At 36.8% G+C, this 72,089-nt stretch overlaps 4 protein-coding genes across 4 annotated transcripts; 2 read left to right on the top strand and 2 right to left on the bottom strand.

Moving 5' to 3' along the window:
• The first annotated feature begins 43,034 nt into the window (after window positions 1-43,034).
• On the top strand, window positions 43,035-47,220 carry LOC127107475 (bidirectional sugar transporter SWEET4). Its single transcript, XM_051044759.1, has 5 exons — window positions 43,035-43,287; window positions 43,395-43,431; window positions 46,077-46,455; window positions 46,536-46,655; window positions 46,748-47,220. The coding sequence occupies exons 1-5, from the start codon at window positions 43,239-43,241 to the stop codon at window positions 46,919-46,921; spliced, it is 759 nt and encodes a 252-aa protein (XP_050900716.1). The 5' UTR covers window positions 43,035-43,238; the 3' UTR covers window positions 46,922-47,220.
• LOC127107476 (uncharacterized) lies at window positions 47,170-54,523 on the bottom strand. Its single transcript, XM_051044760.1, has 4 exons — window positions 54,398-54,523; window positions 54,196-54,302; window positions 53,500-53,534; window positions 47,170-47,407 (listed from the first exon to the last, which is right to left on the bottom strand). The coding sequence occupies exons 1-4, from the start codon at window positions 54,398-54,400 to the stop codon at window positions 47,340-47,342; spliced, it is 213 nt and encodes a 70-aa protein (XP_050900717.1). The 5' UTR covers window positions 54,401-54,523; the 3' UTR covers window positions 47,170-47,339.
• A 7,573-nt stretch (window positions 54,524-62,096) lies between these two features.
• On the top strand, window positions 62,097-65,281 carry LOC127107477 (3-oxoacyl-[acyl-carrier-protein] synthase I, chloroplastic). The gene is made up of 8 exons (XM_051044761.1): window positions 62,097-62,592; window positions 62,703-63,061; window positions 63,182-63,610; window positions 63,804-63,977; window positions 64,134-64,247; window positions 64,348-64,449; window positions 64,523-64,589; window positions 64,684-65,281. The coding sequence occupies exons 1-8, from the start codon at window positions 62,460-62,462 to the stop codon at window positions 64,749-64,751; spliced, it is 1,446 nt and encodes a 481-aa protein (XP_050900718.1). The 5' UTR covers window positions 62,097-62,459; the 3' UTR covers window positions 64,752-65,281.
• On the bottom strand, window positions 64,900-67,184 carry LOC127107478 (30S ribosomal protein S6 alpha, chloroplastic). The gene is made up of 2 exons (XM_051044762.1): window positions 66,696-67,184; window positions 64,900-65,345 (listed from the first exon to the last, which is right to left on the bottom strand). The coding sequence occupies exons 1-2, from the start codon at window positions 67,059-67,061 to the stop codon at window positions 65,106-65,108; spliced, it is 606 nt and encodes a 201-aa protein (XP_050900719.1). The 5' UTR covers window positions 67,062-67,184; the 3' UTR covers window positions 64,900-65,105.
• Window positions 67,185-72,089: the final 4,905 nt, after the last annotated feature.

Here is a 72,089-nt window from a genome sequence, read left to right on the forward strand (position 1 = left end):
GTTATGAGATTTTGCAGAGAGAGAGGAAGAGGAACAATATCACCTTAATGCCGGAGTGACTTAGTGAACAGTAGACATGTGCTTACAACAACATAGATTTGTCAGAAGTACAGTATTAAGGTTTTAAATGGAATAATGTAAACAGCAGATTAAGGTGCCCGTTCCGAAATATCGAGAATGTCAAGTTCTCGGCGAATATGAAAGAAAGGTTCAGTGGCTAGCGGCTTTGTGAAAATGTCCGCTAGTTGATTTTCAGTATTTACGTGTTCAAACACGATGTCACCTTTCTCTACATGATCCCGAAGAAAGTGGTGTCGAATTTTGATATGTTTGGTGCGGGAATGTAGCACAGGATTCTTGGTCAGGTTAATAGCACTCGTGTTGTCACAAAAGATGGGAATACGTTCAAGTTTGAGGTTAAAATCCAATAGTTGTTGCTTAATCCATAGGATTTGGGCACAACAACTACCGGCGGCAACGTATTCCGCTTCGGCGGTTGACAAAGCAACAGAAACTTGTTTCTTGCTATGCCAACTAACCAAAGAGTTTGAAAATAGGTGACAAGTGCCACTTGTGCTTTTCCTATCCGATTTGCAACCGGCAAAGTCGGAATCGGAAAAACCTACCAAGGAACAATCATTACCTTTGGAATACCATAGTCCATACTTCGGAGTACCGGATAGGTATCGAAGTATCCGTTTAACGGCTTTTAAGTGGGATTCCTTGGGACATGATTGATATCTTGCACACATGCATACGCTAAACATAATATCGGGACGGGAAGCAGTAAGATAAAGGAGTGAACCAATCATACCTCTATACCGTTTTACATCTACTTCCTTACCGTCTTCATCTTTGTTCAAGTTGGTACACGTAGGCATGGGGGTGTCTATGGCCTTAGCTTTTGCCATGTCAAATCTCTTGATAAGGTCCAAACAATACTTTGTCTGGCTCACGAAGGTTCCTTCTTTGAGCTGTTTGATTTGCAGACCGAGGAAGTATGTGAGCTCCCCCATCATACTCATCTCGAACTCGCCCTGCATAAGGTCAGAAAACTCTCTCACAAGATTCATGTTAGTAGATCCAAAAATGATATCATCTACATAAATTTGCACTAATATCAAGTGCTTTCCTTGACGTTTAATGAAGAGGGTTGTGTCAACCTTTCCTCTTGAGTAACCTTGATCTAGTAGGAACTTGCTTAGTCTCTCATACCAAGCTCTAGGAGCTTGTTTGAGACCATACAAAGCTCTTTTCAGTTTATAAACATGATCAGGATACTCATGGGATTCGAAACCCGGAGGTTGTGCGACATAAACTTCTTCATTTATGTGACCGTTAAGGAAAGCGCTCTTAACATCCATTTGGAATAGCTTAAAATCCTTTGCACAAGCGAAGGCAAGGAGAAGGCGTATAGCCTCGAGTCGGGCAACCGGCGCATAAGTTTCCTCATAGTCGATGCCTTCCTCTTGGTTATACCCTTGCGCGACTAGACGCGCCTTATTACGGGTTATTACCCCGTTTTCGTCCAGCTTGTTCCTAAACACCCATCGGGTGCCGATTACTCGATGATCTCGCGGAGGAGGGACAAGGTCCCAAACCTCATTTCTGGTGAACTGATTAAGTTCCTCCTGCATTGATAAAAACCAGTGTTCATCGAGTAGGGCTTCTTTAGGGTTTTTAGGTTCCATCTGCGAAACGAAAGCGAAGTGATAACAGAAATTACTTAGCTTAGACCGAGTTGTTACACCCTTTGAGATATCTCCGATAATGTTGTCGATTGGATGGTCTTTAGAGGACTTCCAAGCTTGTGGAAGATCATCGTTTGAAGGCGGATGATCTACCACGGTTTCATCATGGAGTACATCTTTGTCCTCCTCAATTTTGACTGTGTCGGGTTGATCAATCCCCGGCTCGCCACCATTGAGTATGTCTTTGGTAGATGTACCTGCACCATGAAAAACACTACCCTTTCCGACGTTTCTCGGATTGGATTCATCAAAAGTAACGTGTACAGACTCTTCTACAGTAAGTAATCGCTTGTTGTATATTCTATATGCTTTGCTAGATTGAGAGTATCCGAGGAAGATACCTTCGTCGGCCTTGGAATCGAATTTCCCTAAGTTTTCCTTTCCATTGTTCAATACAAAACATTTGCAACCAAAGACATGTAGGTGAGAAACATTTGGCTTTCGCCCTTTTAAAAGTTCATACGGTGTTTTGTTTAGAATGGGGCGAATGAGCACCCTATTCAAAACGTAACAAGCCGTACTAATGGCGTCAGCCCAAAAATATTTTGGTAAGCCACTTTCATTGATCATTGTTCTTCCCAATTCTTCCAAAATTCGATTTTTACGCTCCACAACCCCATTTTGTTGAGGCGTACGTGGAGCGGAGAAGTTATGATCAATACCATGGTTACCGCAATATTCTTCAAATAAGTGATTTTCAAATTCACCTCCATGATCGCTCCTAATTGCAACAATGTTTGTATTTAGTTTATTTTGGGAAAGCTTAGCAAATCGTTCAAAGGCGGCGAATGTGTCACTCTTACTTACTAAGAAAATAGTCCAACAAAATCGAGAAAAGTCGTCCACTATTACGAAACCGTAATAGTTTCCTCCTAGACTTTTAATCCTAGATGGCCCAAATAAATCCATATGGAGAAGCTCGAGAGGTCTCGTTGTTGAAACGATGTTTTTGGATTTAAAAGAGATCCTCGTTTGCTTCCCCTTTTGACAAGCATCACAAAGGTGATCCTTGGTGAACTTAATTTTGGGGAGACCTAGGACTAGATCTTTTGAGACTATTTTGTTAAGTAAGTCAAAGTTAACATGTGCTAAACGCCTATGCCATAACCATGAGTCTTCACTCATTGTTACAAGGCATTTGTCACTTGTTAACGATACTTCATTTAAGTCAAGCATATAGACATTGTTCACACGAAGACCATTAAACATGCTCTTCTTATCATCAGTATGCACAATTTTGCAACAATCTTTTGAAAACGATACATTGTATCCTTTGTCACATAACTGACTGATGCTAAGTAGGTTATGTTTAAGACCTTCGACAAGCAATACGTCAGAAATAGTAGTGGAAGAGGGGTTACCTACACTACCTTTACCAAGTATTGTTCCTCGGTTGTTGTCACCATAAGTTACATATCCCTTCTTCTTAGCCACGAAGTCAATGAAGAGAGATATGTCTCCTGACATATGCCTTGAGCATCCACTGTCGAGAACCCATCTTCTCTCGGTAGTCTCGAGGCATTGTACCTGTGATAAGATAATTAACAAAAGAAGGTACCCAATGGCTTATTGGGTCCTGAGTGGTGAGGAACAAGATGATTGCATTTGGGCACCCATTGATAGATGCCTTTAGGAACCAAAAATCTCCTAAATCTACACTTAGCAATGGAATGACCTTTCTTGCAACAATAAAGACAAGAGAACTTTTCATTTTGATTACTTTTGCTATCTTCATCCTTTACAACATATTTGTATTTTTGATATGGATTAACCATACTTTTTCGAAAATTAGATTTATCAATAGCAAATGTAATCTTGGGCTCAAGAGCCTTGTCAAGTTTGGCTTTTAGGTTCCTTACTTCACTTTGCCAAATGTAACAAGTATCACCCCCAAAGTTCATCATTCTACTTTTAAGATCCTCATAACTTGTTTTTGTGCTTTCCACTATAGAAGCCTTAAGTGCCTCAAGTTTCCTTTCGGATTCTTGAATTTTTTGTTCTAAATGAGAAAAAAATTTCTTATTTGAGGCAAGCCTTTTAAAGGCCTCTTTTGCTTCACAGTGTAAAGTTTCAAAAACAGTTTGCAATTCATGATGAGACATACTAGAGGAATTTTCATATTTAGCATGTCGTACCTGTTTCTTCTTATTCTTTTGATGAGCAGAGAGACATAGATTTGCATTTTCATCTTCATCACTAGAGCTTTCATCATCGGAGGAGTCGCTATCGCTTTCCCAAGCAATGTATGCCCTCCTTGGCTTTGATGGTTTCTTATGTGATTTGTATGAATCTTTTTCTTTTGTCTTTTTGTTCATCGGACAGTCCGGTTTGTAGTGACCCGGCTTTCCACACTTGTAGCACGACCCTCTAGTTGTTTTTCCTTTGGAGTCATCATTTTTGGAGAACCTAGATTGCTTCCGGAAGTTTACTAAGTTCTTCTCGGAATGTTGGATGCCGTTCTTTCTTACGTAACGGTTGTAGCGTTTGACGAACAGCCCCATATCTTCACTCTTGTCCTCTTCTTCTTCGTCACTCGATGAATAATCACTTTGCTCTTTTGCTTGAGACTTTGAGGAGGAAGTCTTTAGAGCTATTGATTTCTTTTCGCTCACCTTGGCTTTGTCTTTCTTATCTTTCTTTTCATGTTGTTCCAAGCTTAATAGAACTTGTTCGTGCTCTTGTAGTTTGCCGAACAATGTTGTCAAGTCCAATATGGTAAGATCGTTTGCCTCTTTGATGGCGGTCACTTTCGGCTGCCATTCCCTGTTAAGACATCTTAAGATTTTATTAGTAGCAACATCATTGGAAATAGGTTTACCTAGTGAATGTAATCGATTGATTAGATGAGTGAATCTCTTTTGCATGTCGGCAATGGTTTCCCCTTGCTCCATGAAAAAGAGATCAAACTCTTGCGTTAGTGTATTGATTCTAGCCAATTTAACATCGTTCGTCCCCTCATGGGCAATTTGAAGTGAATCCCACATGGCCTTAGCAGTAGGACAATGGGATACACGATAGTATTCGTCTACCCCTAATGAGGAGATTAAGATGTTTTTGGCTTTCCAATCATAGTTGTATTTCTTTTCATCATCATCGGTCCATTGTGCTTCAGGCTTAGGCACTATTTCATTATTCTCATTGGTCATGGTTATTTCAATTGGACCATTGAGAATAACGTTCCATATTTTTCTATCTATGGAATTTATGTGCACCCGCATACAGTCTTTCCAATAACTATAATTTTCACCATTGAAAACGGGAGCTCTATTGTAAGCCCCTTTAGGTTCGTTAGCCATTTTCTATCAACGTTGTATTTCGAAGCACGGAGTGAACCGGAGCTCCTGATACCACTTGTTAGACTATGGCACGGATCTAGAAGGGGGGGTTGAATAGATCCCAGTTAAAAACTTTAGTCGGCGCTACCAATTTAAAAGAAAAATTGGTTTTAAAATTGTTTTAGGTGCGGAAGCGACCGAGGAAAATTTAGTCTAAAAACGAACCGTTATTGGAAAACCGGATATGCGTTAAGCTAATGGATAAGAGATAAAACGAGATACAATTCACTACACTAGTTGCACAATCAATGATAGAGTTCACTTACTAGCAAGCCTAGTTCCAATGAACCAAAATACCAAATTAAAACTCAGTGCAAACTTAAGGCAACTTTGGCTTAGGCAATTTTACAAACACTTGATGTGCATAAACACTCCAAGTGATATTTGAGTTGAGTAAGTAAGTCAATTTATCCTAGTACAATATGTTATTGTACTTAGTATTCCAACAGCAGTTTTAATCACTTACTCAACTTATATCAAGGTTTGGTGAAAAATTGCTTAAACTAAAATCACTTAAATTTTAAGCTGAAAAACATATTATGCAGAAAGTTAAAGGAGACAGAGATTTGATGAGGCAGTTCCCCCGCCGTCCTCGCTTCGGGGTACGTCTGCCCTCAATTCTAAAATTAGAATTGAGATGATTTAATTAAATATCACCTGTGAACTTTAACCGTTTATACAAGGATTGCAAAGCAAGTAAACACAGAATTTCCAATGTGTTGAATGATGCTTCCTATCCTTGCTCCTTGATTCAAGATGAATCAAGACCTTCGATCGTTGTTGCTAGACCTCCGATTCCAGCCCCTTTGTTGAAGAATCTTCCGTTCTTCAAACCCTCGGCCCGGCTGATCTCAAACACAACGAGTCGAACCCGAATCCTTCACTTCAATGCCACCGAATCCGCTACTAGACTGACGAAGACTTCCTCTTCTCAATCACCTTCGCTCGGCTGAATATTGATGAAGCGATTCGTCCAAAAACCCCCAAACGCAAACCGGTATTGGAGGATAAAACCCTAATGGTTTTATTCAAGAAAGAACCTGCCAAGACTTCAACTCGAACCCGATTCTTCAATCGCAACTTCGAACCTTATCACCTTCAAGTTATCACGAATCACATCAAAAGTTATTGTGTGCAGTTGATGTATTGTGGACTGTTGAAGATGAAGATGCTGAATCTTTGACACCTTTTTCACTCTTTCTTGTTTCCTTGAACACTTGAACTCAAAATAGCAAATGTTGGTTAATAGAAGTGTTTTGACTTCTATATATAGTAACAGACAAAACCAAACAAACATAACAGAAATTTAAACTTTGAAATAACTCAGAAAACTGAGTTTGCGCGCGAACGGTCGACCATAGGTCGGCGTGTGCTGACCCGTGGGGCATGCGTCGACCCTATGCGTCGACTCAAACGTTTCATGCGCTGACCCGTGGATAGCATCATTTGCCATGCGCCGACGTGTGGTCGACCCAAGGGGTTTATGCGCCGACCCGTGAGCTATGCGCTGACCCTATGCGTCGACGCACGCAACTTTGCGCTGACTCCCTCCAGTTTAGGCAGAGCTTTGCGCCGACCCGTGAGCTTTGAGCTGACCCCTATGGTCGACTCAAAGCATTCAAATCTGCAAAGAAACTGTGATTAGTGATTCTTTATGTATTTAGTCATGATCACACTTTGTCTACACGTTTTTAATGATTATAGTAGATTTAGAATAACGTGGAAAAGGATATGGTGGGTAATGTGTTGCATTTGTTCGTAGATGTGCATGATGGTCTTTTGTCATCATCGAAACTTGATATCGTATGTTGTATGCCACTTTGTCTTTACAGAAGACACTGATTATCCGATTCACTACGGTGGAAATGCACCAGAGTGACCGGGTTAAACTGCAGTTCGACATGCTACAACAGATTCCAGAATCTCCACGTGTTTGGTGAATTGGCATCAAAAAATGGTTGATGCACAATGGGATTATTCTGACTAAAGAGACTTTGCAAAAGAGATGTGTCGTCAATGGAGGAATCGACGACAACACATCTTAAACGAACCAGTCATCCATGGTGCAAGACCGACTCAACAATATATGACATGGTTTAGGTTGGTAACAATTCAACAATTTGTATCTGAGCCGTGGTATTTGATGGATTCACGCCAACTTGCTTCGTCATCGTATGCCCCACAACAATTCCCCACCCAACACCAATGTGAACCCACCCAAATCCAACAATCAACTGTAACACCTCAAAATTTACCCTCCTCTCTGGGGACTAGCTTAACATATTACATTGCATTTTTTAGGTCATTAGGCATCGTATATTGCATATCATGTGGTTACATTGTGCAAGTCATCCTCATAAGTCTTGATCAGAAGATGAAGAGGTCATGATGCAAGCTAGGGTTTCATTGATTGAATGGACTGATCATTAGCCATCTGAGGATGGTGGTTCAAATTAGGGTTTTGATTCTCAGGGAGATTGATCTTCATCTTGGTTGTAATGGCACATCATCATCATCATGGTCTTGTTATCATCCAAGAGGTTCAAGAAGATTGATCAGACACCTTGAGATTAGGGTTTTGACCACTGGTCAACCCTAATCAGTTGCATTGGGCCAATCAGGGTTTTGCAAGGAGATGGGGACTACAATGGATATGGGGATCATCACATGATTATATTGAGCTTATGGAGGCTAGGGTTTCATCATTGAGCCATTTCATCAGGAGTTTGAGGCTCAAGTTGATCAGTGCATGGCCAAATTCATCTATCAATTGAAAAAGTCAACTGTGGTCAACTGTGCTTGATTTGATGGATTTGGAGGTGGGAGAGGGTTGGATACACTTCATTCATGTTGAAAAAAGTTTCATTTGACATTTCAAACATCAAGAATGAAGAAAATAAAGTCAGACAAAAAATTGCCAAAAATAGAAAGTGACTTGTAATGGAAGTTTCCAAAAATGGAAAGTTTTTCACCATAAAATTACATGTCCAAAAATACTTCAAATGAAATTTTGTTCAACATGAAAGTTGTAGATCTTGCTCTCACCTTTCCAAAAAGTCCAAGAACTTGAATTTCTCAAGTATGGTTGACAAGTTATGGTCCATTCATTTTCCAAAAATGCCTAAAATCAAAGTGGCATAACTTTCACATGGAATGTCCAATTTGGGTGATCTTTCTTTGAGAAAACCCCATTTCACATGTACTTTCATGTTACATAATCAAAATTCACCAAAAATGGTCAAGGCAAAAAGTCAAATTTCAAGTGGCCTCTTTTGAGTTTTTGGTGTGAGATAGTGAATTTGAGATTTACAAGGCCTATGCACATGAGACCACTTCCAACACTTCACAAATGCCAAATGAAAGTTGCTCCAGCTGGTTTTTGCTGTCATAGTGCATAATTTAGAAAGGTCATTTTGGAGATTTCACTTAAAGTGCATTTGTGCTAATCACTTGGTTTTTGGTAATTGTGATTAAGGAAAGGGATTAGGAGATGGTATATATCACTAATCATAACAGAAATTGTTAACCACATTTCATTCTCCAAGGTTTGTAACTGAATTTCCCTCCAATTCTCTCAAATTCTCCAAAACTTCATCAATCATTTTTCAACATTTCTTCACCAAATCTTCATCAATCTCGATGATTCTTGATGGATTCATGCTCCATAAACCTTGAGGACAAACTGTTTCATTGAATTCGTGGCCAAAGAGTGGAGATTCGCAACTGTCCAAAGCTTGCACAACAATGGCAAAGTGAAGATTCTTCCAATTGGAGCTGTTTCGAGCTAAGCTGATCATTCCTATCATCTTCCTGTACATCAATCATCATCTGTTTTTGACTTTTACACGTGGAAAAGCACAAATCGAGCACTGCATTCTCCAAGAGGTAATTCTTCGAAACTCTCCATTGCTCAAATTGTTAGGTGGTTTGTGAAGGTCTTTCAGTGTAGATTAACGTGATGTTCATAGTTTTTGAATTGGTTAAGTATTGGATGAGAGATCTGAGTTTGAAGTTTGATGTGCATTTCATTTTTTGCTCGATCCCGTTGGCATGTTGAGAATTAGGTTAAAATAATTACATATCCTTAATCTATGTGGAGAGACGGTCACGATGATGTGTGGTTTATAGCGTTTGGTTGAGTTTTGTTCTTGGCCAATTTCTGGAGATTCATGAGTGTTCTTGCTCAAGAACACGCTGAAGTGTGTGTTTGATCCGAATTTTCCATGGCTTGATTTGAATTCATGTTACCCGCGCCTTTGGACCAATGAGCGCTTGCCAACACATTAATGCCAACGACCGCGTTTTGGTCTGTGGCTCAGGAATTACGCTTTTGCCATTTTCCTTTTAATTCTTTTATTATTTTATTTCTTTTCCTTATTTCATTTTTATTTTGTGGCATAACTTCAGAAATTCATAGATGATTCATTTTTTACCCAAATTGAGTGAGGTTTTTTTCACCATGCTCCTTGTGATGTGTAGAATTTAATCATGATTTTTGTGATTTTTGTGCACGTGTAAAAAATTAAAATGCCTAGGGTTTGCTTGGTAGTGTCACATTGGTACATGTTTTGCCATATCTTTCATAAAATGATGATGCTTTCAAAGAAATGGATGAAATTTTTTGTGCATATTCTGGACACTTTGATGGTAATTTTGATGTAGAGTTTGTGGTTTTTGGATACCTGGTTGTTGAGATATGAATTTTTGAATGGAGGTGTGACAATTTGTGTCACACCAAGCTTGATGAACTTCATGATTTTATTTGCCTTGCCTAGGAACCTTGAATTGAGCCAATTTTTTGCATGATTGAACATATGTATGTTGATATGACATGTGAATTTTTCTGGATTTATTGATGGCATTTCCTATTTGATTGGAATTTTTCCCTCTGTTTGGTCATTTTGTTGATTGTTTGTGACACATGTTACCATTTGATTTGTGAAATTCTGATCATTGATTGTATGAGTGTGAAATTTGACATGTGGATTGTAGACACATTATAGGTCATTGTGGTTTTGATCCCATTCATTTATCATGTATTGTCACTGATTTATGATTTTTGGAAGTTGATGTTTGTTTGGATACCATGTGTTAGTTTGCTTGAACTTGTCTGAACTTCTTGATTTTCATTGACCTACTTCCTTTTGTCCAATTGAGCTGAAATTTGATATGCTATTCATTGCATGTGTTTTGTTTAGACTTGAATTTTTGTGGAATTTATTGATTTGTTTTGATATTGATTTGATTGTGATCATTCTGTTTGGTCATTTGAAGTTGCAAATTGCATGTTTGTGATATTTTTGTGCATAAAATGATAATGGTGATTGATATGAGCATGGGACCAATTGGTTTTGCTTTTAAATTGTTTGATTGTGGTTTTGGATAATTTTCACTTGCTGTTTTGGATTTTTCATCTCCTTTGGACCCTAGGCTTGGCCTAGTGGTCTTGTTTCTCACTTTTGAATTGTGTTTCAGGTTGAGATGCAAATGCCTTAAGGAGAAAAATGCAAGTTGATTGAATTGAGTTTGGTTGCTTGTTGTAAACTAACTTGTGTGTTTTGTAGGATGCTTGACTCAAATGAGTTGATTGTGCTTTGCACGTTGCATTGGTTGACTGTACAGATTAACATTTGCTGTTTACTGTTGGTTTGTCTGAGTACTGATGATACTTGATTGATTTCAGGTACCATAGTCGCTTTAGTTCTTTAAGAACTTGTTGTGTTGCTGCTTGGTTGTATAAACCAATTGAGGTAGACTCTCTTGTCTCCATGTAGTCTGGAAGACCTGGCTTGTTATTTAGCCAGGCAACTGTCTAAAGTCCTCCTTAAGAGGCGATGTTTGTGATTGTTTACTTTTGTGCCAAGCAGGTAAAGACCTCTATGAGGCAATTGGCGGAACCCAAGGGATATGCAATCTATCCCCTGCTATTCTGTTGAGTCGTCCCTCTGCTCACACCTCTGTGTTGATGCATTGGGACACTAACCCAAGATCTTGTGCTGTTGCACAGTCGAGTCAGAGTCTTGAGTGTAGAAGGGTCCCTCCATTCTGGACCCACGCTCCTTTGTCTTAAGCTCTCCCTGGCCAGGGATAAGAGCTGTGAAGTCTCATCTTCACTCACCTTTCATCTGCTTCACCCTGACTCTCAATGTCAGGGTTAAGAGCGAACACTACCCTGTACAGATGACTTGCCTCGGCAGTCCACCCTTGTTTGAGCCTCACTTGACTGGATATAGTGTGTGCTATGTGAGATGTTTGATTTATTTTGATTGATGCTTGCTTGCTTGTTTTTCCTGGTTAGGATTAGCTTGCCGTTGTGCAAGTAGATAGAAACCGCAACATAGGGCAATGATGCATGATAACACTAGGCTCGAGTACAGCTCCCTAGTAGTGTGTCTCCCCTTGGTTTCTTGCTAGAATTTCTTTCCCTTTCAGGGGAACTACGTCGCCCTGATCCTCATACCAGATGAGGTACGTAGGCAGGAGACCGTGCGAGGTCTCTCCGGACACTTTTTTTCTTTTTTGTGTGTGTTTGTTTGTTATCCTGTTGTGTGTCAGGATATGGACGTAAGCCCAGCGATTGGCTGTCCGTATCCTGAGTGCGTTTGTTTGGTTCGGAAGCCGATGTAAGTCCAGCGATTGGCATTCGGGTTCCAGGTTTGCCTGTGTTTTGTGTGTCTTGTTTGGCGTGCGTGAGCCAAACTACGGCAGCTCTGATTCTCGTTCCAGACGAGATACGTAGGCATAGGATGCGATGTCCTAGCGAGCCCTCTTCCTCTTAACCCCACCTGTGTTGTCTTCGGTGAGTGTGTGTGTGATGTTTTGTTTTAGCAACCTTTTCTTTCTTTAGAGCGTGGATCCCGTCGAGTACGACGGACGTGAGGGGTGCTAATACCTTCCCCTTGCGTAACCGACTCCCGATCCCATCTCTTTGGTCGTGAGACCATGCTTTTCCCAGGTTTACTCTGAGCGTTTCCTTTCCCTCTTTTGGGATAAATAACGCACGGTGGCGGCTCTGTGTTGTTTTTGTTTCAGCCCGCCGGTTGTTTTTCGCGGATGCGACAGCTGGCGACTCTGCTGGGGATACAACAGATGTTGACCTGTGCTGGTACATCTTCCCTAAGCGAGTCTCTCCTAGCGCTCTAGGATAGTTTAGGTTGCTTGTGTCGTGTTATTTATTGCATTTATTATTCTGACCATGTATATTTGCATAAATATTTGCATGCATCATGCTGTCATGTTGCCGTCCTCTGTGCAGGTGGTTCCTTTGTTTTGGGGTGGGTGTTCTGTGCGAGGCCCAATACCCAGGCCTGAGTACACACCTAGGATTAGCGTGGTCTCATGTCTCTTCACATGTTGTACGACATGATGCGGAGACATGTCACCACAGCCGGACGAGGTTCATTTGAGAGAGTCTTGCCGGGTGGAGTTATTCCGCTTAGGTTGGATTATCTCTTTTGGGCTATTGACTTCGGTGACCGTTCATTCCCGGATCTGTGGTTTAGACGATCTTAAGAGAGCTACAATGGCACACCCGAAAGGGCAAACCCATTGAGTATCTTTGCCCGATTGTCGAGACTATTATCCGCCTTAGGATGACCTGTTTAGAATTTACCTGTGAGGGGAGGGTGATTCTTACAGATGCATGTTCAGATGGTGACTATCGATTCAACAGTTGATCAGAGTCATATTTATAAGTCGGATTTATGGACCTTTGTTTCTGAGACGCCGAAGTGTTGTCCGAGTTATTTATCAGTGGGGATCCGTTTATTTCAGGATTCCCCGGGCCGATTTAGAGGATTGTGGTTATCAGATCAGTGAATCTCTGGTGATGATGGTGATGTATCTTTCAGTTCCGTTTATTTCGGAGCTCCCGAGTCGGATTTGTGGTTACATTTTCCCTCAGATGGTTGTGATTGGTTCAGAAGTCAGGGCTGTGACTTAGAGCAACAGATGTTCAGATGACTTGGAGGATGGCACAGTGCATTGCATTCACGCATCAGCATCATCCACATTTTGCATTCATCTGCACTAATCTACGTCTAAGCCATATGGGGAATATTATTGATTGAGAATCTGGTTGAGAGACATCTTGAATGTCAGAATGTGGATATCAAAATATTATCTGTCTCGATGAAACCAGGATCGAAAGACAGAAGCTTCCTCGTATGGATAGACGTTGCATTCATGCATATTAACCTGTTTGCTGTTTTGCAGGTATCAGTTCTAACGTGCGTGATTGTTTCAGGAATCATTGCTCGTGCTCGTAGAGTTGTACCTTTGCACTCAACACGCCCTCACAGATACTTTACTCAACGCAATACTCCCAGACTGATGGATCTCCCAAATACCGATATTCTCGAGCTGAAGGATAAGATGAGCGAACTGATCAACATCATGCAAGGGTTTGCAGTTGGTCAGAAAGCTTTGGCCGACAAAGTTGAGAAGCTCGAGCGGGCCTCAGCTGCTAACAGCGGTGTCAACCTGGATGGTGTCTCCGACCAGGGGCTGGGTGGTTCTAGAGATGGTGGCAAGAGAACAACTGTGGGTGTAGTGAATAATGTTGGTGGTTTTGGTGCTGCCACAGGGGGTCAACCTGGTCCGATGGGTCCTAATCTGAAAGATAGTCTGTTCCTTCCATTCTTTGGGGTTGATGACGACAGAGAGGAGGACCGAGAAGCTGATCAATTCTCCATGCATAACGAACCGTTCGGTCAGTATGGTGCCCAACCTCAGAATAAGGAGATTCAGTTGCTGGCTGAGAAGATCAGAGCTCTTGAAAGTTATGCCACTCCCGGTGTGGTAAATATGTCAAACATGGGGCTGGTTGAGGGGATTGTGATCCCACATAAGTTCAAGGCGCCCGCATTTGATAAGTATAATGGGAGTTCCTGTCCGGAAACTCATCTGCAAGCCTTCGTCCGCAAGATCTCTGCATACACTATGGATCAAAAGCTTTGGATGTACTTCTTCCAAGACAGTCTGTCTGGAGGATCCTTGGAATGGTATACCAAGCTGAAATCTATTGATATCAAAAGCTGGAAGGATCTTGGCGATGCCTTCTTTAAACAGTACCAATTCAATGCTGACATGGCTCCTAGTCGTACCCAGCTACAGGGTATGTCTCAGAAGTCAAGTGAAGGGTTTAAAGAGTATGCGCAAAGGTGGAGGGAGTTGGCTGCCAGGGTTCAACCTCCACTGGTGGACAGAGAGATGTCTGATCTCTTCATGGGTACCCTGCAGGGGGTTTATGCTGAGAGAATGGTGGGTTGTCCTGTCACTGGCTTTGCAGACATTGTAGTGGCTGGGGAAAGAATTGAAAGTTGGCTGAAAATGGGGAAGATCCAGGGTGGTAATGCTTCATCATCAGGATCGAAGAAACCCTTCGGAAATGGCCAAAGGAAGAATGAAGGTGAATCAAGTGCTGTGTATGCCCAGAGAGGACACAGTAGGGATCGTTACTACCAGCACACTGCTGCGGTAACCACCTCTGCTGGTAATCAGTCGGTACGATAGCAACGTCAGCCACCTCAACAGAGAGCCGGGTACCAAGTGAGGGGTAAAGGGATTGATCGTCATTTTGATAAGCCGCCCGTGACATATGCTGTTCTGTTTAAGAAATTGATGGATCTTGGGTTGGTTCAGCCAAGGACGATGGTTCCGTTAAGATCAGACCAGAGGCCGCCCAATTATGATGAGAACGCCCAGTGTGAATTCCATTCTGGTACACCAGGGCATAACATTGAGGGCTGCAGAGCTTTTAAGCATGTTGTCCAGGATCTGGTAGACTCTAAGGCCATCAATTTTGCGCCATCACCGAATGTTAATGCCAATCCTACGCCGGCACATGGTCAGGCGATGGTGAGTGCAATTGCTGAAGATTCGGATCACGCCTGTGCGGTAGGTGAAAGGACTGACAGTGACTGCGAGTTTGATGGTTGGATAAAGCCGTGCGCACCAGGGATGGGAATCCAGAACTGGACGGCCTAAAAAGATCAGCACTGTTACTCGTCCGGAAGAGTAATAATTTCTGTTTCAGTTTTATTTGCATGAAAGCCGTACGTTTTGCCCGAAACGTAATGGTCCATTGTAAGGGCCACCTCATGTTTCATTTTGCAACATTTTGCATCATTAATAAATGGATGTTTTTCAATTAAAAACGGTGTTCCCTGTTTTTCATTTATTTTTGCAGTTTTAAAAACAAATAAAAATGGCAATGTTCATTTTCATTTTCTTTCCTTGAGTTTTGTCTCGTTTCGACTTCGAAACAATATTCTCCGGATCTCGTTGACAACAATTTGGTTACACCTCATATGACTTCGACAATCCGATCTATCATGCCGAAGAAGAAGGCGAAGAAGATTGTGATCTGCTGGAAGATTAGCCAGATTGTCGAAACAAGAGGAGAAGGTGATTCAGCCGCATGAGGAGCGAGTTGAGATTGTTATTTCAAGCGCCGCCGAGGTAGGAAAGGAAACGAAAGTTGGGGCCGCTTCAGAGGCAAGTCGAGAGCAGAATGGTAGCCCTGTTAAAAGAGCATGTGGATACCTTCACCTGGTCATGTCAGGATATGCCAGGGTCGGATACCGATGTCGTTGTGCACAAGCTACCATGGAGAGAAGACTGTCCTCTAGAGAAGCAGAATGTCGGTGCTACTTATCAGAGGGCCCTATTGACTTTGTTTCATGATATGATTCATCATGAAATTGAATGTTATGTTGATGACATGATAGCAAAGTCCCAAACAGAAGAGGGACACCTGGCAGACCTGGCCAAGTTGGTTAACTGGTTGAGACAATTCAAACTGAGGTTGAATTCAGATAAGTGCACTATCAGAGTGCGGTCCGGTAAGATGTTGGGGTTCATTGTAAGAGGAATCGAGGTTGATCCTGCTAAAAAAAAAACAAAGAAAAAAAAACAAGAAATGCCTGAACCGAGAATGGAAAGAGAGGTTCGTGGTCTCCTGGGTAGATTGAACTACATGTCATGGTTCATATCTCACCTAACGGCCACGTGCGAACCTATACTCAAGCTGTTGAAAAAAAAAGATCAAACGGTCAGGTGAAATAATGATTGCCAAGGGGCATTGAAAGATAAAAGAATAAGTTGCAGGAGCCTCCGATTCTGTTGCCTCCCTGTGGAGGGACGACCATCAATTCTGTACTGGACGGGCCTCGAGGGGTCTATGGGGTGTGTACTGGGGCAGCATGACGAGTCTGGTCGAAAAGAGCATGCAATTTACCTTAGCAAAGAGTTTACCGACTGTGAAACAATACATTCACTGCTCGAGAAAACTTGTTGTACTTTGGCATAGGCTGCTCGCCGACTGAGACAGTGTATGCTGGTTCATACCACTTTGTGGATTTCGAGATGGATCTGATCAAGTAGATATCTGAAGAGCCAGCAATGACCGGACGGGTTGCGAGGTGGCGAATGATTTTGATTGAATACGATATTCAGTACTCTGCTCAAAAGGTGATCAAGGGGAGTGTATTGTCTGATTACCTCGCCCAGCAACCCATTGTGAATTATCAACCAAGGAAGTTTGAGTTCCCTGATGAGGGCATCTTGAGGTGCTCAAATCGAAAGATTGTGAGTGACCGATCCCGGAGGAGGGGCCTGACCCTGAATCCGAACGGATTCTGATGTCTGATGGGGTTAGTGTGAAGGAGTTAGTGCTGCTTTGGTTATGCCAAAGGGATCTCAAGTTCCCTTCGTTGCCCGATAACATGTGAATGCACCAACAATGGTGGCTGAGTACGAAGCTTGTATCCTGGGTGTCGATCTTCGATGCGTGCATCTACTGGGGCAAACGCATGTCTCACTCAGAGAGCCTAATTGAAGAATAGAGGCTGGCAGCCATCTGTCATGGGCAGTTGTACCAACAAAGGATGAAGCGTGCTTTTGACAGAAAGGTGCGACCTCGGGTATATCACGTGGGTGATATGGTGCTGAAAAGGATCCTTCCTCCTCGAAACGATCGAAGGGGCAAATGGACACCCAATTATGAAGGTCCATTCGTGGTCAAGAAGGTTTTCTCTGGCGGAGCCTTGTTGTTAGCGACCATGGATGGTGAAGATTTTCCATCCCCTGTGAATGCGGACGCAGTAAAAAAATACTTCGTATAAAGAGACCCGCTGGACGAAAAGAATAAAATAGTCCAGGCAAGAATGGGCATCCCGGCGAACCAAAAAACAGAAAAAAGGTTCGGGCAAAAATTAGGGATAAAAAGAAAAATTGTACACCCGGCAAGTCGAAAACCTGGAAAGGCGACTTGGGCAAAAAGGGGTATCCCGGTGGACTGAAAAACCGAAAGGGCGGTCCAGGCAAAAGAGGGATTGAAACGAACAACTGCGTCTAGCATGATCGTTTGTGCTTTGGTTAAAGCATCATGGATAATACCCGGTAGGGATCGGTCGGAAGCGTTTTGTTCAGAAGGAAGAAAGCACGGAGAGTCTGAGGACATATGGGGTGTAACTGAGTTGGAACTCGATGAGATCACGGGTTTCACATTGCCATTAGGATAGATTTTTCCTTTTGTGCGCAATTACCTCTTTTCAGGAATTGTGTCCTTTGTATTGCTCAATTTGAGCCACACTTTTTAAATCAATAAAATGCATATTCAGTCAAATAATTTTGTTTTTGTTTTTCATTACCGCTTTGATTGCAAAAACATCCAGGTTATTTTTGATAAAGAATCTTGCATTTTAAGACATACAGGTCCCTTCCAATGCATGCTTATAAGATTGAAAGCTTGAAATCTTATTCGGAAGGTTGAGTGACCCAAGTGTTGAAATCTTGACACGCCTGGGGCACGGTTTTATCTAACGATCTCTTTTGCAGGTGCTGTTAGATATTTTTTCACTCACTTGCAGGTTGTGATGCAAAAGCTTTTGACAAAGCAAATCCCCATGGAGTCCGATCAGGGACGAATGAACAGAGGAATGACGAGAAGACGACGAAGGACGTACGACGATCCTTGGAATTAATCAAGAAGACTCTTCAAAGTCGGAAAATTGAAAAGTCTGTATAGTCCCCAGAAGTTCGCTTTCCGTCGAGCGCGGAGCGGTTGGGAGTACAAGATGATGGAGCAGAAAAGGTCCAGACGAGTCGGGATGTATATCCCCAAGCAGAGTCAGGAGGACCAAATCCCCAGCAGATCCAAGGTCTGTGGTTACCCTAGCAGGGTCGGGATCGTTATCCCCAGTAGGTGTCAGATCGATGCTTCCCCAGTCGCCAGGCCTGGAGGTTGCTGTTTCCCCAGCAGAGCTATCTGTGAGCATTTCCCCAGTGAAGTCGCCAGGTATTTGTGAGGGTTCTCCAAGCAGAGTCGGGATTGATATCCCCAACAAGTCGAAGATTGTTGTATCCCCACAGAGTGTTGGTGGTTCTTATCCCCTGCAGTTTTCCGAGCGGATTGGGTGCAAAGGAGGTTTTTCCCCAACAAGGGTTACCTTTTCCCAGCAGCAGCAGTGCTATTCCCCAGCGGGGTGGAGATCGGAGAAGTGACGAGTTCCTCAACAGAGTATCTCGTGCTCCCCAGCAGAATCCCTTGATGGGGACGCTTTTTATGCATTCATCATGTAGAATAAACATAGCATGTTGCATAGAAAAATAAATCGCGTAGCATTTCCATAATTATGGAGCATTACGCAGAAAAATCAATCATGCATCATATTGCAAGCATGAGCTAGTCTCAGACCGTGGTTACTGTTTGAGAGGTGTTTTCCAGCAAGTGAAGGTGTTACTCCGAGGAGTTCAGCATCATGATTTTTTACCAACAGTACTTCCCCAGTAGTGCGATACTGGAGGAAACTCTTTCGTCGGACAGAGATGGGAATCTTCCGCGATCAGCGCGACTCAAGCCGTGGTTACCGCTTGAGATTTAGTGTCACCGGATGATGAAGATGTTACTCTGAGAAGTTTAGCATCATGACGTCAGATCAATGTACCCCAGTAGTGCGATACTGGAGGAGACTTTTCCGTCGGACAGAGATGGAAATGTTACGCGATCAGCGCGATTCAAGCCATGAATACCGCTTGAGATTTGGTTTCGACAGAAGTTGGAAGATGTTACTCTGAGGAGTTCAGCATCGGGATTTTGGAGCACCAGTATTTCCCAGTTAGTCCCTGGCGAGCGTCTTCCTGGTTTTGACATATGCAGATGTCATCCTTGCGATACCAGTAAGTGTCGTATCGATCCCTGTCTGGTCGAGTTTTCTTCGATGTCCTGTAAACATCCTTGTTCGGTGTCCTGTAAACATCCTTGTTCGATGTCCTGTAAACATCCTTGTTCGATGTCCTGTAAACATCCTTGTTCGATGTCCTGTAAACATCCTTGTTCGATGTCCTGTAAACATCCTTATTCGATGTCCAGTAAACATCATTGATTCGATGTCCAGTAAACATCATTGTTCGATGTCCTGTAAACATCATTGTTCGATGTCCAGTAAACATCATTGTTCGATGTCCAGTAAACATCATTGTTCGATGTCCTGTAAACATCATTGTTCGATGTCCTGTAAACATCATCGTTCGATATCCAATAAACGTCGAGTTTCCTCCCAGTCATCAGTAAGTGTCTGTTTGAGTTTTCTTTGGTGTCTGTCAACATCATTGATTCGATGTCCAGTAAACGTCGAGTTTCTTCCCGGTCATTGGTTAATGTCTGGTTGAAGGTGTACCCGCAGATATGTCGCCCTCAGAGTGGTGTTTGGTGTTATTTCCGATGTTGCCAGCGGGATTATCACGACAAACAGGAGAACGGGGTTCAAATGCAGTGATCAGGGATCACTTGCGCGCAAGAAAATTTCGGGGTTCAAGGAAATGAAAAGATCAGAAAATTTCGGGGTTCAAGAAAAGCAAAAAAAAAAGAGATAATAATCCCCAGCGGATGTGTGGTGTTCAGGCCATGGTTATCCCTGCGTTACCATTTGTTTTGGTATCCAGGTCGACATTCTGTTTCGGTGATCAGGCCGACTTGCTCCGTACCAGACGGATTATTCTTTCAAGATTGTGTTCTTTGCTGATTCTGACAGGCGTTGTTAATTATTTTCCCATCAGAGTGCAAATTGTTCGTCTGTTCTTGGTATTCAATCACTCTTCATCCTGACCATCTGAAAGCCGAGGCTATTCATATCGGCAGGTTCACAGTGGATTGAATAGGGGCAGCTGTAACACCTCAAAATTTGCCCTCCTCTCTGGGGACTAGCTTAACATATTACATTGCATTTTTTAGGTCATTAGGAATCGTATATTGCATATCATGTGGTTACATTGTGCAAGTCATCCTCATAAGTCTTGATCAGAAGATGAAGAGGTCATGATGCAAGCTAGGGTTTCATTGATTGAATGGACTGATCATTAGCCATCTGAGGATGGTGGTACAAATTAGGGTTTTGATTCTCAGGGAGATTGATCTTCATCTTGGTTGCAATGGCACATCATCATCATCATGGTCTTGTTATCATCCAAGAGGTTCAAGAAGATTGATCAGACACCTTGAGATTAGGGTTTTGACCACTGGTCAACCCTAATTAGTTGCATTGGGCCAATCAGGGTTTTGCAAGGAGATGGGGACTACAATGGATATGGGGATCATCACATGATTATATTGAGCTTATGGAGGCTAGGGTTTCATCATTGAGCCATTTCATCAGGAGTTTGAGGCTCAAGTTGATCAGTGCATGGCCAAATTCATCTATCAATTGAAAAAGTCAATTGTGGTCAACTGTGCTTGATTTGATGGATTTGGAGGTGGGAGAGGGTTGGATACACTTCATTCATGTTGAAACAAGTTTCATTTGACATTTCAAACATCAAGAATGAAGAAAATAAAGTCAGACAAAAAATTGCCAAAAATAGAAAGTGACTTGTAATGGAAGTTTCCAAAAATGGAAAGTTTTTCACCATAAAATTACATGTCCAAAAATGCTTCAAATGAAATTTTGTTCAACATGAAAGTTGTAGATCTTGCTCTCACCTTTCCAAAAAGTCCAAGAACTTGAATTTCTCATGTATGGTTGACAAGTTTCGATCCATTCATTTTCCAAAAATGCCTAAAATCAAAGTGGCATAACTTTCACATGGAATGTCCAATTTGGGTGATCTTTCTTTGAGAAAACCCCATTTCACATGTACTTTCATGTTACATAATCAAAATTCACCAAAAATGGTCAAGGCAAAAAGTCAAATTTCAAGTGGCCTCTTTTGAATTTTTTGTGTGAGATAGTGAATTTGAGATTTACAAGGCCTATGCACATGAGACCACTTCCAACACTTCACAAATGCCAAATGAAAGTTGCTCCAGCTGGTTTTTGCTGTCATAGTGCATAATTTGGAAAGGTCATTTTGGAGATTTCACTTAAAGTGCATTTGTGCTAATCACTTGGTTTTTGGTAATTGTGATTAAGGAAAGGGATTAGGAGATGGTATATATCACTAATCATAACAGAAATTGTTAACCACATTTCATTCTCCAAGGTTTGTAACTGAATTTCCCTCCAATTCTCTCAAATTCTCCAAAACTTCATCAATCATTTTTCAACATTTCTTCACCAAATCTTCATCAATCTCGATGATTCTTGATGGATTCATGCTCCATAAACCTTGAGGACAAACTGTTTCATTGAATTCGTGGCCAAAGAGTGGAGATTCGCAACTGTCCAAAGCTTGCACAACAATGGCAAAGTGAAGATTCTTCCAATTGGAGCTGTTTCGAGCTAAGCTGATCATTCCTATCATCTTCCTGTACATCAATCATCATCTGTTTTTGACTTTTACACGTGGAAAAGCACAAATCGAGCACTGCATTCTCCAAGAGGTAATTCTTCGAAACTCTCCATTGCTCAAATTGTTAGGTGGTTTGTGAAGGTCTTTCAGTGTAGATTAACGTGATGTTCATAGTTTTTGAATTGGTTAAGTATTGGATGAGAGATCTGAGTTTGAAGTTTGATGTGCATTTCATTTTTTGCTCGATCCCGTTGGCATGTTGAGAATTAGGTTAAAATAATTACATATCCTTAATCTATGTGGAAAGACGGTCACGATGATGTGTGGTTTATAGCGTTTGGTTGAGTTTTGTTCTTGGCCAATTTCTGGAGATTCATGAGTGTTCTTGCTCAAGAACACGCTGAAGTGTGTGTTTGATCCGAATTTTCCATGGCTTGATTTGAATTCATGTTACCCGCGCCTTTGGACCAATGAGCGCACGCCAACACATTAATGCCAACGACCGCGTTTTGGTCTGTGGCTCAGGAATTACGCTTTTGCCATTTTCCTTTTAATTCTTTTATTATTTCATTTCTTTTCCTTATTTCATTTTTATATTGTGGCATAACTTCAGAAATTCATAGATGATTCATTTTTTACCCAAATTGAGTGAGGTTTTTTTCACCATGCTCCTTGTGATGTGTAGAATTTAATCATGATTTTTGTGATTTTTTTGCATGTGTAAAAAATTAAAATGCCTAGGGTTTGCTTGGTAGTGTCACATTGGTACATGTTTTGCCATATCTTTCATAAAATGATGATGCTTTCAAAGAAATGGATGAATTTTTTTGTGCATATCCTGGACACTTTGATGGTGATTTTGATGTAGAGTTTGTGGTTTTTGGATACCTGGTTGTTGAGATATGAATTTTTGAATGGAGGTGTGACAATTTGTGTCACACCAAGCTTGATGAACTTCATGATTTTATTTGCCTTGCCTAGGAACCTTGAATTGAGCCAATTTTTTGCATGATTGAACATATGTATGTTGATATGACATGTGAATTTTTCTGGATTTATTGATGGCATTTCCTATTTGATTGGAATTTTTCCCTCTGTTTGGTCATTTTGTTGATTGTTTGTGACACATGTTACCATTTGATTTGTGAAATTCTGATCATTGATTGTATGAGTGTGAAATTTGACATGTGGATTGTAGACACATTATAGGTTATTGTGGTTTTGATCCCATTCATTTATCATGTATTGTCACTGATTTATGATTTTTGGAAGTTGATGTTTGTTTGGATACCATGTGTTGGTTTGCTTGAACTTGTCTGAACTTCTTGATTTTCATTGACCTACTTCCTTTTGTCCAATTGAGATGAAATTTGATATGCTATTCATTGCATGTGTTCTGTTTAGACTTGAATTTTTGTGGAATTTATTGATTTGTTTTGATATTGATTTGATTGTGATCATTCTGTTTGGTCATTTGAAGTTGCAAATTGCATGTTTGTGATATTTTTGTGCATAAAATGATAATGGTGATTGATATGAGCATGGGACCAATTGGTTTTGCTTTTAAATTGTTTGATTGTGGTTTTGGATAATTTTCACTTGCTGTTTTGGATTTTTCATCTCCTTTGGACCCTAGGCTTGGCCTAGTGGTCTTGTTTCTCACTTTTGAATTGTGTTTCAGGTTGAGATGCAAATGCCTTAAGGAGAAAAATGCAAGTTGATTGAATTGAGTTTGGTTGCTTGTTGTAAACTAACTTGTGTGTTTTGTAGGATGCTTGACTCAAATGAGTTGATTGTGCTTTGCACGTTGCATTGGTTGACTGTACAGATTAACATTTGCTGTTTACTGTTGGTTTGTCTGAGTACTGATGATACTTGATTGATTTCAGGTACCATAGTCGCTTTAGTTCTTTAAGAACTTGTTGTGCTGCTGCTTGGTTGTATAAACCAATTGAGGTAGACTCTCTTGTCTCCATGTAGTCTGGAAGACCTGGCTTGTTATTTAGCCAGGCAACTGTCTAAAGTCCTCCTTAAGAGGCGATGTTTGTGATTGTTTACTTTTGTGCCAAGCAGGTAAAGACCTCTATGAGGCAATTGGCGGAACCCAAGGGATATGCAATCTATCCCCCGCTATTCTGTTGAGTCGTCCCTCTGCTCACACCTCTGTGTTGATGCATTGGGACACTAACCCAAGATCTTGTGTTGTTGCACAGTCGAGTCAGAGTCTTGAGTGTAGAAGGGTCCCTCCATTCTGGACCCACGCTCCTTTGTCTTAAGCTCTCCCTGGCCAGGGATAAGAGCTGTGAAGTCTCATCTTCACTCACCTTTCATCTGCTTCACCCTGACTCTCAATGTCAGGGTTAAGAGCGAACACTACCCTGTACAGATGACTTGCCTCGGCAGTCCACCCTTGTTTGAGCCTCACTTGACTGGATATAGTGTGTGCTATGTGAGATGTTTGATTTATTTTGATTGATGCTTGCTTGCTTGTTTTTCCTAGTTAGGATTAGCTTGCCGTTGTGCAAGTAGATAGAAACCGCAACATAGGGCAATGATGCATGATAACACTAGGCTCGAGTACAGCTCCCTAGTAGTGTGTCTCCCCTTGGTTTCTGGCTAGAATTTCTTTCCCTTTCAGGGGAACTACGTCGCCCTGATCCTCATACCAGATGAGGTACGTAGGCAGGAGACCGTGCGAGGTCTCTCCGGGCACTTTTTTTCTTTTTTGTGTGTGTTTGTTTGTTATCCTGTTGTGTGTCAGGATATGGACGTAAGCCCAGCGATTGGCTGTCCGTATCCTGAGTGCGTTTGTTTGGTTCGGAAGCCGATGTAAGTCCAGCGATTGGCATTCGGGTTCCAGGTTTGCCTGTGTTTGTATGTGTCTTGTTTGGCGTGCGTGAGCCGAACTACGGCAGCTCTGATTCTCGTTCCAGACGAGATACGTAGGCATAGGATGCGATGTCCTAGCGAGCCCTCTTCCTCTTAACCCCACCTGTGTTGTCTTCGGTGAGTGTGTGTGTGTGATGTTTTGTTTTAGCAACCTTTTCTTTCTTTAGAGCGTGGATCTCGTCGAATACGACGGACGTGAGGGGTGCTAATACCTTCCCCTTGCGTAACCGACTCCCGATCCCATCTCTTTGGTCGTGAGACCATGCTTTTCCCAAGTTTACTCTGAGCGTTTCCTTTCCCTCTTTTGGGATAAATAACGCACGGTGGCGGCTCTATGTTGTTTTTGTTTCAGCCCGCCGGTTGTTTTTCGCGGATGCGACATCAACCACACAACATCAACCTACCACATACACACAACAACCAAACACCCAACCTCGCAACCCGTTCATGTCATCCACCCAACAACCAACTATCCAACGTCGCAATCCATTCATATCACCCACCCAAACACAATACCAAGAATCAAACCCCGCAACCACAACCGTCTATAGCCCAGATGATTCATATGGGTCACTTCATCGTAGCCCCATACCAATGACCACCCAAACATCCCATCAACATAACACCCAACCATTGTTTAACTATAGTATGTCCCATGAACCATTGCTTCGTTTCCAAAACGACTCAATGGCCCAACTTGGACAACTATACCGTCCCCAATCCACCCAACCCCAACGACCTAACTACATGACATGGGCACCGAACTCCATTACGGAAGCGTTGTTGGCCAGAGCCCCTTCGGATATTGGGAACAAATGATGACACATTTGTCAAATACCGCTGGAACTTCCGCCGGATCTTCCCACCAGCCATCGCTCGATCAGGTCAGCACACAAAGACCTCAAACACCTCAAGAAAATCGTGGGAGACCTCGAAGACAAACTAACGCACCTGGATGTGGAACATGGGGCATTATAATCGGGTCGGTCATTAGTTTATTGTCAGTCCAATATAACCAATTATTACAACATCAATACATTTTTTTCATTACTATTTTTTATTTATTAAATAAACAAAATTAAAATTTAAAAATTTTAAAAAAAAATACAAGGGGTGTATGCCCTAGGTGAATTGGCGCATACACCATCCATGAATTACACTTAGGCGTCAAGGGCATTGACGCCTTCTCATAAGGGTCAATGCATGCGCTAATAGCATTGGCGTCTCCTCATGAGGAGCCCAATGCATGCGTCAATGTTATTGGCGTCTCCTCCTCATGCTTTGGGATGCGTCAATTCATCTGGCGCACCCTCTTGTAAAACTGATTATTTTCGTTGTTTTTTTTTAATTATTGATTATTTTCGATTTTTTTATAAAAAAAATCCAATTATTAAGAGAAACGGAAATTTCTCCTAAAATCAAGTTTAACTTTCTTTGTTAAATTAGGAAGATTTAAAGATGAGATAACGAATATGTTTATTTTGTTTTTCTTTTAAATGATTTTTATAATATTATATAATTTTGTGTAAATAAAATTCACAAAAAGTATTTTATGAATATTTGATTTGAATAGTAATTTTAAAATATTATTTTAAATATTTTATTTTATTTTTTAAAAGTTATTTAATTTTGAAGTTATTTCAAATAATTCTTTATAAAATTTTATTTTTAAATAAAAATAAATTAAAAATAAATTGTGATTTCAATTATATTTTGATTTTCAACAATATTGTATATTTATATTATATGATGTCAAAGTAAATGTTTCAATTTATAAAAATTAAATATAAAAATATTTATAATATTTTATAAAATAATTTTATAAAATCTATTTTTAAAAATTAAAAAAAAACTAAAGGTAAAACAAAAAGTACAGTTCCGTTTAAATGACTTAAATGTCTTTAATTTAAGATTATTTTAAATACTATAGTTGTGTTGTAACCAACAAAAATTATAATTGTATAAATTATAATTTTACAACTTTTTCATTAAAGTTTCAATTCTAACAGAAACAGTTCTAAACTTATTTAATTGAGATTCTTTTCTTTTTTGAACCGTTCAAGGTATCTGCATTTTATTAAGATTTTGTTCTCTATATCTTGAACCGTTCCACTTCTGAAACATCTTTTTCATAAAAAGTTTTAATTGAATAAACATATATTTATTTTATGAAAAGTCATATATCTCCCTATAACTTTATATGATAAAACCAAGGTTTAAATTAATAATAATAAAATAAATTTTATAGACAAAATATATTTTTTTCCTTTAACTTTATCTGGGATATTATGATCCCTTAATTTTAAAAAAAATTAAATTGATTATTTAATTATTCAAATAATGTTAAAATAGTATTTTTCGTCCATTTAAATTCAACTTAAAATTTATTAAAATTAAGGGGTTCAAAATGGATCTCGAGATAAAGTTAAATAATCAAAAAAAAGTATTTTGTCTATTTCATAAATAATCATAGATATGATAATCATATATTTACAATTTAATTATAAAATAAATATTTTAAAAATTTATTATAAATTTAATACAATGAAATCAATGATAGACATAATAACACAATACAATTATACACTTAATTCTAATTTTATTCAAAAAGAATTTAAATAACTTAAATAATTATAATAAAATAAAATTTAAATAATTAACACCAAAAACAAAATAATAATAGAACATAATACCTAAACTTAAATTTAAATAATTTAGAAGACTTAAATTAATGGTTGACTTCATGCCTATAGCTTTGGTGAATTTTCTCTTTAAAATTATGACGACAATTTTGCCAAAGAGATTGGGGATGATTGTAGCCAATATCATTTCTAACCATCAAAGGGATTTCGTTTCATGTCGCCATATTGATGATTCTATCATTTTGGCTTCCGGGGTTGTGAATATGATAGACAAAAAGTGTTGTGGTGGTAATGTAATTTTAAAGATTGATATAAAGAAGGTATTTGACACTTTTTACTATAATTTTTTAATTGAGGTGCTGCATACCTTTGGGTTTAATCCTAAATTCCAACACTGGATTAGGAAAATTCTTCACTCCGCTATGCTTTCAGTTCTTATTAATGGATACCTAAGAGGTTTTATTAGCCATAAAAGAAGGATTTGGCTGCTAAGTCGGGCGTTGACGCTTACTGCTCAGCGGGGGGAAATCAAATTAATGAGAGTTATTTGAGATATGACACTGCCAACCTATGTGTTGTATGCTGGCGATATCATAATGTTATGTCGGGCTAACAAGAGAGGAATTCGTTGCATTCTTGATATATTCAAATACTATGGCACGACGTTAGTGTCATACGGTGAACTGGACTTTTTGTGGTTTTAATCGCAATGTCGCGGTTAGCAAGAGTCGCCACCGACTTTTCTTTTATCCAATAAGGAAAGGTGGAAAAGAACAGGAAAGACCTTAATTTAGATTTTGGGTTCGGGAGGTACATTATACAAAGGGAAGGTGTTAGCACCCTTTGTATCCATGGTTATCCATGGGCTCTTAATTGCTCGATCACTTATATTATTTTTGTCTGAAAAAAGTGTTTGTGAATTGTTTGGAAAATTGTTTTGAAAAGAGAATTTAACTTTGTAATGATTCTTGTATGAATGTATACAAAGTGGTTATCTCGTTTAGTTTTGAAAATTGTTTAGAAAAATATAACTCGGTAATGATTCTAGTATGAATGTATACCAAGTGGTGATTTTCTAAAGGTATTTTGAAAGGTGTGAGGTGCGAAAAAGTGTTTTAAGTTGTGAGCCAGCAATTAAGAGTTATACCGACCCAAGGTCTTTACGGGCATTTCCTATCCTTATGAGGGTAAAACTGTCCTTATTATTGAGAAATAAGTAGTTTTATCCTTTGGATGTAAAAGGGTCATCGTAGGGTCATCGATTGGTCATTGAAGGCAACAGTTATGAGGATACCTTAGCATTCGAAGGGACTATCATCATTTAATCGTAGGCAACATCGGAGGGTCATCGAGGGACAAAGTTGTATATTCGAAGGCAACATCCGAGGGACTATAATTTATTTTATGATGATTTAACCGAAGGGTCTTTGCTAAGGGTATCCCCACATTCGCGGGACATGACCGTAATATCGTAATCGTAAGGCAACAAAGAGAGGTCCAAGATCACTTATTCAAAGGCAAAGTTTTACAATTAATTAGGTGATTAGGAGGAATTCTCCCACATTAAAATTAATACATTAAAATTAATACATTAAAATTAATACATTAAAATTAATACATCAAAATTAATTAGGTAATTTAGGGTGAAAACTCCACAAGGGTATCCCACAAATAAAGTGGAATACCTAGCCAATAACCTTTTCCTGGGATATGTGAACCTTTTCGAAGCTCAAAAAGAAACATGTCAGAATACCAAATCAGGGTGCAATCGAAGATTACACCGGAAAAATATCGCAACAGTAAATAGGATAGGATGAATAATGCATGGCTATGATAAAAACATAAAAAAAACAGACTAGAAAAATCAGGTACTGTCTCGTTCGCCTCTGCCTCGCCTAGCGAAGGCCAGGCGAACGACCACGGATTTTGAATTTTGAGAAAAACAGCCCCATGTTAGGAACCTTGAACTTTATGGCATTTTATCACAGGAACAGTATGGTCAAACATTCAGGGTATTCAGGCATATTTAAATTCACATACGAAAGCAAATTATATATCAACATTTAATCATGATGCATTATATGTGTAGATATGGCCAATTGAAAGTATAAACAATAGAGATATGCAAACCTGTTTGCCAATTCAAGGTTGAAGGGATTGACCACTTGTGGTATCGGAATGAGTTAGGCGGCGGGAATTGGGCGGCGATGGCTTCGGGGCGGATGAGCTGCCTTCAGGGTTTCTTTATTCTGAATTCTCCGGGTTGGCAGGGTTCCTATGCCAAAGTTTCTATCCGTCCTTCTCTGTTCTCTCTCTTTCTTTTTCCTCAAAGTTTTGTTCCAAGGAAACCTCAGAGTATTTTGCTTCTCTTCCTTCTTTCTCCAGTGAATCTCCCAGTGTAAACTCTCAGTCTAACTCCAAGTCCTTTTCCTCTACTGAAACTTCAGTATTTATAGACTAATTTTGTGGGTAATGGGCTTGGAATGAGGGAGACCCAAGTCCAAAATAATTTGTTATATTTTATTTATTTATTTATTTTAATTATTTAATTAATTAATTAATTAATTAATTAATTAATTAATTTTTTTTTTTTTTTTCTTTTTTTCTTTTTTTCTTTTTTTTTTTTTTTTTTTTTTTTTTTTTTTTTTTTCCAGGAAAAATGATGGGTAAATTTTGGGGTATGACAGCTGCCCCTGTTCAATATTCTTGAACCGAGAGAGTTAGGATGGCGTGTATGCCATTCGTGGTCTGGAGGTGGAAGATTATTGAACACTAGAATGCCCCAAAAATTTGCACTTGAGGATCGACAGTTGGTCTTGCTGGAGATGGGCTTAAAGATGCCATCCGGGAGGTTTGATGACGAAAGCTTCAGATCGAGCCGTACATTAGGCCAATTTGAAGACATGGGTGCCACACTGGGTCGTACATTAGACCGAATAATGAGTCATCCATTAGGCTGCCGACTTCGCTGGGGAGTCGGAGTGTGTCATATGCTGTTGGGGATAAAGGATCAGAATGGACCATACGCTAGATCGTATCAGAGTTGAAGAGAGAGTCGTCCGTTAGGCTGAATCTGATGATGAAAGGGGTAGTCGTACACTAGACTACACTTCAGAAATGTACCGTACACTAGGTAGCATCTGAGTAGTTGAGGATCCGAATGGGTCGTACGTTAGACCGCATTGGAGTTGCTGGAGCTCAGAATGGATCGTACATTAAATCGAATCTGAGTTGCAGAATGAGCCGTCCAGTAGGCTGAATCTGATGGTAAAAGGGAGTAGTCGTACACTAGACTACACTTCAGAAATGTACCGTACACTAGGTAGCATCTGAGTAAGGGAGTAGCCGTATACTAGACTACCATTCAGAAATGTACCTGTCCGAAGGTAGCATCTGAGAAAGGGAGTAGCCGTATACTGGACTACCATCCAGAAATGTACCTGTCCGAAGGTAGCATCTGGGAAAGGGAGTAGCCGTATACTAGACTACCATCCAGAAATGTACCTGTCCGAAGGTAGCATCTGGGAAAGGGAGTAGCCGTATACTGGACTACCATCCAGAAATGTACCTGTCCGAAGGTAGCATCTGGGAAAGGGAGTAGCCGCATACTAGACTACCATTCAGAAATGTACCTGTCCGAAGGTAGCATCTGAGTAAGGGAGTAGCTGTATACTGGACTATCATCCAGAAATGTACCTGTCCGAAGGTAGCATCTGGGAAAGGGAGTAGCCGTATACTGGACTACCATCCAGAAATGTACCTGTCCGAAGGTAGCATCTGGGAAAGGGAGTAGCCGTATACTAGACTACCATCCAGAAATGTACCTGTCCGAAGGTAGCATCTGGGAAAGGGAGTAGCCGTATACTAGACTACCATCCAGAAATGTACCTGTCCGAAGGTAGCATCTGGGAAAGGGAGTAGCCGTATACTGGACTACCATCCAGAAATGTACCTGTCCGAAGGTAGCATCTGGGAAAGGGAGTAGCCGTATATTAGACTACCATTCAGAAATGTACCTGTCCGAAGGTAGCATCTGAGAAAGGGAGTAGCCGTATACTGGACTACCATCCAGAAATGTACCTGTCCGAAGGTAGCATCTGGTCAGATGAAGGTCTAACTTGGTCGTGCATTAGACTGTACTTGAGTTGAAGAAGGTCAGAATGGATCGTACGCTAGATCGTATCTGAGTTGTTGAGGGTCAGAATGGATCGTCTGTTAGATCGTATCTGAGTTGAAGAAGGTCAGAATGGATCGTACGCTAGATCGTATCTGAGTTGAAGGAGTCATATGTTGAGCTGAATCAGAATGAACCGTATGTTAGGCTGTATCTGTATACGTTGTACTTGCAATAAATGTCTGGGATGGGCTTAAAGATGCCATCGCTAGGAGGATATCGAAGTGTTGTCAGAATGAATGTTCCCATGAATTGCATCTGGAATATGTATCTGAATCTTGTCTGTGATTGATAAAGGCGTCTGCCTGAATGAGCCTTTTACTTTGACTATATCAGGAGGATAATTAACCTGCAAAGAAAAGTTAGCTTTATGCCATGTCATGATGCATGAGATGTTTTATGCTTTCGAAAATAAATGCGAATGTTGTATGCATGCGTATGCTGTGAAATGATGCAATGAATGAGTTATGCGTATGAGAAGTTCTGCTTGGGGACTCTACTGGGGAAAATAAATCCCCATCTACTGATTGGAGATATTCGTGTTGAGGACCCTCTCTCGGTTGGGGGTTCTGATTTCTGTCTGATGGTAGAGATATTCAACAGAGCCTGGCTGGGGATGGATGAGATGATCAATCTGTCTGATGATGCCGACCTCTGTTGGGGAATAGCTGGCTGTGCCGGGGAATACTGCCAACTTCTTCTGGGGAAAAAAACAGGCTTGCTGGGGGGAAGAGAATTGGTAGTGGATTCATTGGAAGCATGATTAGATCTTTTCCTTGATCCTGAAGTAGGGTAGTAATTGCTATTGCTATTCTATGCATGTATTTTGGTAAACATTGGTCATATTCAAATGCACATATTAATTCAAATTAAATCAATGGACATTTACGCAACCAAAACAGAAAAGTAAAAAACAAAAGCATCTTTTTTGAAAGAGGGTTGTATTGATTTTTGAAAGAAGGCCTATAAACAGGCAAATTGTGTACAAGGAGACAGAAATCCTAGTAAGAGGAAATTGTCAAAAACAAAGAGAAAGCTATGCAGAAAAAGTCCTATTGATTTTAAGTCTACTACTGCCATTATGTCTTCAAGCATCTCATCCCCTGCTGTCGGATAGAAGTGATTGGCTTGGTCAGTCCCTTGAACTTGGATGAAAGTTGACTGAGAACGGGACATAGTCATACGCTTTAATCCCTAATTTTTGCCTGGACCGCCTTTTCAGGTTTTCAGTCCACCAGGATACCCTTTTTTGCCCAAGCCACCTTTTCAGGTTTTCGACTTGCCGGGTGTACATTTTTTTATATATATCCCTAATTTTTGCCCGAACCCTTTTGGTTCGCCGGGATGCCCTTACTTTTGCCTAGATACGTCGATCTAGCGGGTCTTTTTCATGCGTAGTATTTTTTAACTATGTCCGCGTTCACGGGATGCGGGAAATCTTCGCCATCCACTGTAGCAAGTATCATGGCTCCACCAGAGAATACCTTCCTAACTACAAATGGCCCTTTGTACGTGGGATTCCATTTGCCTCTGGGATCAGTTTGCGGTAGCACGATACGCTTGATTACCAAGTCGCCAATTTGATACACTTGTCGCTTGACCCTTTCGTTGAATGCCTGGGTCATGCGTTTCTGATATATCTGCCTATGACAAACAGCCGCGAGTCTCTTCAATCAAATTTATCTGATCGAGTCGAGTCTGAATCCGTTCCTCTTCATCTAAGCCCGCCTCTTTCATGATTCTTAGCGAGGGAATCTGAACTTCCACTGGTAAGATGGCTTCCATTCCATAGACTAAAGAGAACGGAGCTGCCCCTGTCGAAGTGCGTACTGAAGTGCGATAGTCATGAAAAGCAAATGGTAACATCTCATGCCAGTCTTTGTACATTACTGTCATCTTTTGTATAAGCTTCTGGACATTGTTAGCAGCCTCCACGGCGCCGTTCATCCTTGGCCGGTACGGAGAAGAATTAGAGTGTTTTATTTTGAACCGCGTGCAGAGTGCAGTAACCATCTTGTTGTTCAAATTAGCACTATTATCAGTGATAACTCTTTCAGGAGACAACAAGTTTCTCGAATAGATATTTGATAGAACCCATCTTAGAAATCAATAAAGTGGTATGATTCAACATGTACTGTCTTAGTCGGCGAGCAGCCCAAGCCAAAGCGCAGCAAGCTTTCTCGAGCTATGAGTATCTTGTTTCACAGTCGGTACCTTTTGCTAAGGCGGTATATGGCATGCTCTTTTCGACCAGACTCGTCATGTTGCCCCAACACACCTCATTGGATTTTCTAACACGGTCAAATACATGATTAGAGGTCTTCCTTCAACTGGTGGTGTCAAAATTGGAGGTTCTTGGAGACACTTCTTGATTTTATCAAAAGTTTCCTGACATTCATCATCTCTTGACTGTCCTCAGTAATTTGAAGATAGGTTTGCAAGTAGCAGTCAAGTAGGATATAAACCGGGCAATGTAATTCAAGTGCCCCAAGAGGCTTCTGACTTCTTTCTTGTCTACTTTTAGTACTCAGATCGACAGTTTCAATTGACTCCTCATGCGGCTGTATAGTCCTTTCTTCTTTCAGTAACAGTCTGGCAAGTTCTTCAGGTACTTCACAATCTTCCTCACTTCCATCTTCGGCTTGGTAGATCGGATTTTCGAAGTCATAATGAACAGTAGCAGAACTATTATCAACAGGATCCAGAGTGGATGTGGATACGCAATTTGTTACGTGAGTGTGTGCAAGAAAGCATAGCTTATTTGAAAAATGACAGGAAAGATAAAGAGCGCAATATTTGAATGCAAAAAGTCCATTGATTTATTGAATATGAATATGCTTATGAGAATGACAAAACATTTAACCAAATTTGATACATTGAATAAACAACAAACAATTACTCCTGACTAAAGGAAGTTGGAATAGTGTCTTCAGCCTTCCAATTATCCAAGTTGCAATCGCTATTCACATCTTCTACAGCATTAACAGTCTTGTCATGATCGGGCATAGGAGCAGTGATGACTTTAGGAATATCCAGAGGATCAAATTCAAATTCCCCAGCGTCGATCATATCCTGAATCTTGTTCTTCAGCGACCAGCAATCATTCGTATCATGCCCGGGGCTATCGGAGTGATAGGCACACCTGGCGTTGGGATTATAACGAGGAGAAGTAGTGTTGGGTTTTGCAGGAGGATCTCTGAGGGTAATTAAATTTACTTTTAGCATACCCTGCAGTGCTTGTGCTAAAGTCATATTGATCTTCGTAAACTGCCTTCTTCCCGGGTTAATGTGCCTCACAGATTTCTTGTCCTTTTTCTTCTTGAGCAAGAGAGTCTTTAGTTCCTCCTGCCCCTTGGATAAGTTCAAGATCATCTCCTGGAGTTGAGCATTCTGAGCCTGGAGATCTTTGACAGTTTGTTCGAGGTCCATTTTTCTGTTTGAAGGAAAACCGTGAGAATACTGATCCTTTTAGAGTACCTGTTATGCAATGTCATGTTATGCTATGCAATGTATGAAATGTTTTCAAGGACTTTTGGAATTTAATTTTGCATAAACTACCAAAAAAGAAAGCCACTTTTATTAATAATATTTGATTAATATTCATTATAATAAGAAGTAAAATACAATAAAAGCTCAGGTCTCCCAGGGACGGCTTCTTTTTGGGCGAAGATATGTATTGAGTCTTCGTTCCTCATTAAGCTGGCCGGTGAGCTCTAACACCTTCTTCCTTGTAGCACAGAACTGGGCTTCAAAAGTATCCCTTTCCTCTCTCAACTGGATCCAGGACTTCTTTAACTCTTCAACATCGGTAGGCATATCTGGATAAGGAACGATCTGAGGAGTACCTCCTTCAGCTTCTGGTTCAACAATCAGTGGTCCGACTGCCAGATATGGCATGACAAGTTCACGAGCTCTTGTGCGGACCCATCTGAGATAAGGTTCCATAGGAATAGAGTTTTTCTGTCCTAAAGTACTTCTTTTCACCATGCCCCAAGCTCGCACAAATCTTTGACGGAGACCTTGGGAATCGTTATCATAGTCAAACACCGTGCCTTGTATAATTATTTCATGTGGACCATCTCTTCGAGCACAACCAAACTGACGTAGGGCTAAAGCAGGATTATAAGTAATACCTCATCTTATCCCCATGAGTGGTACATTAGGGAATTCTCCACAACGGTCAATGATGATATTGTTTTCTTTGAAATGAGGACACCAACGGATGTCTGAGTGGGAGAGCGACATTATCCTTTGAGACCATCTCAAACTTTGCTCATTCTTCAAGACTGACTGAGGAAGGTGCGAAATAAACCACCTGGATAATAAAGGTATGCAGCACATGAGAGTCCCTTGCCTCTTCATAGTACGAGTGTGAAGGGAATGCAGAATGTCGCCGAGCAAGGTAGGCACAGGGTTACGAGCGAGAAATATCTGAATAGCATTCATATCTATGAATTGATCTGGATTAGGGAATAACACCAAACCATAGATTAGTAATGCTAGAATCTCCTCGAAAGCATGGACATTCATGACTTTTAAGAATTCTCGGGCCTTATTCATCAGAAATTTGGCAAGTAAACCCTTAACTCCACTTCTTGTTACCCAATTAGCTTCAATATCTGACTTTGTCATGTGTAAAGCTGCGACAACTTTTTCGGACCTCGGAATCTTTTCTAAACCACTGAAAGGTATTTGATCAAGAATAGGTATCCCAAGCAGCTGGGAAAATTCTTCTAATGTGGGCACCAACTGATAATCTGGGAATGTGAAGCAATGATGTTTAGGATCGAAGAACTGGAATAGGACTCTCATCATATCTTCTTTGAAACCAGTGGTAACCAAATCGAGGAGAGAACCATGCTTTTTGACGAACTGAGCCTGATCAGGAAGTTCTGACACTAAATCCTTGAGTTGAGGAGAGATGACTACAAAATTTATCCGGATAGTCTTCCTGGGAGCCATAGCCTTACAAAATAGAGCCAAGTTAAATCCCTAAGTCCTCGAAGTGATTAGTGCAATGTCATAATGTTATGATGTTATGATGTTATGATGTTATGATGTTATGATATTAAACAAATAACAAGCATAAGCAAGTCATACAACAATCATTCCTAGGTTTTAAGGCTTGCATGAGTTCCATAGGTAAGTACCCTCCCCACTGAAGTTTGGTGGGTTCAACCTGTCTTAGAATAGTAACCGGGTTCTAGAAGGATCTCAAATCATTGACCTTTCCTTAAGTCCACTTCAGTGCAACACCAAGTGGTTGACCGAAGCTTCCCTAAAGTCCAATCTCAAAGAGTGTAGTATCGAGTCTCAACCAACTCCAGTCGGAACCGAAGCCAGTTATCTCACTACTTTCTAATGGCCAGGATGAGTCAATTAGGGTTCTAAAGGTCTGGTTAATGCTTTTATGACACCACGCGAATGCCAAATATTTCCTCAACTAACATGAGGAACATCAGGACATCCAAAGTGCCACATTAACCGTAGCCATCATTTTGACCATTCCAGTATACGCCGGACAGTCGCGATGATCTCTTGCTACTTACCTAAGGTACACTAGATCCGGGTGTAGGATCTTTCACTCAAGCATAACATACCCAAGCAATCCCTTAAAAATAAATCAGACAAATTGAATAAGTGATCTTGTTTTTAAGGTAACCTCTCTTTTTAAATATTCCCCAGCAGAGTCGCCAGTTCTGTCATACGGTGAACTGGACTTTTTGTGGTTTTAATCGCAATGTCGCGGTTAGCAAGAGTCGCCACCGACTTTTCTTTTATCCAATAAGGAAAGGTGGAAAAGAACAGGAAAGACCTTAATTTAGATTTTGGGTTCGGGAGGTACATTATACAAAGGGAAGGTGTTAGCACCCTTTGTATCCATGGTTATCCATGGGCTCTTAATTGCTCGATCACTTATATTATTTTTGTCTGAAAAAAGTGTTTGTGAATTGTTTGGAAAATTGTTTTGAAAAGAGAATTTAACTTTGTAATGATTCTTGTATGAATGTATACAAAGTGGTTATCTCGTTTAGTTTTGAAAATTGTTTAGAAAAATATAACTCGGTAATGATTCTAGTATGAATGTATACCAAGTGGTGATTTTCTAAAGGTATTTTGAAAGGTGTGAGGTGCGAAAAAGTGTTTTAAGTTGTGAGCCAGCAATTAAGAGTTATACCGACCCAAGGTCTTTACGGGCATTTCCTATCCTTATGAGGGTAAAACTGTCCTTATTATTGAGAAATAAGTAGTTTTATCCTTTGGATGTAAAAGGGTCATCGTAGGGTCATCGATTGGTCATTGAAGGCAACAGTTATGAGGATACCTTAGCATTCGAAGGGACTATCATCATTTAATCGTAGGCAACATCGGAGGGTCATCGAGGGACAAAGTTGTATATTCGAAGGCAACATCCGAGGGACTATAATTTATTTTATGATGATTTAACCGAAGGGTCTTTGCTAAGGGTATCCCCACATTCGCGGGACATGACCGTAATATCGTAATCGTAAGGCAACAAAGAGAGGTCCAAGATCACTTATTCAAAGGCAAAGTTTTACAATTAATTAGGTGATTAGGAGGAATTCTCCCACATTAAAATTAATACATTAAAATTAATACATTAAAATTAATACATTAAAATTAATACATCAAAATTAATTAGGTAATTTAGGGTGAAAACTCCACAAGGGTATCCCACAAATAAAGTGGAATACCTAGCCAATAACCTTTTCCTGGGATATGTGAACCTTTTCGAAGCTCAAAAAGAAACATGTCAGAATACCAAATCAGGGTGCAATCGAAGATTACACCGGAAAAATATCGCAACAGTAAATAGGATAGGATGAATAATGCATGGCTATGATAAAAACATAAAAAAAACAGACTAGAAAAATCAGGTACTGTCTCGTTCGCCTCTGCCTCGCCTAGCGAAGGCCAGGCGAACGACCACGGATTTTGAATTTTGAGAAAAACAGCCCCATGTTAGGAACCTTGAACTTTATGGCATTTTATCACAGGAACAGTATGGTCAAACATTCAGGGTATTCAGGCATATTTAAATTCACATACGAAAGCAAATTATATATCAACATTTAATCATGATGCATTATATGTGTAGATATGGCCAATTGAAAGTATAAACAATAGAGATATGCAAACCTGTTTGCCAATTCAAGGTTGAAGGGATTGACCACTTGTGGTATCGGAATGAGTTAGGCGGCGGGAATTGGGCGGCGATGGCTTCGGGGCGGATGAGCTGCCTTCAGGGTTTCTTTATTCTGAATTCTCCGGGTTGGCAGGGTTCCTATGCCAAAGTTTCTATCCGTCCTTCTCTGTTCTCTCTCTTTCTTTTTCCTCAAAGTTTTGTTCCAAGGAAACCTCAGAGTATTTTGCTTCTCTTCCTTCTTTCTCCAGTGAATCTCCCAGTGTAAACTCTCAGTCTAACTCCAAGTCCTTTTCCTCTACTGAAACTTCAGTATTTATAGACTAATTTTGTGGGTAATGGGCTTGGAATGAGGGAGACCCAAGTCCAAAATAATTTGTTATATTTTATTTATTTATTTATTTTAATTATTTAATTAATTAATTAATTAATTAATTAATTAATTAATTAAATTTTTTTTCTTTTTTTTTTTTTTTTTTTTTTTTTCTTTTTTTTTTCTTTTTTTTCTTTTTTTCTTTTTTTTTTTTTTTTTTCAGGAAAAATGATGGGTAAATTTTGGGGTATGACAGTTAGGACAGGTCATTAGTAAAGACAAGAGTAAACTCTACGCTGGAGCAATGTCCTCACAAAGAGTCGGTACTATCCATAATTGGTTGGGTTTTAAAAATGGTCAAATCCCATTTCAGTACCTAGAGTGTCTTATATTCAAAGGAAAATCTAATCAAATTCACTTCTAACGAATTTCCCACAAAATCATATCCAAATTAGCCTCTTGGAAATGGACGTTACTGACAATTATGGGAAGAGTTTAGTTGATAAAGTATATTGCTCTAAGAATGTTGGTCTACTCCTTCCATATTTAATGTTGGTCAACCAAGGTTCTGGCTCAATTGGATACTTGGTTCATAAACTTTATTTGGGGTGGAGATATTCTTATCCAAAAAATATGCATAGTTGCTTGGAAAGATGTTTGTACGCACATTAAATCTGGCGGATTGGGTATGAGATCACTAGGAAAATGAATTAGGCTTTTCTTTTAAATCTTACCTGGTGGTTTATCACATCCAACGAAGACTGGGCTAATGTCGCTAGGTCAAGGTATCTTCAAAATAGTCGATCGAAGCAGTATCACATTACTTTTTCATTTGTCCTAGTATACACCAGCACTTTGATACGGTTATGGAAAATACCATATGGGTTATATGTAATGGTGAAAACATTATTTCTAGAATGATAATTGGTTGGGTTTGACGATCAGTGACATTCTAGACATACGGTTACAAACTAGAACTATATTATCCATTAAAGTGAGCGATCTTATCGAGGATGGCAAGTCGGTTATCCCTAACTTCATATCAAACAAGCACTCAAACATTTATATATGTATTTATGATTTTATGCTCCATAGGGACCAACTTCAAGATAAATTAGTTTGGACCTGGAGATTCATTAGAATACCCATGACTTGGCTAAGCTAATTTAACAATATTTTCTTCCTCCTTCGGTGTCCTTCCCTTATGGAGGACATTTGGCCTTATGTGTGGTTTGTGCAATAGGCATTATGATTCATTAGTTCACATTATCTTTGATTTCCAATTTGCAATGGCTATTTGGAAGGTGATAACCTCAATATTTGGGATTATAGTTTTACCAAAGTCTTTTGAGGATATTTGGCATATGATGATGCTAGGTTGGCACCCCCAAACTTAAAGACATGACTTTAGCAACTTGGACTCACACGATTCATTGCATTTGGTTGGCATGAAATGAAAGATGATTCAGTAATGTTACACCTAATGTTCACATAACGGTGGGAACCATCATGGATCATACCAAAATGAGTTCCTCGCTCTAAAAAGGTTGGATAGCTAATCGTAAGCTAGAGTTAGACATTTTGGATAGATTGAAGATTGAGAGAAGGTATAGAAATGTTCCTAGAATCATAACAGTTAGGTGACGTCACCCAATTTTGGGGTGGATGAAAATAAACATGTATGGCTTAGTTCAAGAGAACTTAGTCACATTGGGAGGTATTCTTTGGCGCATCAGCTGCAGGCATAGGTCGATTATTGTGTTGCATGCAAAGCTTATCTCTATCGTTAGAAAATGCGGCAAATAGGAGATTTTCAAAGGTATGGATTGAGAGTGACTCACAGGGTTCCATTCACTACATCATGAATGAAAATCTAATAAATCAATTTAAAAATAAAGAAAAACTAGTATCTAAAATAAAGTAACAACATAAACTCTAAGTTGAACGATGACGACCAATATTGAAATGGACAACATGACTATATTTGAAAGACATGATGGGATGATTATTGAGTGTGGGTGAAAGAAACAAAAATTATATCAGAAATGATATAATTTAGAATTTTGTGTGGATCTAGAAAAACAATGGCTTCTTTTTGGTGATAAATAAATGTTTAATTAATGCTTACATGTTAATTTTTCAATTTAAAAAAAAACTAAAATTGGTCAATGTTGAACCAAGCGGTTTCACAAAACCGGCTTTGATTCTTTAGTTAGAACGGTTATGGACAGTTCAATTTAATTTTTTTGGTTATACTCTAGTTTTTATCCACCTGCGATTTTACAAGGTTGATCGAAGAGGAATCACCACCGCTTCACGGTCCAATTGAATGATTCCAAGAATTCCAAAAAAAGGAACAAAATGTACCATTGAATCATGTAAGATGTGATGTTTAAAAATGTTCTCTTTTTTTTAAATTCACTCGAGGAAAAGTTGTCAAGAGAAAACCACCATCTTAAAAGGTACCCAATATCCTAGATAAATGATAAATACTTACTAACTATAGATTTGAAGGTGTCCTCATTGAATCTAGTATCAAGAAGTGCATTGTAGGCCGAGGAAACATCATCATTCCCATGGTACCACCATCAAAAGTTCATGGCTAGAGATAAACTAACCTGAATATCTATGTGGAGATTATTAACCGGGTCAAGTTCCTAGACAAAAATGATCATTCTCCATTGTAGATTCCAAACCACCACTCCATCTTCCTATTAGCCAATTCTAGGGAAAGTAGCTTACGGTGATGTCGGCCTCACCTAAGGGTCTTCCTAAAAAGAGGTAAGCATATGAGACCCTGCCTTTTTAAACATGTTATCCACATATCAATCATAAAGGACTACAAGGTTGGAGCCATGGAAAGGGACACCTTTCCACCATTAAGATGTTAATCTAAAATAAGAAGATATTATTCCCCTAGGCTTGTATCTAGAAAAAGAATATCTCACCACAAATTAATATTGTTTAAGATCAATCTCCACCTCCATTTTTTCAAAGAGGTTCAAATTAAGCAGAAGAAGATCATGGATTCATAGCCCTCCTTTCTGTTTAGACTTACAAAAATCAGACCATCTAACCCGAAATATTGTTAACTCGTCTTTAACCTCTCCCAAGGAACATATATTAGATCGTGACAATCCTCTTCTAAATCTTAACAGACATCTTTAATAAAGAAAAATAAAAAAATATGTATCTAATTAAGAACGAATTAAATAAAACTACTACTCGCACGCACGCGCACGCGTTATAAGCCTGAGAAATGGCTCCTAAGTGACCTCAAGTCTAAGATTCACACTCATCGAAAGGTCAAGATATTTGAAGGGGATGGAATGTAGTTTACAGCAGAGGAAACCTTTCATCATAGCCATAAGTCAAGACTAACATTGACTTCAATAAAAGTACCCTTAGCAAAATTAACACAAAGTTCATAGACAAGTTCAAAGACTCGAGGATGGATTTAATAATAAAAAATTCTCGACTAAAATCTCGGCCAAAATTAAAATGTCATCCGCATATTGTAGACGAAAGATCACTAAAAATAGAAGATCTAGTCTTAAATCTCCAAAGATGTGATCATCAAGTTCTATAATTCATCTATATTTTGTTATTTTCTCTATATCAATCAATATGCATAAATTCTTTGAAAGTTTAGTGATAAATTAAGCTCTTCACATTTTTATAAGGTAATCATAGAATCAGATGAATAAAAATACAATATTACTAAATAAGTCCAAAAAAATTGTAACTAAAATATATTCAAAAGATGAAGTAGGTACATTTTTAGACTAAAATAACTTGTTAAAAAAACCTAAAGAATTAATTAATTAAAAATACACAAGTTAAAGAAGTTTAGGATGAATTTAGGCTATACATATAATATGGGAAATAGATTTGTTGACATAAAAATGAATACAATTCCATGTTTAATCAAATTGAGTCGCTTTCTAATCTTGGTGAAGTAGGGTCTAAGAATATCTGAGTTAGAGAGTGACTAATGCCAGAGAGTATGTTATGTTTGCACTATTTAAGAAGCACTAATATTCACTCACTCACACAACCCAAAAATACATGTCATGCATATGATCAACCTGATTCTTCCTCATCATCATCATCATCATCATCACATAACACCAAATTTCATTTACCTTCATCACCTAGCTCTATATATATATACCTTCATTACCATTCCTCTTTCTCACATTTCATACTTCATCATCATCACTTATAATCACTTTTGAATCATGACTGCAGCAGAAGCACATATTGCTCGAACAGTTGTTGGTATTATAGGTTGGTTAAGTCTCTTAGTTTCTACACCAAAAGAATTTATATTTATCAACATATATAGTATTCTTAATTCTTATGGATCTTTGTCTTTTCAACTTTCATAACTTCAGGAAATATCATCTCTGGCTTCTTGTTCTTGTCACCAGTGTAAGCTTCATCTTTCTCTCTTCTTGTTTTTTATACTTGCAGTTTCTCTTTGTAAATTATATAAATAGACATTTTTTTGTTAAATTTTAATTTTTTACCAAATACATAAATTATTTTTTTTCTTGTTTTTTAATAGTAATTTCAAATTTTATTTTTATACAATAGATTAATGATCAAAATTTTGTCGCATATTTACAATGTCCTTTTGTATAGCTAACAACTGAATTTATTTATTAAAAATGTGTTAATATATATTTTAACAACACATGTTAGTTGATTACATATAGAAATATTATTTCTAAAATGTGTATTTTATTTTTTTTGAATTTAAAAAAAATATTGTTGATTTATTTATTCAACTGAAGTTTTTTATATTAACATATTCTTTTAAGAGAAAAGTTTTAAAAAATTATAATTTTATATTTTCCATAACTAATTGTATTAAAAGAAATTGTTGACATAATTAATTAGTACACATGGTTAGGTATTAGTTAGGTTTAACTGACCCACAATTTTTTAAAGGCATGGTATATCTCACTTTAATGAGAATAAAAATTAATTATCTCCTAATATATTTTATTTTAATTTTATAAAAAAAATATCAACATCTTAATTATATACCCCTTTAAAAAATTGTCTAAATAAATATGATTTCATAATACTAGATACTAATATCTATTTATTTTTCAAAGATATTATTTATTAATTAATAATATTACTTTATCTTACTACTTTATCTTATAGTATAAAAAATTAAAATTATGGTAGTCATCAACATACATAGAGTCTTCTAAGAAGATATGCATATTCTCTTAAAAAAAAGATGTTCATATAAAACTACATGCTAATTTCATTAATACTTTTGTGGTAAAAAAATAATAGTAAGACACACCCTTATATTAAGGGACAGACAGAATATTAAATTATAACTACGATTAAAATTTTAAATTTTAAATTTTTATTTAGTGATTAAAATTTATTCTATAAAGTAGAATATCGAATTATACATCTAATGTTCCTCTACCAATTGATTTGTCTTAATTGGATAAATTTTTAATATTATATTTAGAGGTGGAGTAATATAGTAAAGTTGTGACGTGTCATTTTATTGGCTAAAATGTGATGAGCTTGCACCTCTTATGATATTCTTTGCATTTATTCAACAATCTATTATGAAGCAAAATTAAATCCTTCTGGTGCTGGTGCAGAAGAAATTATTATGTTCTTTTTCTTTTTTAAGACAAGTTTAAATAATTCATCTCTCTCTTTTATTTGCTTTATCTAATTAAAAAAAGTAACTTATTTATTTCAGAAATATAGAGAAAAATAAAACGATACTTTTTTAATTAAAAAAAATAATTTATTTATTTCAGAAATATAGAGAAAAATAAAACGATACTTTTTTATGTTAAGTATGATTTTTCTAAAATTCTAAAATATAATATCAAAATAAATTAGAGATTCTCATCTTAGACCTCTTTTTTTTTCATACTCTGCTATAAAATCAAAACAGTATTAATTTACCCATGTGATAGAAAGGGGTTGAAATACTAAAATAGGAATTACTTATAGTACTATTCATATTATGTCTCCCTAAAAATAGTTGAAATGAATGAATACCATTAAAATTGGAGTACTACTTATTTCATTAACTTTATTATATTCTACATTGAATTATTATTATTATTTTCCATAAATTTTATTGATCACATATTTGAATTAACTTCAATCAAGTTTATCCACACAAAAAAAAAAACAAATTTGGCTAAAGAGTAATATAGCTAGGAATGGTAAAGTACTTGACTTTGTGTTTGATATTTTTAGTAACAATTTGTTTCTTTCTTTTGTTTAGTGTGTGCAAGTTGATAGAATCTTGGCACCCACCTAATTGAATTTAAATTTATAACTATTTACGGTGTTAATTCAACATATTTTTAGTATGTACAAACTTCCAAGGTGATGCTTAAAAGTAAATCTTAACTCAAGTGATATATATCGGATATTGTTAGATTAAATGTTATCACCAAAATTTGAATCATAATATTTATAATTATGTCTACGTTTTTAATAAATGATAAAAATTGACGTTATTAGGTTAGACGTCATCATCAAAATTTAAATTTTAGTATTCCTAATCAGTAACAAAAATCGACATTATTAAATTAGACGTCATCACCAGAATTCAAATTTTAATATTCACGATTTTCTAATAGTTATTACCATTTTTTTAACGATAAAAAAAAATGGACCTTTATATTAATTTATATTCTTAGTCATATTTTTTATTTCACTTTTGAAGTTTTTCAACTTTCACTTATTTATTCAAATAATTAAGGTGACCTACCAATGTGTCTACCAACTAAATTTAGAAACTGAACCAACCAGTCCTTAGCTCTCCTATTTTTGAACAGGCCAGTTGAAGGCAACTCACCTCCCTTTACAGTCTCTAAGTAATCAATTATTCTTGTACAAAGACAGTAAATCTATAAGTCATGACAAATTTAAGGAAACATTATAGTATAATTTAAATAAATTTTTCATTTAAATTTTAACATATCTTAGTTTGTTTTCATTGATTGAGCTTGTAATGTCATGTTGGGGCAAGAATTCCTTATTTTTAATTGAATTGAAATGTATATAATCAGGCCAACATTTTATGAGATATGGAAGAAAGGATCAGTTGAGCAATTTTCACCAGCACCATACTTAGCAACACTTGTGAACTGCATGGTGTGGACACTATATGGTCTACCCATGGTGAACCCGGACAACGTGTTAGTGCTGACCATCAACGGCTCGGGTTCTGTGGTCGAGATCGTATATGTGACGCTCTTCATAATTTACTCTAGCCGCAACAAAAGGCTCAAGGTTCTTATGTGGCTAGTGGTAGAACTCCTTTTCATCGGAGTTCTTGCGTTCGTCACATTGATTCTTGTTCACTCTGCAAAGAAACGATCGGCCATTGTTGGTACCACCTGCATTGTCTTCAACATTATGATGTATGCTGCACCTTTAGCTGTCATGGTAAGTAATCGTCAAATCGAAGAAACTCTTATTTGAATATTTGGTTTTTGATGTCAAGTGTTTATAAAATTGCGGTGCAGAAATTGGTGATTGTGACTAAAAGCGTTGAGTACATGCCGCTCTCTATATCTCTTGCTTCCTTTGGAAATGGCGTCGCATGGACCACTTATGCTCTCATTCAATTCGACGCATTCATCACTGTAAAACAAATTTAATTCCATATATTTTTACTATATAACAAAATCGACAAGAGGCAATCGAATGACCTGTTACCATTGTTCTTGATTATCAGGTGCCAAATGGGATTGGGACATTGTTTTCGGTGGTTCAGCTGATTCTATATGCAACCTATTACAAATCGACGATGAAGCAGATAGCTGAAAGAAAAGCCAACAAGACAGCAGAGGTGAACCTGTCGCAGGTTGTGGTTGGCAATGGTGACCAACGATCCAAGACAAATCACTGATCATAATGGATTGATACTAATATGGATGGTTGATAGACTCGTCTAACCTTCCATTTCATCATTAATAGTACTGAATTAATGTTACTTTATCCTCTTTTGTTTTCCAACCTTGTTGGCATGTTTTGTTTTTAAAGATGCAATGCCATCATTACCTAAAACAATGTCTGAAGTCTATAAATTGCATACCTTCCTCTTGCATCTTCTGGTCTGAGAAATGTAATCATATATCACATTCAATCCACCAGAACTGTAACTTCTAAATGTCTTTTTCATTAATTTCAGAGTATTAATTGTTGTTATTTTTATAGTTTGCAAATCTAATTAAATTGAAATGTACACAGATAACACATGAAATAACCAATCAAATGTAATGAACATTGAGTCAGAACAGCTTCAAATTTTACAAAGAAACCCCTTTTTAGAAGAATAGAATTGATACACCCATTGATAAAAATCCGATGGCCACCCACGGGCTTAAACGCTCACCTGCGCAATAACATGTAAATAAATCATCATGGAATTGTGATCATAACCAACATCTTCCATACAAACTCCATTAGTACTCCTTCAAGAATGAAATATAAACAAAAATGATATTTAAAAAGTTGATATACGTTGTCAAAATTTTAGACAGCATTTTTCAACGACTTGTATAGCATGCAATTCTCCTCTTGGGACAGGGATTCTGTTTGGCAAATTGGTCCATCTTATATGGATTGTGTTTGCATTTGTTGTCCTGTGGGGCTATGTTTGCAGGAGATGGTGTTAGACGGTGTGGCTAGTGATCGAGAGGGGGTGAATAGATCACCTCTTTTAAATAAACGGATTTAAAAAATCTTATCAGAGTTATTGAAATTTAGCGGAAAATTACAGTCCCGAATCGACTTCCGTCTAATCTGAACCGCTACTAGAAAACCGGACACGCGAATTTATTGTTGGATTTGAATTAGAACGATAGAGATTATTAACACCAAAATATTATCAAATCAAATGCACTTATCACTAAATTCTAATTTCCAATGAATAAAACTCAGCTGACAGTTTTGTCAAACATTTGGTGTGTATGTGATCAATGATGAACAATGGTGGAGTTTAGATAAATAAGTTTTCTTGCCACTATTGTATCACGAAATGTACAGCCACAATACACCAACTGAAATCACAAAATTGTTGAAAACGTAAAGAGAGATAAGGAAAGAATACGATACGCAGAGATTTGGTAAGGAAGTTCCCCACTGTCGTCCTCGCGTGTGGGTACGTCTCCCTCTCAATTTCAAATGAAATTGAGAACTGTTATTATCAATAATGCCGAATTCGTTGATACAAGGTTACAATACAAAGACAGAAATCTAAATCCCAAGATCTTCTTCTTGTATAAAACCTCCACTTGATCTGAGCTCGATCAAGAATTTCCTACAAGAAATTGCAAACAATTCACCGGTTCCACGACCTGTTTGCGAAATTACCCAATTTCCAAACCCTACGCTACGGCTGAATCTGTTCTGCAAAGGTGACTAACAAACCCGCAAGAACACTCCAGTTCTTGAAGGACAAACCATTTGGTTTTTCCTCGAAACCCCCTTCAACCTTCAACTCAGCTAGATCCTCGATCGTTCCACTGAACACCTCAGCTAGATCCTTGATCGTTCCACTGAACGTTATCTCGTTGATCCTTTAATCCAAAGAACAAGAATGATTATGTGTTGATGTTCTTGAAGAAAAGAGATTGAGAAGATGAAGAATATGAAGTCTATTTCAGGTTTCTAACTGCTCAAACAATTGCTGCTACACACTCCTTTGATTTGTGTTACAACTGTTTTTCACTTGTGAATTCGTGCTTTTTAACTTTGCTGTCAAAATACTTCTTATATGTGAAAGACAGAAGTTGTTAGTAGACAAAACAGAATTATGTATTGATACAAAAGATTATGCATCGATACATACTGTAGCTTTGATTAATTTTAGAGAATTAATACAAGCATGTATCGATACAAAGCTCGTATGTATCGATACATAGAACATTTTAACTAAGCATGTATCGATACAAAGCTCGTATGTATCGATATAAAGCTCGTATGTATCGATACATAGAACATTTTAACTAAGCATGTATCGATACAAAGCTCGTATGTATCGATACATAGAACATTTTAACTAAGCATGTATCGATACAAGGCTCGTATGGATCGATACATACTAAAGCAAAAACGTTTTGTGATTTAAAACAAATTTATGTATCGATGCAGATGAACATGTATCGATACATACTGACACAAAACAGTTTTTATGAGTTCTTTTAAGAAATGTATCAATGTGGATCTTTATGTATAGACACGAAACAATAGTATAGGCTAAAAACACAAATGAAACATGTAAAATAATGCACAACCAACAATTAGACAATGATCACACAATTTGCTATCATTCAAAACTTATTCAAAGTAAAGAATTTGCTCACAAACTCCCTCTTTTTTATGATGGCAAATTTTTAGCAAGATGTGTGATACTCCCCCTGAGTTTGTGCATATCTGTCAACATCTGCATTTCTCCCCCTTTGTCAACATCAAAAAGAAGAAAAAAACAGTTTTATCAAGGCAACATGTTGTAGCAGGACACAGCAAAAATGATAAAGAAGCTAACAATCACAAAGAAGGAAGCTTAAAAAGTAAAGAATCACTCACAAAGAATGACAAATAAGGGCAATAACACCAGAAGTAAGCAGAAGGAAATAAGCATTTAACTAGTAGAAAGTATTTAAAAATTACATAAGCCAAAACATATAAGGTGCAACTAATCTGAAAAGAAAAAAACTCAAGCAACATGCAATGAAATGCAGTGAAATGAAATGATGATGGTTTAATATGGATTATAGCCACCACAGGACTCCCCGTCATCTCTATCAGGATCTCTGAAGCTTGGCGGAGGCGGAGGAGGAGGCATTGCATCTGGATTGTGGCCCATGAAGGTGTAGTGCCTGAACCGGTCCTGAACTTCAACACTTCTGAATCTGTCCATAATACCAGGATTGGCACGGCAGTCGTCCATAAAACCAGACATTTCATTGTAGAAGACTTGGTGCCACTTAACCAAGTCCGTGTGCCAAGAGTGTTGGTTATGGTACATCCGTGTATGATCGTCATGCCACTCACGATGCTCCTTATGCCACTCACTTTGTTGTACATGCCAAGACCGTGCCTCTTCATGACGTTCTTGGTTGGCAAGCTCCATTTGTTGAAGCATTTGAGTTAGGTGCGCAGTAGGTGTTGAAGATGAAGCACCGCCGGAAAACGGAGGAACCGTTGGTTCAGGTACATAGTTGGTTGGAGACCACCTTTGTGGCACCCAATCACCCCAACCAGCATTGTCATCAGCTGCAGGCACATCTGCTTCGTTCACATCATGCATTTCTTCATCAGGTTGGTCTTCAACTACATGAATTCGTTCAGATGGCACATCAAAATTATAGATCCTTGTTTTGGATTTCCTTTCAAAGAAATAGAAACATTGACGTTCCTTGTCCCACCGATATCCCATATGAGATAAAGTGGAAGAGTCAAACTCTTGAGCAGCAGATGGTGATATGAGAGGAACTAAAGGGATTGCAACATTCCAGAACGTAAGAATTTTCATGCGTCTCTTTTTCGTGCGTAACAGTGCCAAGAATGTTGCTCTTTGAGACGCATAACCAAGAGCAACATTCTTGGCACTGTTACGCACGAAAAAGAGACGCATGAAAATTCTTACGTTCTGGAATGTTGCAATCCCTTTAGTTCCTCTCATATCACCATCTGCTGCTCAAGAGTTTGACTCTTCCACTTTATCTCATATGGGATATCGGTGGGACAAGGAACGTCAATGTTTCTATTTCTTTGAAAGGAAATCCAAAACAAGGATCTATAATTTTGATGTGCCTTCTGAACGAACTCATGTAGTTGAAGACCAACCTGATGAAGAAATGCATGATGTGAACGAAGCAGATGTGCCTGCAGCTGATGACAATGCTGGTTGGGGTGATTGGGTGCCACAAAGGTGGTCTCCAACCAACTATGTACCTGAACCAACGGTTCCTCCGTTCTCCGGCGGTGCTTCATCTTCAACACCTACTGCGCACCTAACTCAAATGCTTCAACAAATGGAGCTTGCCAACCAAGAACGTCATGAAGAGGCACGGTCTTGGCATGTACAACAAAGTGAGTGGCATAAGGTCTTGGCATGTACAACAAAGTGAGTGGCATAAGGAGCATCGTGAGTGGCATGACGATCATACACGGATGTACCATAACCAACACTCTTGGCACACGGACTTGGTTAAGTGGCACCAAGTCTTCTACAATGAAATGTCTGGTTTTATGGACGACTGCCGTGCCAATCCTGGTATTATGGACAGATTCAGAAGTGTTGAAGTTCAGGACCGGTTCAGGCACTACACCTTCATGGGCCACAATCCAGATGCAATGCCTCCTCCTCCGCCTCCGCCAAGCTTCAGAGATCCTGATAGAGATGATGAGGAGTCCTGTGGTGGCTATAATCCACATTAAACCATCATCATTTCATTTCACTGCATTTCATTGCATGTTGCTTGAGTTTTTTTCTTTTCAGATTAGTTGCACCTTATATGTCTTGGCTTATGTAATTTTTAAATACTTTCTACTAGTTAAATGCTTATTTCCTTCTGCTTACTTCTGGTGTTATTGCCCTTATTTGTCATTCTTTGTGAGTGATTCTTTACTTTTTAAGCTTCCTTCTTTGTGATTGTTAGCTTCTTTATCATTTTTGCTGTGTCCTGCTACAACATGTTGCCTTGATAAAACTGTTTTTTTCTTCTTTTTGATGTTGACAAAGGGGGAGAAATGCAGATGTTGACAGATATGCACAAACTCAGGGGGAGTATCACACATCTTGCTATCATTCAAAACTTATTCAAAGTAAAGAATTTGCTCACAGATGGGACTGGCTTTTTTGTCTGGAGGCATCGGCTACCTCTTTCCTAATTTTTCTGCCATGCTGTTGCTCTTTTAGCAGTAGAAACTGCTGTTGTTTTTCTGTGGCAGCAACTGCTTCTGTTTTTCTGCTGTTTTCTCTTCATATTCATCTTTTTGTGGTTGCTTTTGGGCTTAAGGGAAATTGGGTCGGTTTGTTAGTGTAATATTTTGCTCAATTCTAGCGCACCTTATGTTGGAATTGAATCCTATTAATATAATTTGATGTTTCAAAAAAAAAGATGGCATTCATCAACTTTTAAAATACCATTTTCTTATATTTTATTCTAGATGGAGTATCTATTAGGCCCACACAAGGAGAAGAAATTGTTTGAAACAAAAGACAATGAGTGAAGTTGTCTTGTGATGACAAACTCCAAATTGGCCAAGAAGAAGCAAACAAGAAAGTAGGTTGAAAATAAACTTGACGATCTTGAATCTGATGATGAATGGATTGTGGCGAATGATAAAGGAACATTTGAGAATGACATTTTAGATTTCACATAGAAAATGAAGATTTGGAATTAGACACTCAAAATGAAGGAGAGCAAGGAGTTGCATTGCAGCTGCTGCCCCCTCAAGATGAGTTGAAGATTCAAAACTTTGATGAAGTATTTGATGGCGTAGGAGCTGAAGATTGTCCAGAAGATGTTGGATAAAATCCAATCAATGCCTTGGATGATTTTTTAAATTCAATTTTTAGATGTTTTTAGATGGTGATAATAGGAATAAGTTTTATATTTGAGACTATGAGAGCTTGTGACTTAAATGAAATTTTAGTTTAAGGTATCTTAGTTATGATATAATTTTTTCTATTTGGTGGGATCTTACTATCCGTGTTACAATCCCACGATTTACGATTTTTCTATGCCCAATTGATCTTTGGTGGAATCTTGAGTTTGGTTTCAAATGTTCTTGCATGGGTTTGGAGGGTGTTGATCTTATGACAATGTCTTGTTCTTTTCATCAAAAAAAGTTATCTATAGTGGTGAAATATTTACAGAAAAAGGCAGTGATCAAGGTGTCTATCACTTTGAGTTTCTCACCATTTTGTATTCAAAAGTTCAAAAATCATTGCATCACCAAATTACTGTGCAAGTATATGTATTTAGAAGTGGATGGATCAAAGCAACCAATTAAAAGCTCTTTAAAAAAACAATCCACTTCATCCACTAAACATAAAAACCTTCCAGATTTCATAATCACTACACAAAATTTGATTTAAATGATTTAGAGCACATAATTTTCAAATAACCTACATTACAAATTTCATTACTTGTCTATATTTTTCATTTTATCAGGCTATAAATGATAGATCTTCAGCATTGGCTTTTTTACAAGTTATATCTAGGGTCTATCTATGTACTCATGGGGAAATTTTCAGTTTACCCAATCTAATCAAACCACCTATAAAACAATTTAGTCATTGAACACCAGCATCTTATTTTTGTGCAACAAAAGTATTAGTGTGGGGTTGTGCCTGTTTATTAATGGGAAAACAAAAGAGAACACACTTTGAACAACATTGAGACCCTGTGCAAACTGAGAAATATATTTGGCTGCTGATTATAGAAAAAGTCATAAGTATGAAAGACTAACCTATTCTAGCAGCCTTCCAAAAGAATCCCCGAAACCTGCATGGAAACAGTTAAGACTTTATGAGTATCTGAAATCATAAACAAGCTGCAATAGCAAATTAAGACTGAATAGAGATTGGGACAAAATGAGAGGACTCTTCATTGATGCTTAATTGAACTATTATCCTCGTTTAACATGGTAGAAATTGAGACTGAATAGAGGGCGGTCCTCACTCTACCAACCGGTTTTGTAGAGTTGAGTTAGGCCCAACCACATTTCTTAATACAAACCATTATCCTCCCCCCTCAAAGAGAATCTACATCCATTCCCCCTATGTTACTTGATCTTTTTTGTACTCGGAAAATGCTAAATCTTTAACTGATAGTATAAATTGAGTATCATATGGCAGCAATGCTTCAATTCTATAACAAGCAAATATTTGGAAAAATCCCTACATCAAAAATTTATCAAATTCCTTAATTAACTCAATACCGATTGCTTCAAATTCAATAAGTGAATATCTGAAAAAATCATTCTATACAATTCTAAATTTAAGTAAAAAATCATTCACTTAATTTCCAGTCTCAATTCTACATAAGTAGTATATAAAAACATGAATAAATCAGTTAAATTGATCTCGCTATTCCTCATAATCAAAAACCAAAAGCATAGACATGAATGAACTGTATGTGAATTGAGTAATGATAGATTACATACCCAGTTTTCTGTTGAAGAATGGAAGGGAACTGCATCTTGAGGAAGGTGCAGGTAGAGATGACGAGCAACACAACCGTCAAAAAGGAGTGAAAATTAAAAAGTGCAGACTGCAATGCAAGAAAGGGAAAACAAAATCAGAAACAACATAAACCCTAAACTAGAATTACAAGACGGAGTCATAAGAATGAAAATAAAATAGTACCATATTTTGGGTGTGTGGAATTGACTTGTGAAGCCACGGATCTGGTAACTTTCTTATATTTTTAATCACTTCTTTGATTTTTCGAGGCAAAAATATTGCCAATCTTTTTATTTGATAAAGTTTTTTTTTTCAAAGTGATTACCGCTTTTGATTTTTTTTTTAAATAATGAATATTTTCAATTTTAATTCCAAAATAATTTATTTTTTTAAATATCAAAATAACCACTATTTTTAACTTATGCATACAATTAAAATACATAGGAGGCGTCAAGGCTTTTAGCGCATGCATGCAAAACCAATGTAGGTGCCACATGGATTGGCGCATGCATGCATTGGTGTCACATGGATTGGCGCATGTATACACTACATAATGTATGCATTAATGCATGTGGCGCTTGGACCTTTAAATTTTTTTTTAAAAAAAAACTTAATTTTAATTTTACAAATAAAAAAAAATATTGAAAATAAAAATTATATTTATATTATAATAAAAAATTATACGGAATTAACAAGAAATTGAATGACCCGTCCGATTGAAACGCCTCCATGTTCAACATTCAGGTGCGTTAGTCTCCCTTCGAGGTCTCCCACGATTTTCCTAAGGCGTTTGGGGTCATTGTGTGCTGACATGATCCAATGGTGGCTGGTGTGAGTGTCCGGTGGAAGGTTCAGCGGTATTTGATATATGTGTCATCATTTGTTCCCAATAGTCAGGGGTTCTCACCAACGGCGCTTGCGTAATTGAGTTCGGTGTCCATGTTCTCATAGTTGATTCGTTGTGGTTGGGTGAATTATGGACGGTATGGTTGCCCGAATTGGGACATTGAATCGGTTTGGAAACTAATCAATGGTTCCTAGGGTGTACTATAGTCAAACAATGGTTGGGTGTTGTGGCGATGGGATGTTTGGGTGGTCATTGGTGGGGGGCTACGATGACATGAATTGTATGAACCATCTGGGTTATAGACTGTTGTGGTGGCTGCGTATGGTTGTTGGTGGGTAGGGTTTGATTCTTGGTTTTGAGGTTGGATGTGTGACATGAATGAGTTACGAGGTTGGGTGTTTGGTTGTTAGGTGTATATGATAGGGCGCACATGTGAGGTTGGTCGTTGGGTTTGGGTGGGTAGACATTGTTCTTGGACGGAGATTTGTTGTTGGGCGTATGATGACGAAGCTAGTTGGCGTGGATAATCAAATCCCTTGCTCATACACAAATTATGGCGTTGTAACCGACCTAAACCATGTCATATATTGTTAAGTTGGTCTAGCACCATGTATGACTGGTTCGTTTAAGATGTGTTGTCGTTAATTTCTCCAATGACGACACATCTCTTTTGTGAAGTCCCTCAGTCGGAATAATCTCATTGGGCATCGACTATATGTTGATGTCAATCTCTCAAACACGCCGGAGGTTCTGGAATTTGTTGTTGCATGCTGAATTGCAGTTTTACCCGGTCACTCTGGTGCATCTCCACAGTAGTGAATCGAATAATTGGTGTTTTTCTGTCCAAACTGCATCATCGCCATGGTTAACTTGATGATCAAGACCTAGATATGGTCTCCAGATAAACTGTACAAGAATATGACCTGATTAGATGATAAATAATTTGATAATTATTTTTAATCAAAATAGAGTTGTGTTGGAGTATTACATCGTCTGGCCCAATGTGGTCTAATAGATTATGATAGACTACTACAGCGTGTTTCGGACACCTGTTGTAGTTCATCCCTCTAACTGACCACCTAAATCAAAAACATTTGAAAAAATATTAGTTAAGTTAGTTGTAATATAAAGTCTAATAATTAGATGGTAAAGTTTTAAACTTACTTTGTTGCAAAAGGGAATATGAATGGCTTCTCGTTTACCGGGGCGAGTGACGACATTCTTGACCAATCTCATGCTTGTAGTAAATATGCGCATGGATAAAACGTACAAGTATTTTTTTGCATTTTTACACAACGCAATATATAGATGGGCCAAAACAGCTGAACCCCAACTATATGTGCTTACCTTATTTATGTTTCGTAGCAATAATAAATACATAATATTTACCGTATTACCTGTACTTTCGGGAAATAAAAAATTACCGAATAAAATCATAATATAATACCGAGCTTTAATTATTTTTTCATACTCGGTAGGTTCTTCGGTCAATGTTATACTCGCATGATATTGTATGAGATATTTTAAGTTAATACCTTGACCCTTAGCTTGACCAGAAGTCTCTCTCGTAGCTTGGTCGTCACATAAAGGGGCACCCAACAATTCATTGCAAATAGAGTTTGTAAGTTAGGAATAAGCCTAAGAAGGGGGTGAATTAGGACTTTAGAAATTTTATCCTGATTTGATGCAAAATGGTTCTTTTCTTTTCTGGATTGATTAGGCGAGGAAAGAAGTAAACTGCAGAAGATAAAGAACACCAGGAATTATACTGATTCCCCTCACAACCCGAGAGTACTCTAGTCCCCTTATAATATGAAGAGATTTTATTATAGTTAGATCTTCCTAAACAAGTCTCTAACAAAGTTATCAAGAACAATCCTCTTGAAACTTATTTCACAAGAAAAGAAAACAATCCTTCCTTTTCTTGCAACTTATCTCCAACAATCCTGGATGATAAGTAACCACACCCAAAATCCAACAATCTTTGATACCTTGGAATTTATAGAGTAATTTATATAAGTAGAAATATTTTGCAATAGACAAGATTTAATCAAATGATTAGAATCTTCTTCTCTTTCACAATATGGAGGTTCAAGACAAAATGTTCTCTAAGTGCTCAAGGATACTTTTGAAAAGTATGATATGAAAATGTATATCAAAAAGTATCTTAGTGTGAAAATTATGTTGAAAGAAATATGCAGAGAGATTTTATAATTTGATTGAAAGAGGTGAGTGTATAATGAAGTTTTGAAGAGTATTTATAGTGGGAAAACATCTTTTCAAAACAACATGGCAATGGTTAGAAAAGTCTGAAAAATGTTAGTGAAAATATGTGAATATTTCCATGAAAAGATAGGATGAAATGGTGTAAAGAATGAAAGAATATGTTTCAGTTTTTTCAAAAATTACACAGGATCAATCGATTGACACAGGAGACCAATCGATTGACATAAGGCAAAAAATGAAAAATTTAATTTGGATCAATCGATTGCTTCAAAGCAACAACCGATTGGCTCAACAAATGAAACGAAATTTTTAGAAACAAAAACTTCACTCAATCGATTGACACATAACACCAATCGATTGGTGCATAAAAAATGTGAATTTTTTTCTAAGTTAAAACACCTTTAAAAAATGCAATCTTCCTAATTTTCATCCAAAACCACAATGACGTTACAAGAAAGGTTTTTAAAGAAAACACAATGCATGATCAAAAAACTTTGAGCACTAAGAGTGTATATGTCAAGAATTTCATATACCTTAACTTGATCCATGAAAGTCTTGAACAAAGTTTTGATAAGATTCTTCTTTTTCCTTCTTTTGATATGGAGAGTTTGAAATATTGTCTTCATCAAAATCATGTTGGAAGCTTGTCTTCACAGAGTTATCCTGGTTAACTCTACCATTTATGGCCTTACCATCGATACGTAGATCCAACAACATGTAGACGTCCTCAAGTGTGACGGTACACTCACCGAAAGGAATTGTAATTTATGGTCCAACATTTTAGATCCAACAACATGTAGACCCAACGACAATGTTATACCATTTACGACCCTACCATTTACTAATTGCCTATCTTTTTATTTGATAAAGTTTAATTTTTTTTCAATGATTTTATAGTGTTACATATTTTGATATAAAAAATTATAATTTTTTTTTATAAAAACTCTAAATAAAATTTTGTTCGAATAATTATTTTTAAAATATTATTTTAAATATTTCATCATTTTAGAGAAATTTCTTTTAAAACTTAATTTTTTTTTAAAAATTACTTATTTTTGAATTTATTTTAAATAGTTTTTAATAAAGATTATTTTTAAATATAACTTTAAAAAAATATATGATCTTGACTATATTTTGATCTTCAATAACATGTGTTTAATTTAATTTTTTAATTTATAAAAAAAATAATAAAAATTTATCATATCTTTAAAAAATATTTTTGTATCCATTTTCAAAAATATAAAAAAATATATTTTTTTTAAAAACTAAATTCGCTCTTAGTCTTACTATTGTCGCTTTCAATAAACTTATTTTTATAAAAAAATTCTTTTGAAGTTTGAATGGGTAATTAAAAAAATTAAGAAATTTAAAATTTTGAATCAAATAATTTAATTGAAATTTATTTATTTATTTATTTTAAATAGTATTTGACATTATATATTCACTCAAAAATTTTAAACCAATAAGGGTATGGCTCACCTATTTTATATATTTCATATTTTTTTCATTTCTAATCGATGTGAGACTTATCCACTCACACTTAAATTCCAACAATATCTCCATAGTTGTGAGTCGGCCACATGACTAGTATTGATCCATATTATAATTCCACTTACGCTTTTTCACCGAGTCGAATCATGGCTCTTATACCACTTGTTAGGGAGTTCAAGGAGCGTCGAAAATCTCAATGAGCTAAATATTTAAGATTCAAGAGATTTTGACATAATATATTCACAAAAAACTTTAAGGCAGTACGAATCACCTCTCTTATATACCTTACATTTCCTTTATTTCTAGTCAATATGAGACATTTCAATCCCAACAATCTCTCCCACAAGTGTGAGTCACCCATATCACTAATTTTGATCCATATTAGGATCACACTTCCACTCTCTCACTAAGCTTAACCATGAATCTGATACTACTTGTTGGAGAATCTGGAGAGCGTCGAACCATGAAAGTGTCATTGAGAAACTGTCTCAAGTGGATTTTCGAGTACATGAAGGGTAGCATGAGTTATGGTACCATGTTTAGTAGTGAATATGGTGATCCTTCAATTGTAATATATGTTGATTCAGACTATGTTGGTGATATGGATGATAGGAGGTCTCTTGAATCATGTACATTAGCTCATTTACACTTTTGACTAGGGGTGTTCAAAACCAAACCAACCCAATAGAAAACCGCAAACCAAACCAAACCAAACCGAAACCGCAAAAAACCGCATTTGATTCGGATTCGTTTGGATCATTTTTTAATAAAACCGCACGGTTTGGTTTGGTTTGCGGTTTGTATTTTGAAAACCGAACTAAACCAAACCAAACCGCATTATGTTACAACCCAAAGTTCACGTATCCCATATCCAACCCAAACCTCAAGCCTAGTATGCCTTAACCTTACAATTACAAACGATTTTCTCTTAATCACACTTAGGGTTTCAATTTCAACCTTCTTAAATCTCTCGTAGTAGTATCACACATTCTTCTCATCTTCTTTTCCATGTAGGTCTCGCCTATTCTACTCTAATAAATCATCTATTATGTTCTTTCTTTTTTATCTTTTATGTTACTATTTTCTCTTCCAATTACGTTTTTATTGCACTTTTCTTCTCAATCTCGCATCTCTTATGTTCTTTTTTTTATCTTCTTTAATCTCTCATCTCATATGTTTTTTTATGTTTTATTATAATATCTTTGATATTATTTTATGCTACTATTTATATTTGTTTTTTATTCCACTTTTGTCTAATCTGGTTTTTTGTATATTGAATGAAACATTTTTGTCTAAATATGATGAATTTTGATGTTATTTAGTAATGTATGAATGACTAAACACAAAGTTATGTGGTTATTTATAGGAGTATATATGGCTCAATAAAAATATTATAAAAAACCGAACCAACCAAAATTGCATTGATTTGGTTTGGTTTGGTTTGGTTTTATTTCTAAAAGTCAACCGAACCAAACCGAGCCGCATGCTTTTTTCTCTGGCGGTTCGGGTGATTTTTATCGCAAAAACCGCCCAAACCGCACTGCGAACACCCCTACTTTTGACGCTCTCTAGACTCTCCAAGAAGTAGTATCATAGTCATGGTTAGACTCGATGGAGAGCGGAAATGAGATCATAATATGTATCAATGTTAGTGATGTGAGTGACTCGCACTTATGAGAGAGATTGTTGGGATTCAAGTGTAAATGATTAAGTTTTACATCAAGAAAAATATTAAATTTATAAGAAAATGAACTCATACTTCTAATAAAAACGAGTATTTTTGACAAAACGTAGTTAGCGATAAATTGACTCGGATTATCGTTCTCACAAGGATTCTTGAATGAATTAACCAATGATAGTAACGATTAATGGGGTTTTGGTTGGTTTAGGATTCAATTAAAAAAATAGGTTAAAATAAGTGATTATTGAAATAAGTTATAGCAACAATTTACTGATTCGGTCTTTGCCTATCATCGACTATCGTAATTCCAATCGCAGATTAACTATTCCTATTCGATTATAATATCAACTGACAAGCGCAATTGATAGTATAAGTTGTATGTTCCTATTATCCGAATTAAGCAAACGGGATTAAGTTTCATGAATTAAGCAAACATGAATTAAACGAACTCGATAACGAATTAAGCAAACGAAATCATGACTATAGTTAGGATCACACAATCAATCGGATTAAATCAATATAGCATATGTAAATCGGATTAAGCAAACAAAATACATATATTAATATTGAAAGGAATAAAAAACCTGAATAAGAATTACTAAAATCTCAAGGCATCGGGACCCGAATACAGCAAATTATTTGGATTGATTCTTAAGATTTTAGATAAATATATAATGTCAAAATCTTTTTAATCTTGAACATTTAATACATTGACATTTCTACATCTCACATGATTCCCAATAATATTAAAATCAAATTTTAAAATAATTTTTATTTGTTTGTAATAATGAGTGGCAGGAGTATTTATAACTTTTATATCATTGAATAATAATAAAACTATGAAGTTGATGTAGGTGTAAAATAAATGACACGAGTTGATAGAAGAGAAAACTCATTAGGATAACAAATCCATTTTAAATATTCAAAGTCAAAGCCAACAAAAACATGCAAAAAAAAGGAAACATGTGAGAGTAGAAAGGGTCTATGTATGACGTTGCTCTCAATGGATATGGATTGCTTTGGCATGGGTCATTCATGTGCTTTCTCAAATATAATAAACTAGTACTATATGTTTGGCTCTAATTTTAATTGAGACATAAATTGTTTTAGATAGAATCAATTATGAGTGTCACACATGTCAAAATAATAAAAACTAAATCTACACTAAATATGTAGGACAGAGAATATTAATTAGATAGGAGTAGTACAAATAAGTAAAAATAATAAATGTTGTAGTATATAACAATTTAAAGAACCTCTTATTTGAAGACAAAATGTCTCACACAAGAACTTCTTGTTGAACTTTGTCGTACTATTTCTTGAATGTGTCAGTCTAGTAGTTTGGACAATAATCACAATCCACCAACAAATTTTCCATTTCTTTTGAAAAATGTGCCATTATTTATTGAACCTTGAATAAATGGAATAGTGTAGGTAGTTAAGAAATTAAAATCAATAGTGTGTGATTTAAACATAAAAATCAATAGATGTGCCATTATATATAGTCTCTCTTAATGATTATAATAAAGATTATGAATAATTTATATACAATATTTTACTTTTAGATTAAATAAAGTGATTTTTTAATTAAAATAGATAATACTTCGTAACCGCAATGATCAGCTCATTTAGGAATAATTAAAATATTAAATTTTTAATGAGGGCAAACCTATATACTCGTGGTTCGGATCGTTTAATCGGTTAGCCTCGACCCAGATGACAAAACATACTATGTATCAAAATATGATTCCTTTAAAAGGAAAGAAATGTAAACCAAAACTCATAGCAACAATGTTTATTTCCCCATAGCTATTAGTAGTTTGTTTACATACAATTCAGGACAAAGAAAACCAGTGGCACATTTTACAAACAAAACTGAAAACAAACCTTTCCTTTTATATAACTTCCTCTTCCTCTTCCACCGACAACTCATACTTCAAACTTCACTCCTTTGCATGTAAAATCAACATCAAATCCCACATTTTTCACACAAAATCATCATGGTATGCATTGGCTTTTCTAGTACATGTCTTTTTGAGGTATCTTTGGTTCAGCATGAAGGTCTTAGATTTTCTCAAAGAATACAAATGCTTTCAACTGCATGCATGCCACAAAGCTACACTTTAGCTACGAGTAATTCTCCTTCCTTTTTTTAACCTTTCAAATATCCAATTTTTTTCCTATATTCTTGATGTTTATCTAGTTTTAATATTGGAGTTGAAGCTTTCTACTTATAATTGCAGCCAAGAAATGCAAAATAATCAAGGCCATGGCTTCTCCAAATGTAGCAGCTCCTCAAAGAGAGAAAGATCCAAAAAAGAGAGTAGTAATAACAGGAATGGGTCTTGTTTCTGTCTTTGGTAGTGACATAGATGTGTTTTACAACAAGCTTCTTGAAGGAGAAAGTGGAATAAGCCTAATAGATAGGTTTGATGCTTCAAGCTTCCCCGTCCGCTTTGGCGGTCAGATACGCGATTTTTCTTCACAAGGTTACATTGATTGCGAGAATGATCGGCGCCTCGATGATTGCTCGAGGTATTGTTTAGTAGCAGGCAAGAGGGCACTTGAAGATGCTAATCTTGGATATGAAGCCCTCAACATTGTAAGTCAAAAAAAATCGGAAGTTGGCAGAAAATGTCGAACTTCGTTAACAAATACCTTTTGTTTATTCTTTGTATTTTTCGGAGTCGATGTTTTAACGTATACTTTATCTTTCTAACAGATGGACAGAACAAGAATGGGAGTACTAGTGGGAACAGGAATGGGAGGTGTAAGTGGTATTAACACTGCTGTTGATGCTCTCACTCATAGAGGGCATGAAAAGATTAATCCATCTTTCATTCCCTACACCATTAACATGAGTTCTGCTTTGTTGGCTATAGACACAGGACTAATGGGACCAAATTATTCAATTTCCACTGCTTGTGCTACAGCAAATTACTGTTTTTCTGCAGCTTCTCATCACATTCGAAGTGGTGAAGTGGATATTATGGTGGTTGGTGGTACAGAAGCTTCGATTATACCTTCTGGTGTTGGAGGATTCATTGCTTGCAGAGCTTTGTCTCAGAGGAATGATGAGCCTAAGAAGGCTTCAAGACCGTGGGACAAAAATCGCGATGGTTTTGTCATTGGCGAAGGCTCTGGTGTCCTGGTAGAATCTTAAATTTACCAATTTGTTTCACGAGTTTTCGTCCTCTGTAATGAATGAATAGTTAGTAAAGTGAGAAAATCAACGGTTGATATAACGAGTCTGATCCTTATTTTAGGTTATACTATATTTTTTACTATCATTGTGTATTTATGAGTTTTTCTTTGAACTTGATTTTTTGTATCACTGAGAGAAGATAATGGAGAGCTTGGAGAGTGCAACAAAGAGAGGAGCAAGAATAATTGCTGAATATTTGGGTGGTGCGATAACATGTGATGCTCATCACATGACTGATCCAAGATCTGATGGACTTGGAGTTTCATCTTGCATAAGCAAGAGTTTACAAGACGCCGGTGTTTCCCCTGAAGAGGTAAGAAAGGGAACAGTGACAGTGAATTTGGCAGAATCGTATTGGCAAAAGATATAATTTGAATCTTTATCAAAATCAGTGTATCATCAAACTCAATCTGATTCAAATTTATGTAAAATTGATGAATTTTAATTGGTTAATTTCTAAACTGTTAAGGTGAATTATGTGAATGCTCATGCTACATCAACACTAGCTGGTGACTTGGCTGAGGTTAATGCAATCAAAGAGGTTTTTAAGGATACATCAGAACTAAAAATGAATGGGACTAAGGTAAGAAATTTACTTACTTTTAAATATTTTAGAACCCTAACAACTTCCTCTTATTGATCTTGAAGCTTATCATTATAGTTTCTTTCTTTTCTTTTTTCAGTCAATGATTGGCCATTGTCTTGGTGCTGCTGGTGGTTTGGAAGCTATAGCAACTATCAAAGCAATAACTACTGGCTGGTTGCATCCAACCATTAACCAAGATGTACTGTCTTAGCCTAGAAACTCATCTTATTAATGAATAATAAATCTGATTTTTATTTTTCATTTTTCTACAGAATTTGGAAGAGGATGTTACAATTGATACAGTACCTAATTTTAAGAAAAGGCATGAAGTTAATGTTGGTAAGTATGTTTTGGTGTAAAATTGTGAATATTGATAAAAATGAAAAATAAAAAATGTATGTTATTGACCTTTTGTTTATTATCCTTTTTGCAGCTATCTCCAATTCATTTGGATTTGGTGGACACAATTCAGTAGTTGTCTTTGCCCCATTCAAACCCTAATTGGAATTCAAGCTCAATCTGATATTATATTTGTTTTTTTCACATTACTGGATCCACTGATTATGGAACCTTAGTTTATAGGGACTTTATGTAAGGAATTAGAAACATGTTATTTTTTCAAGTATCAGTTTTTAGTGTTTGTCTAATATGAATCCTTTAACAAAATTCTATAGACTCACTGGCTTTTTAAGTAATAGCACATACATCCCTCTCTTAATTTAATACAAGCATGTTACAGAAATACTTGAATCCATGTGAAAACGAAAAAAGCATACCACAACAACAAATGATGAATGCTACATTCTTTTTTTCTATCCATCCTTTTATCCGAGCTACTCGAGACATCAAGATAAACTAATATTTCCTTTTCCTGATCCTGAAGCTCGATGATCGGACAACATTATCATCCATCAATAGTGTCTGCTCAAGGGCTTTTATGGACTCGGGCTTTGTGAAGTAGGTGAATAAGAGGTAGATGCCGTCCAAATAGGTGTTAGTTTCTCCTTCCTTGTTTTTCTTCTGGATGCTATATGCTAGTGGAATAATACCCCTGTTAAAAACCTCTACATACATTCCACCTCCAGCAACAAGAAGCTGCACAAAGAAAAATCATAGAAATAGTGTGTTTTATTCAATCGAGAATAGAATGGTGTAAAAATCTAGTTCGCGCAATTTACAATTATGAAGCTAATTTTTAAATCATAAACTGTATCAAATCGCAAGATTCAGAGACATAATGTAGAGCACCTTGAAATATGTCCTATGAATGAAGTATAGTGCTCAATGAAATAATTTTAAGCTATGAATCGCAAAAACAACTTGGACAATAAGTCCGACAGAACAAAACAATAGATAAATAAAACTCAACTCATAAGTAACAGAGCAAATTCACAAGTTATGATTCTTTATAAAAGGGTAGTTCGTCCTTAGAGTTTGTACCCCACATTGTTTATGGACATAACATCAATCTTCCTTTCTTTTAGGAAACACATAAAGGGATTGCATGGAGCATCTGTTTGTGAAGAACAAAACAGAGCAATGACTTAATCAAACAAGGTGTTGAGTGCAATCAAGTGTATGTTTTGAAAGATTGAAAAGAAACAAACAAACACAACCAAACTGCAGTGCATTGACAAGTGTTCCTCTAGTTCCCTTCATCAATCAACGGTTTAAGCTTCTCCAAGTTTTGAGTTTCTTTGATGAGAACTGGTAACACAAACTAACAATTAAATAACCACCAAATCATTTAGACTATGTTTGGATATCATAAAATGAACGGAGCATAATGGAAAGAAGCGGAGTGGAATGAAGCGGAATGAAGCGGAGCAGAACGAAAATTCCGTTCCATCGGTTGGACATTTTAGGACTGAATAAGGCAAGTTCTTTATTCTGCCCAAATCAGAGGGGAAGAAATATGATGGTAGGTGATGGAATGGAATGGAATCCATACCACTTCATTTCGTTCCGCTCCATTCAATTTTAAATGATCCAAACATGCCCAAAAACTGTCATGTATCTCTGACATAGCACCGCAATTGCGAATATTTGAAAACCCTGACCGCTCCGCTCCATCTGATTCCGTCAGTCCAAACAAAACCTAGTTTGTATTCGAGATACAGTATTGCACAGATTCATGCATAAATCACATGATTCACAAGGCAATTTGTGATTCGCATTACATAAGTTCATAGTTTTCCAAATCATATCATTCATTCCATTAGAATTATGAATTCTGCAATTCTAACATATCAGGCCCCTCTAATAACAGACACATAAACACTAGCTACTCATCACGTTTCAAACTCATTACAGAATAGTTAATTGATAATTCAAATTAAGCAGTAACAAATAACAAGATAACATGAACAAAAACTATAACTTCAATTTGATTAACTGAACACAAAAAAAAGTATGAGAAAGAATTGAAAAGTGAGAGAATTTAACCTCCTCGTATTTCTGAGTGAGTGCAAGACGCTCATCCTCAGACATATCAGGTCTCAAAACAACCATGGTTTCGAACTGTCTGAGTCCGGGCGGGCATTGTGGTTCCGGTTTCTCTTCAACGGCAAAACCGGTTCCGGGAATAAACGGGTCATCGCCTGAACCAAATCCGCCTTCAAAGAACGAACTGGTAAAATCTAGGGTTTCTGCTTTAACGGTGAAGTTGAAATGGTGTTTCCTGTTTTGGTGAAAGTAGAAATTAGATTCGGGAAATGGAAGAGTGGAGGTGAGGGAGAATGTGCGAAGGGAAGGAGCGGAAAGAGAGGAAGAAGATGAAAGAGGAATTGAATAGAGTGAAGAAGATGCCATTGCTATGAAGAAGATGAACGTTCTCACTGAAAGAATGTCTGATAGATAGAACCAGATAAGGATAACTGTGCGCACACGGCGCAATTTAGAACTCAGTTGTTTTGTTATTTTGTTCTTTATGTTTACAGTTTTGGGCATGTGACGGATGTTATTTATTTATTTATTTTATAAAAAATATTTTTTTTTTAATTTATTAAATAACTAATATATTTAATTTATTATTAGATCATATACATTAATTATTGAATTAATTTAAAAAATAATTTATCTCTCAAAAATATAATTAAATAAAAATAATTTATTTCTTGATACTTGGGGTTAATGATTGGAAGTTGAATATTATACCAGACTCAAAAATGTTTATTTTTTAGGTTTTTTTTAAGAATCATGTATTTGGACTATTAAATTCCTCAATAAACCTAAAAACGTTTCTTGTATACGTTAAGAAGCATATGAAGTACATGTTATTTGGTAGTATATATATGCCCGTATGTTTAGATAATAATATAAGTAAGTCCTTGTTCAATAGGAACTTTGGTCATTATGTTAGAATATTGGTTGATGTTGATCTTTCTAATTAGTTGCGAGAATTTTTTTTAGTGAAAATGAGTGGTTATTCCTTTTATGTTGATGTTGAATATGAAAAGCTCCATAACTTTTGTAATTACAACAAGAATGTTGGTTATTCGATCATAAAAGGTAAGAAAGCTAAAATTACTTGGTCATTCGATCATAAAAGGTAAGAAAGCTAAAATTACTTTAAAAGAGCACAAAAACAATGGTGTGCGCAGAAATAGAGGTATGAATGATTCCAATAAAGGTTTGATTCAAAAGTTATTAATCATCTTTAGAGTGTGCAACCTCCTCATCCAAACACCAGGGTCCTCAATGAAGGTAAGACTTCTAGTAATGGTTACGATGATGTTATATCAACGAGTAGTGATAAAGATGATGCTAGTTCCATAAACTTTGAGTTTATGGATAACCTACAACATGACGAAGTTAATATGATGAGGAATTTATTGTTGAAAGAAACGTTATTGTGGTGTTTGACAATAATGTTAATATGTCTAATGTGGTTCAAAAAGATAATAATGTTGTTAGAAAAGGTAATTGGGTAGACATGTTCAATAAGGAGAAAAATTCTAATCATAAGAAGAATGACGACTACACCCATATTCTCTCCAAGAAAGATATAGAAGGAAGAAAGCTAAAGACAATAAACTACAAATCCTTTATAGCAAAGGTTATAACAACATGTCCAAATGAGACATCCAAATTAACTTTTAAAAGGCTTTAATTTTTCATAATCACAAGCTTCATATTTTTATTATTTCTAGTCTTTGATGAATTATAGCTCTTGTCCAAATGAAGATTTTTGTTGTTAATAATAGGCATGCGACAAAGCCTAATTTATGATATCTTTACGATGATCTTATTGTTATCCAAACCTCTAACTAACATGTCACCTTTCAGGTTATTCATAATAATTCATATTTTAAAATTAGTGTTATTTGTGGTATTATTAATTATATTAAGAGACTATAGCTCTGGCAAAACTTAAGTGACAAAATTCAAATGAGAGTTACTCTACAGTGTTGTATAGGAGACTACATCTTTATTCTTAGTTCTCATGAATATAGAGGTAACAGCTCTTCCTCTCATATTTCTTTAGATGATTTTCAAGTTTAGAGTGATGTCAACCATCTCATTCATTTGCGGACTAGAGATTTTTTCTTCATTTGGTCTAATAAAAAAAGAGGTAACACTTTTATTGAAAAAAGACTTGATTGAACCATATGCATTCATTATTAGATTGACAATTAGACTTCGACCACTTGTTGTCCCCTTACTAAAAGTAACTTTAATTATTTTCCTCTTATGTTTGATTATAAATATAATAATATTATGTAGGATGGTTCTTTTAGATTTATGAAAATGTGATACAATCACCTTGATTGTGCCAAGGTCATACAAGATAGTTAGAATAATCAATATTATGGTCAACATATATATATATATTTTCTCAAAAATTGAAGAACCTAAAAATCATTCTTAAAGGATGGAACAAAAAGTCTTTGGTGACATTCATGTTAATGTTCAGACAGTTGCCTATATGTTTGATGTTATTCATGAACAGATTGATGATCGTGGATATAATGATGCTTTAATAGAGCAAGAGAAAAATGCTATGATTTTTTATTATTGGACTTTGAAGTTTGAAGAGAGCTTTTGGCATGATAAGGTTAAAATCAAATGGTGCAATGAAGGTGATATGACACAATTCTTTCACGGGACTTCTAAAATTAGACTTTATACTAAAAACATATTTTCTCTTACTATTGGTGGTGAAGTTATTTATTTTGTTTGAGATTGAAAATCAATTTGCTACTCTTTTCAATTCTATTTTCAATGTTAATAATATTTATTTTGATGATGGATTGATACAGGATGGGATCTCGAATATTATGGATGACCGAATGAATGATACACTTACTAGTTGTTACATTTTTTGATAATCTCCCTGAAGCGAATCAGGAGAGACCACAAACGCAATAGAAATTAGATGTTATTCCCCTCCCTTAAATTGTTGTATGTCCCATATTTATACTTTTATTCTTCCTTTGCCATGATTCCAAGAGGCTCACACAATTACATTTAATTGACATACGTAACAGTTTGATGGTCATTATTAGAATAGCAGTTACAACCACTCATTATTGATGAAGGTCATAACGTTCAATGATTTATGGAAGAATGTTGTAACGGACAAATCATAATTTCATAACCGGTGAATAACCTTTGGATATCCCTTCGTCGTTACGGATGGTTGACCATCAAGGAATAAGCATCAACTAATCCTAATGCCTATCTCGGTTGGTATTTTCGCTGTTCAGTTTAACCATTATGGGTTATACCTCGGTCATAAGAATAAAATTTGTGACGTGTACATAATATTGTAACGTATATCTTTTCGTATGATGCTTCAAAGACTTGATAAGTGAAATTCGAGATGTGTACGGAACCACCATCCGACCTAATCAAAAAGTCTGGATGCTCAAACACTTCACCATTTCAGGCTTCGTGCTTAGGGGGCTTATGTACATCTAAGTTTTTTGATTAGGTTGGACGGGGGTTCCGTACACATCCCAGATTTCATTCATTAGGTCTTTGAAGGATCATACGAAAATATATATGTTAGGATATTTTGTACACAACCAGGATTTTATTCTTTTGACCCGGAGTAGGACCCGAAATGGTTAAACCGAACACCGGGAAGACCATGATAGATGAGATAGGTACTATGACCTATTGATGCCTATGCCAGGATGGTCACCCATTCGTAACGACGAGGGGATAACCAAAGATCATTCACCAGTTATGAAATTATGATTTGTCTGTTACAGCGTTCTTCGATAAATCATGAAACGGTATGAGTTTCATCAATAATGAGCGGTTATAATTGTTATTCTACTAATGACCATCAAATTGTTACTTGTGTCGATTGAATATAATTATGTGAGTCTATTGAAATCATGATAGAGAGAGTATAACAATATAAATCTGGGGTAAACAATAATAAAAGGGAGGGGGATAACATCTAATTTCTATTGTGGTTGTGGTCTCTCCTAATTTGCTTCAGGGTGATTATCAAAAAATATTTATGAGAAATACTAGTATTCTCACTTCCATTAAAGTGTGTTATGTAGTCTATGTGATGAGTAGTGATAATATTTTTAGTCCTTATGATTTTAGAACTCAATCCTTCCAAATTTATTAGAAGATTATTAAAGATGGTGTGGTTAAAGTTGTGGTTTCTTTCTTTATTTATATATATATATATATATATATATATATATATATATATATATATATATATATATATATATTAAAAAAATAAAAAATAAAATGAAAATTGACATATAAAATATTATTTGATCATAATTATAAATAAAAATAACTACTTTTACATTGATTTAAAAAATTAATTAAGTGTAATTAATTTTTTTGATTTCGTGAACAATTAAAATCAAAATCAAATTTACTATAATATCTTTAATTAATAAATTAACTATAACATTAAATACTTTTACATTTAAATAATGAGTATACTACTTATACAAACATTAATTAGTTTACAAATGAATGATTTTTGTTTATAGTAATGACCAAATTTAAAAAAAAAAAAAAATTATAATAACGACGGGAGGATGTATATTTCTTTGAATCAGAGTGTTAACCATTTATAAGTAACAGCTCTAATCACCAAACTAGAAGTCTCGCGATAATAATAATCATAGTCAACCTATCATCAATTCTCTCCTATTATCAATTCTCTATAATAAGTCTAAACTATATTCTTGTATTATTTTGTGAGTTGTACGAACTCTCATTATTTTTTAAAGCAATTAATTCAATTTTAATTTTCCTAAAGCACCTTAAAAAACTCATCCTAAATTTCACAATTTTACGCACATTAATATTTTATTCATATTTAATTTTATTACTATTTAGAATACTAAATTACCATAAACAAAAGTTATGTTGATCCTAAAGCACCTTAAACAATTCATCCTAAATTTCACAATTTTATTCATATTTAATTTTATTACTATTAGGATACTAAATTACCATAAACAAAAGTTATGTTGAAACAATAAGATAAAAAATTTGAATAAAAAATATCATCAAATAAATATTAAAGAGAGAAAATTGTGAAATCAAAATCATGGGATTAAAAGTGAGTGTAAAATTAAGAGAAAATAAATGATATTATGAAAGGGAAATTTTGATAATAGTTATAAATAATCATATTTTATAAGTATAAGAATTTTAAGAGTTATAAAAAATATATTAATAAACAAAGTTGTAATATTGTGATTTTTTTTTTAAATAATCATTAATTTCAATTTAAATTTCTAAATAACCTATTTAAATAAATAAATAATAAGTCATTTGAACTGCCGCATCCAATTAAGTTAGAGAGGATGCACCATTAGTCTTGGCGCATGCATGCAAAACCAATGC

This window comes from Lathyrus oleraceus, chromosome 7, assembly GCF_024323335.1.
Source record: "Lathyrus oleraceus cultivar Zhongwan6 chromosome 7, CAAS_Psat_ZW6_1.0, whole genome shotgun sequence".
NCBI classification, from domain to species: domain Eukaryota; kingdom Viridiplantae; phylum Streptophyta; class Magnoliopsida; order Fabales; family Fabaceae; genus Lathyrus; species Lathyrus oleraceus.

Coding starts and splice junctions, on each gene's coding strand:
- LOC127107475 (XM_051044759.1), top strand. CDS start 43,239: ATGACTGCAGCAGAAGCACATATTGCTCGAACAGTTGTTGGTATTATA. Junction 43,432..46,076: donor TTCTTGTTCTTGTCACCAGT/GTAAGCTTCATC, acceptor GTATATAATCAG/GCCAACATTTTATGAGATAT. Junction 46,456..46,535: donor CTGCACCTTTAGCTGTCATG/GTAAGTAATCGT, acceptor ATTGCGGTGCAG/AAATTGGTGATTGTGACTAA.
- LOC127107476 (XM_051044760.1), bottom strand. Junction 53,535..54,195: donor ATTCTTCAACAGAAAACTGG/GTATGTAATCTA, acceptor GTTTCCATGCAG/GTTTCGGGGATTCTTTTGGA. Junction 47,408..53,499: donor TTGGAAGGCTGCTAGAATAG/GTTAGTCTTTCA, acceptor GTTATTGCGCAG/GTGAGCGTTTAAGCCCGTGG.
- LOC127107477 (XM_051044761.1), top strand. CDS start 62,460: ATGGTATGCATTGGCTTTTCTAGTACATGTCTTTTTGAGGTATCTTTG. Junction 63,062..63,181: donor GATATGAAGCCCTCAACATT/GTAAGTCAAAAA, acceptor TCTTTCTAACAG/ATGGACAGAACAAGAATGGG. Junction 63,978..64,133: donor CCGGTGTTTCCCCTGAAGAG/GTAAGAAAGGGA, acceptor TAAACTGTTAAG/GTGAATTATGTGAATGCTCA.
- LOC127107478 (XM_051044762.1), bottom strand. CDS start 67,061: ATGGCATCTTCTTCACTCTATTCAATTCCTCTTTCATCTTCTTCCTCT. Junction 65,346..66,695: donor TCACTCAGAAATACGAGGAG/GTTAAATTCTCT, acceptor TTCTTTGTGCAG/CTTCTTGTTGCTGGAGGTGG.